This window comes from Hypomesus transpacificus, unplaced genomic scaffold (assembly GCF_021917145.1).
Source record: "Hypomesus transpacificus isolate Combined female unplaced genomic scaffold, fHypTra1 scaffold_421, whole genome shotgun sequence".
In the NCBI taxonomy this organism is placed as follows: Eukaryota; Metazoa; Chordata; class Actinopteri; order Osmeriformes; family Osmeridae; genus Hypomesus; species Hypomesus transpacificus.
Window position 1 is genome coordinate 1 of NW_025813940.1, and position 58,941 is coordinate 58,941.

Below are 58,941 nucleotides of genomic sequence, written 5' to 3' on the forward strand. Positions count from 1 at the left end.
CTCTCTCCTCCCCCTCTCTTCCTCCCCCCCCCTCTCTCTTCCTCCACCTCCCCCCTCTCTTCCTCCTCTCCCTCTCTTCCTCCCCCCCTCTCTCTTCCTCCTCCCCCCCTCTCTTCCTCCTCCCCCCTCTCTCTTCCTCCCCCCCCTCTCTCCTCCTCCCCCCCCTCTCTTCCTCCTCCCCCCCTCTCTTCCTCCTCCCCCTCTCTCTTCCTCCCCCCCTCTCTCCTCCTCCCCCCCCTCTCTCTTCCTCCCCCCCTCTCTTCCTCCTCTCCCTCTCTCTTCCTCCCCCCTCTCTCCTCCTCCCCCCCTCTCCCTCCCTCCCTCCCCCCCCAGCCCCCTCCCTCCCCCCCCAGTCCATCAGTGTTGTCCCAGCAGGTCCTGGCTGTCTGCAGCTCTCCTGGGAGCCCCCGCCCCACACACACCCAGAACGGACACATCCTGGGATACAAGGTGCTCTCACACACACACACACACACCCAGTCTGCACAGTCTCCTCTACTACTTAACATGAGTTGAGTAAAGAACATGAACTTGCTTAAAGAAATGGGTCTAGTTATACTGCTGGATATTATGCTCTCCCCTCTCTCCCTCTCCTCCATCTCGCTCCCTCTCTCCTCCATCTCTTTCTCCCTCCCTCCTCCCCTCCAGCAGTAAGAACATCAAACACAAGGTTATCTGTTCTGCAGGAGGAGGAGAGGAAAGGAGAGGAAAGAGAGAATGTCATATTTGCGTAACAGAACAAGGAGAGAGAGAGAGAGAGAGAGAGAGAGAGAGAGAGAGAGAGAGAGGGCTCTGAGTAGAATTTTGATTAGAGGAGTGGGGCGAGGGAGCACCCACCCAGCAGAGAGAGAGAGGGAGATTAAGGAAGAGAGAAATGGAGGATGTTTAATTATTTCTTCTCTGTCATGAACTCTTGAAGTGTGGGTAAATCTGAACTCTGGAACACTGAGAACACTGCTACATTAGCTCTAGAACCTTCTCTCCAGGGTTCCTCAGCTGCAGATCAGCAGCATGACTTCCTGCTTCCTGTGCCTCAGGTCCACTACTGGCAGAGGGAGCAGCAGAATCAGACTGAGAAGGTGCAGGTGGTGTTCGTCCCAGAGACTAGCCTGCGCCTGGGCAACCTGACCAGCTACACAGCCCACCTGCTCACCCTCACCGCCTTCACCAAGGCTGGGGACGGGCCAGCCAGCGAGCCCCAGGGGGCTAGGACCCTGCAGACAGGTAGGGCAAGGGCTAGGACCCTGCAGACAGGTAGGACAGGGGACTAAGACCCTGCAGACAGGTAGGACAGGGGGCTAGGACCCTGCAGACAGGTAGGACAGGGGCTAGGACCCTGCAGACAGGTAGGACAGGGGGCTAGGACCCTGCAGACAGGTAGGACAGGGGGCTAGGACCCTGCAGACAGGTAGGACAGGGGCTAGGACCCTGCAGACAGGTAGGACAGGGGGCTAGGACCCTGCAGACAGGTAGGACAGGAGGCTAGGACCCTGCAGACAGGTAGGACAGGGGCTAAGACCCTGCAGACAGGTAGGACAGGGGCTAGGACAAGGTAGGACAGGGGCTAGGACCCTGCAGACAGGTAGGACAGGGGCTAGGACCCTGCAGACAGGTAGGACAGGGGGCTAGGACCCTGCAGACAGGTAGGACAGGGGCTAGGACCCTGCAGACAGGTAGGACAGGGGGCTAGGACCCTGCAGACAGGTAGGACAGGGGCTAGGACCCTGCAGACAGGTAGGACAGGGGGCTAGGACCCTGCAGACAGGTAGGACAGGAGGCTAGGACCCTGCAGACAGGTAGGACAGGGGCTAAGACCCTGCAGACAGGTAGGACAGGGGCTAGGACAAGGTAGGACAGGGGCTAGGACCCTGCAGACAGGTAGGACAGGGGCTAGGACCCTGCAGACAGGTAGGACAGGGGGCTAGGACCAGGTGCGACAGGGTTATTCTGTTCAATCTCTTCACCTTGAATACCCTTCATCCCCCCAGCCCCCAGCCAGCCCAGCTTCCTGTCCTTCTCTGAGGTGACAGGATGGAGCGCCAACGTGTCCTGGGGGGCCCCAGCCTCCCCCAACGGGCTGCTGGAGGGGTACAGGGTGGTGTACCAGCCCACAGCTCCTGTCCACGGTACACACACACACACACATAAACACACACACCACACACACACCACAGGTACAGGGGGGTGTACCAGCCCACACCTCCTGTCCACGGTACACACACACACATAAACACACACACCACACACACACCACAGGTACAGGGGGGTGTACCAGCCCACACCTCCTGTCCACGGTACACACATAAACACACAAAAACAGTCACATTGTGTCATCCACTCCCGGCTGTGTGTGTGTGTGTGTGTGTGTGTGAGAGCAGGGGTGACCAGGCAGGTGACAGTGGAGGTGAAGGGCAGCTGGCAGCGTTGGCTGCATGTCAGAGAGCTCAGCAGAGGCGTGGCCTACAGCTTCAGCATCCAGGCTCGGACCGTCCACTACGGCCCCCCCCTCCTCGCCAACCTCACCTCCCAGCCCCTCAACGGTGAGGGGGGTGATGTGGTGTGTGTGTGTTGGCTAGTGTGTCTTGGGTAGTGTGTGTGTGTTGGCTAGTGTGTATTGGGCAGTGTGTGTGTGTTGGCTAGTGTGTCTTGGGTAGTGTGTGTGTGTTGGCTAGTGTGTCTTGGGTAGTGTGTGTGTGTGTGTTGGCTAGTGTGTCTTGGGTAGTGTGTGTGTGTGTGTTGGCTAGTGTGTCTTGGGTAGTGTGTGTGTGTGTTGGCTAGTGTGTCTTGAGCAGTGTGTGTGTGTTGGCTAGTGTGTCTTGAGCAGTGTGTGTGTGTTGGCTAGTGTGTCTTGGGTAGTGTGTGTGTGTGTGTTGGCTAGTGTGTCTTGGGTAGTGTGTGTGTGTGTGTTGGCTAGTGTGTCTTGGGTAGTGTGTGTGTGTGTGTTGGCTAGTGTGTCTTGGGTAGTGTGTGTGTGTGTGTTGGCTAGTGTGTCTTGGGTAGTGTGTGTGTGTGTGTTGGCTAGTGTGTCTTGGGTTGTGTGTGTGTGTGTGTTGGCTAGTGTGTCTTGGGTTGTGTGTGTGTGTGTGTTGGCTAGTGTGTCTTGGGTTGTGTGTGTGTGTGTGTTGGCTAGTGTGTCTTGAGCAGTGTGTGTGTGTTGGCTAGTGTGTCTTGAGCAGTGTGTGTGTGTTGGCTAGTGTGTCTTGGGTAGTGTGTGTGTGTGTGTTGGCTAGTGTGTCTTGGGTAGTGTGTGTGTGTGTTGGCTAGTGTGTCTTGAGCAGTGTGTGTGTGTTGGCTAGTGTGTCTTGAGCAGTGTGTGTGTGTTGGCTAGTGTGTCTTGGGTAGTGTGTGTGTGTGTTGGCTAGTGTGTCTTGAGCAGTGTGTGTGTGTTGGCTAGTGTGTCTTGAGCAGTGTGTGTGTGTTGGCTAGTGTGTCTTGAGCAGTGTGTGTGTGTTGGCTAGTGTGTCTTGGGTAGTGTGTGTGTGTGTGTTGGCTAGTGTGTCTTGGGTTGTGTGTGTGTGTGTGTGTGTGTTGGCTAGTGTGTCTTTGGTTGTGTGTGTGTGTGTGTTGGCTAGTGTGTCTTGGGTTGTGTGCGTGTGTGTGTTGGCTAGTGTGTCTTGGGTTGTGTGCGTGTGTGTGTTGGCTAGTGTGTCTTGGGTAGTGTGTGTGTGTGTTGGCTAGTGTGTCTTGGGTTGTGTGTGTGTGTGTGTTGGCTAGTGTGTCTTGGGTTGTGTGTGTGTGTGTGTTGGCTAGTGTGTCTTGGGTTGTGTGTGTGTGTTGGCTAGTGTGTCTTGGGTAGTGTGTGTGTGTGTGTGTGTTGGCTAGTGTGTCTTGGGTTGTGTGTGTGTGTGTGTTGGCTAGTGTGTCTTGGGTTGTGTGTGTGTGTTGGCTAGTGTGTCTTGGGTAGTGTGTGTGTGTGTGTTGGCTAGTGTGTCTTGGGTAGTGTGTGTGTGTGTTGGCTAGTGTGTCTTGGGTAGTGTGTGTGTGTGTGTTGGCTAGTGTGTCTTGGGTAGTGTGTGTGTGTGTGTGTGTGTTGACTGACCACCTCCTCCCCTGTGTAGGCACCCCTGGTTCGCCCCTGGAGATGTCAATCACCAGGACCTCCTCAGCTCTCACCATCCACTGGTTGGAGGGCAATAAGGGGGCGGGACCTATCATAGGTTATGTCATTGAGGCACGCCCCTCAGGTAAGGAAGACTCTTCCTGTCCTCTCCATCTACTTCCTGTTAAATTTTTACTGGATTTTTTAAAAACCTTTTCTCCACTCCTCTCTCCTCTAGATGAGGGGGTGTGGGACTCCTTCGTCAGGCTCCTCCCCCCTAGCAGCAGGACTGTTTCCGTGGCGATGGACCGGCTGAGATCAGGGGTCGGATACGAGTTTCGTGTCATTGCTGTTAATCGCTACGGTTACGGAGAGCCCAGCTCACCCTCCGCGGCCCTCGCAGGTAATCACACACACAGTTACACACTCTCTCTCTCACACACACAGTTACACACTCTCTCTCTCACACACACAGTTACACACGCTCTCTCTCACACACACAGCTACACACTCTCTCTCTCACACACACAGCTGTCTGCCCTGGTGGTGAACGTGTGATCAGAAGAACCTCAGGACTGTGCTGCCCCCTAGTGGTGGTTTTGAAAAAACTTGAAACTTTTGTGTTGTGTGAAAAACATTTTTGGGAAAAAAGGTACGAAAGGTTGAAAAAAAATTGGGGGAAAGGTTTAAACGTTTTTTGGGTAAAGGCTGAAAATATTTTGGGGGGATATATTTGTAAAAAATAAACAAAGAAGCTAGGCTATCACACAAAACAAACGTAAGGTTGTCTGCAAAGCTACCATGGATCGAGGCACAAGGCAACAAGAAACATATTTTCGAAAAATACGTTTAGAAACATTGACGATCAAAAGTTTAGTTTAGTTAAACTTAGTTTTCCACATCCAACATGTTAAAGCATGTCTCCCCCCCCCTGTTCAGTCCTGGCGGAGCGGCCCTTCTATGAGCAGTGGTGGTTCCTGCTGGTGCTGGCCCTGGTGGGCCTCATCCTGGTGCTGCTGCTGGTCTGCACCCTGCTGCTGCACGGACACAGCCACAAGGACCGCTCCTGCTCCACCAACGGTGTGTGTGTGTGTGTGTGTGGGTGGGAAGGGACATCTGTCTATGGGAGATCTCTGCCAAAGTCAATAGCCAACTCATCACCCTGCCAAGTACAGGTCGTGTTAGGACACCGCTTGAAACTGACGTTGCTACGGTAAACCTGGCACACACCAGGCCAGAGGTGCTGTTATGCGGGGAGGAGAAGGGAGGTGGAGGGGGAAGGAGGGGAGACCTGTGTCTTTAAAAGGTGCTCTGTTGTCTGTGTTATAAATCTATGAAACTTTAAACCATAGACAGGAGGTGCTCTCTGATTGCTCCTTGTCTTCCTCCACCCCCCTCCTCCTCACCCTCCCTCCCCTCCTCCCCCCTGCTCCCCTCCCCCCCTCCTCCTCCCCCCAGCAGGAAAGCACATCCAGACGGCTGAGGAGTCGGTAACCCTCGACAACGGAGGCTTCACCTCCCTGGAACTGAACAGCCGCAGTCTGAACACCAAGAACTCCTTCCTGAAGAAGAACGGAACCAGGTAGAAGAGGAGAGGGGAGGAGAGGGGAGGGGAGAGGGGTATGTACTAAAGCTGTGTGTGTGTGTTAGGTCCCCCCCTAGACCCAGCCCTGGAGGGCTCCACTACTCAGATGAAGACGTCACCTATAACGGAGCTGTGCTCACAGAGAGCACCATGCTGACGGAGAAGGCTGCTGAGCTGTCTGGCTCTGAGGTACACACACACACACACCCACATACACACACACATACACACACCTCTGCTCACTCTCCCCCCCCCCTCCCCCCCAGCTCTCAGACAGTGACTACGAGGACGACCCTCCTAAACACTCGTTTGTGAACCACTACATGAGCGACCCCACCTACTTCAACTCGTGGAAGCGCGCGCGGGGCCAGCAGGGGCCCCAGCTGGAGCAGGACTACCCCACCGTGGTCACCCAGCACCCCAGCGGGGGGGCCTACACCCCGGGGGGCCAGCCTGCACACACACACCCCCTCAACAACCCCCCCCCAGGGTCACGCACTCCTGTCACAGGGTTCTCCTCTTTCGTCTGACGCACACACGCACGCACACATACACACACACGCGCACACGCTATTATGCAGACACGTTTTGTCAACACACACCCTTCCTTTGGAAGTGAACACACACGGTCATCTGCACACACAGACACACCAGCATGGAGGATAGAGGGCAGAAAGACCTACTGTGACGAAACATTATGCTGAACGAGGACGAGGAGAAAGGGAGTCAAAGAAGACAAGAAAAGATGAACATTTAAATGAACTTATGACCCAACTCCCTCTCCCTCTCGACACAATCACCTTGTTTATCGCTGTGCCAACTAGTGTGTACCTCCTAAAACACTTGTGATGTCACTGTGTTCGCACATACACACTGATCTGACCAGCTGTAGAGAACACACTGAAGAAGGAAGATGAACAATCATCACAGGTTTGGGGTGGAGGGAGGCCTGGAGGCCTGGAGGCTGGAGGCTGGAGGCTGGAGGGCAACTCATGAGCACTTAGATGATGTTGTATGTTTGCTTGACAGGGAAAAAGAAATAGTGTTTACAAACACAGGGGATGTTTTTGAGTTTGTATGCAGAATGATGTGTGTGTGTGTGTGTGTGTGTGTGTGTGTGTGTGTGTGTGTGTGTGTGTGTGTGTGTGTGTGTGTGTGTGTGTGTGTGTGTGTGTGTGTGTGTGTGTGTGTGGCACCTGGTCCAGTCCCATGATGCTGTGTGTCCCTGGCTGTAAGTGTATATTTTTAGGATGGATTTTGTACAGACACTTTCTACTGCTGTTTAGTTCTGTCTGTGCTGTTACAGTAGATAGTGAATCTCACACACTCACACACCTCTATGTACACACAACCTCTACACAACACACACTCCTCAACATGGACATACATACACATTCTACCCTTCACACAAACTCAGAGGAGAAGGAGAGATGCAGGGAGAAAGAGAGGGACTGAACTCTCACTCACAGACCCAACCCCTCTCTCTCTCTCTCTCTGTCTCTCTCTATCCCTCTCTCTCTCTCTCTCTCTCTCCCTCTCTCTCTCTCTCTCTCTCATGTGAGTTCCATATGCCTTGTGTGATTCAGATTAAATGATCCTTGTTGAACCCAACATTTCTTAAGATTGAATGCGTGGTTTCTTACTGGTTGCATTGCATGTGTGCAGAAGTGGGTTGTATAAGGTTGAGACACTGTCTTTTCCTAGTGATAATTAGCTAAGGACAATTAGCTACAATTACAAATAGTAAACTATGAAAATCTAAATTTAGCTGTGTGTCGACAGTAGTACCACGCAACCACCAGATGGCGGTGTGTAGTCGAATATTCTATTCGACGTCATCATTAGAGGACGGTAAGCTCTAACGTCAACAAAGCGGTCTCAATACGTACGAATTTGTAATTTACGTTTGTTTTATAACTGGAAATGAACTCTTTGCTACTAAATTCGATATACGAAGTGTAACTGTTAATAACTTTTCAAAAAATCGCTCCGAAGATAAAGTGATCATACTTTCCACCCTTAGTGGAATTTCCTGCTATGCTAAGCTAAAGGCTATGAGGATTGATTTTGAGGATAACATGGAACGGTGTAGCGGCGCAAGGTCTTCTTTACAATAATTATCCGTGTAATTCAGCGTAGTGTAATGTGCGCTGTCTAGGTTGGAACAGACAATCGGTGTTGCCGGGGAAACTGTCCCAACCATGAGTGCGTTAGATTACTTCACCCCGGCTCGCGAAGAGGAGCACCGCTGGAGTCACGAGGAGACGAGACGGTCAAAACCCAGCCACGCGCTGAATGGTGACGAAGCTCGCCGCTTCTACCAGACACTGATTGAAGAGAGGAATGGAGGAGAGGAGAGGAGAGAAGGAGCGAGGCCAGGAGCAGGGGAGCAGCGGGGGGGCGACGGAGCCAGAGAGCGGAGGAGGAGGAGGAGAGAGGGGGAAAGACGAGAAAGCGAGAGGAGAGAATTGAGAATCCAAGCGTCCGCACCCACGGAGCTCCAGGGTCTCCAGCTGCTCCGGCACGCCCAGGAAGGCGACCTGTCCGGGCTGCGGGCGCTGCTAGACGGCGGCGTGGACGTTAACTTTCAGGATTCCTTCTTCTGGACAGCCCTGATGTGCGCCAGCGGGGCGGGGCAGCGCGCCGCGGTTAAGCTGCTCCTGCAGCGAGGGGCAGCGTGGGTGGGCGTGGTCGACACGCAGGGGCGGGACGCCAGGGAGCTGGCAGAGAGGGCGGGGCACGCGGGGGTGGTGGAGGAGTTGGAGACACACGGGAGACGGACGGAGGAGGAGGCGGAGGGAGGAGGAAATAGCAGGTGAGGGGAAGGAGAGGATTGGGGCGGCCTGTAGTGTGAGTGATGAACACCAGGAGGACACTCCTTATTGGCTCCACTCAGCTTCCTCTTCGTGATATTGGTCTAGAGCTGTGGAGATGATGATGATGAACAGATACTCTATTCTGCTGTACTCTACTCCACCCAGACAGGCCCAGTCCCAGTGGTGTGGTGTTTGTGGTTCCCAGTACAGCTGTCCCCCTGAAGCCCACCTGTCCTCCACCCTGCACCAGTTCAGCCTCCGCAGGCCCCCCCCGCGCCCCCACTACTGCCTGCCTCCCTCAAGCACCCCCTACAGGTAGGCCACGCCATGGCGCTCACCTCATCATGTGGGGAGGGGGGTCTGTTGGTGTCTTTTAACAAACTGTCACCCTCTCTTCTACCCCTTCCCCCCCCCCCTCTCCCCCCCAGGATGATGCTGCGGAGCGGCTGGACTCCGGGGGCGGGGCTAGGTCCCGAGGGGGGCGGGGCCACGCAGCCTGTTGGCACCGTGCTGAAGAGAGACCAGAAGGGTTTGGGGTTCGGACCCCCGAAACGCCCCCGCGTCACTCACTTCCTGTCCCAGGACACTCGGGCTGTCACACAGCCACCCAGGGAGGGGGAGAGGAGGATGGGGGAGGGGGGGAGGAGGAAGGAGGAGAACCAGAGGAGAGAGGAGAGAGAGAGGACCTGGGAGAGAGACTTTCGGGCCTCGTTCTACCTCTGACAGACTTCCTCTGGGTGTCGCCCATTGAAGGAACTTTTGAAATCAGTTTTGTATTATTCTTGGAAATGAACCCTTAGATACCTGCAGGATATATTCCTTTAGTGAGATTACCTTTTAGTGGTCTGCTAAAGGAGCGTGTTTGGAAGACAGACGACATGTTTGGGTTGGTGGATGAACAAAGCCTGTATTCTGAGGATCTGACACACGTCGCCTGTTTTTTACTACCAGATAAGTGAATTATATTAACCCTTGATCTTAATTGTGGTATGGCCAACATTTCTCATACTCAAAGTCCAATGTCCAGGTGTGTGTGTAGCTGTGTGCAGTCCTGATAAAGATGGTGTTATTGCCATCTGTTGTATATAAGTTGTATTAGCTCTTTAGTATTAGACTTTTTACATTTTATTTATACATTCTAACGTTTCCATATTTTTTTTTAAATTAAGATCCATATATGTTTATTGTTTGCACTTTCCTGCCACAATAAATTCTGTCTTGGTGTTAACTTACATGGCAATAAAAAAACTTCAGATTCTGATAAAAAGCTGTTAACCACTTTGCTTGCTCTACATGCCTGAAACAAGTCTAGTGCCTTAGCTACCAGTCAGCTAGCAACCTTAGCTAGCCTTAGTTACCAGTCAGCTAGCAACCTTAGCTAGCCTTAGCTACCATTCAGCTAGCAACCTTAGCTAGCCTTTAACCAGTCAGCTAGCAACCTTAGCTAGCCTTTAACCAGTCAGCTAGCAACCTTAGCTAGCCTTTAACCAGTCAGCTAGCAATCCAAAAAGGGAGCTTGCTGTTGTTTCCGTCTCTTGCAATAGTTTATGATGAAATAAAGAACTGGCAATGCATGAGAACATGCATGACTCGCACACCTCGTTACCAGGGGCAACGCCCTCTCACTAAGGTGAAGTTCACCCCCACCCCCTCTCATCTCTCTCTTGACACATTGTTTGTCAGAGGCACGTGTGTGTGCGTGTTACGTAACCAGTCCACTTGTTTTTCCTAACTGGATAAACTTGCTAGGCAGGGCCGGGCCCCTGAAAAGGTCCAGTGAATGGGCCCCCCCTAACAGGTCTTTACTTTAATATAACTGAGAGGCCTTGACAACTTGTGTGGCGCTGGGCCAGACACACACACACACATAAAAATTACAATTTGACACACTGAGATCTGCTACACTCACACCACATGTTCTAGTATAAAATGCAATTTACCTGCCTTCATCTTTGCCTATTATACAGCTATCTTCCTTGTCTTTCTGGATGCTAAGTCTTTCATAATGTAGGCTATTTGAAGTAAATTTGTTTAGCCATTTTACACTCAATGGCAAGTATTGTGATTGAGCCTTTACTGGCTCATTGTGGAGGGCAAGTCATTTTTATGATTTGGAGTTTACTGAAGGACCTACTGCTGCTCGTCTCTGCAGCCTGGCAGGGAGCATCTTCGAAGTTGACTGGAATTTTTTTAATTACTTTTATTTGGGGGTAATGCCCTTGCTAGCTCTCTCCTTTTCTTTTCTGATATCCCGATTTCTGAACAGGTCCTGTCATAGCAACGAAATGTAGTCTGATCTGATATTAGTATGAGCTTAACCTTAGATCAGTAAATGACATCGCTAAACAAAAAAAGACTCAAACCATTTTTAGGAGAGACGGGGGTCAGTGGCGGTCCTAGCGCATTTTGCGCCCCGGTCGAGTTTTTCACTTATCCCCCCCCCCCCCGAGGAAGAAATCTGTGCCGCCCCCTACCCCGTCGGCCGCCCCGCGACAGCCGGCTGCCCGGTATTTACATTTACATTTATTCATTTAACAGACGCTTTTATCCAAAGCGACTTCCAAGAGAGAGCTTTACAAAGTGCATAGGTCCCTGATAATAACAACAAGATAGCCCCCAAAGCATTGCGGGTAGCCAAAAACAAGAAGTACACATTGTGAACAACCAAAAAATAAGTGCCAAAGGGAAGAAACCATAAGAGCATGTAGTTAAACAAGTTACAATTACACAACATGAATCTCTAAGTGCAAGTGTACCTGTAGGAAAGCAATAAAAAATAGGATTAACTAAAATAGAATACAACAGTTTAGATCAGCTACCACTAACCAACAAGAGCAACAGTCAAAGCAAGAGTCATTGTGATCCTTGAGGAAACTAGCATTGGGTTCAGCAAACCATTCCTAAGTACCGTTGTACTCCCGGAACAAGTGCATCTTGAGCCTTCTCTTGAAGGTTGAGAGACAGTCTGTGTCTCTGATGGAGGTGGGGAGTTGATTCCACCACTGGGGAGCCAGGCAGGAGAAGAGCTTGTGTTGGGACCGGGCGGTCTTGAGCGGTGGGACCACCAGGCGGTTGTCTGAAGAAGACCGTAGGTGGCGGGTGGGGGGGTAAGGCTGCAGGAGAGACTTGATGTAGTCGGGTGCAGTCCCATTCACTGCTCGGAAGGTCAGTACCAGGGTCTTGAATCTGATACGGGCGTTGATGGGTAGCCAGTGGAGGGAGATGAGGAGCGGGGTAACGTGGGAGCGTCTGGGTAGATTGTAGACCAGGCGGGCCGCTGCGTTCTGAATCCTCTGAAGAGGGTGGGTTGCGCAATCTGGGAGACCGGCGAGCAGCGAGTTGCAGTAGTCCAACTTGGAGAGGACAAGAGCTTGGACAAGCAGCTGGGTGGAGTGCTCGGACAGGTATCTCCTGATCTTCCGGATGTTGTACGGTATGCCCGTGCCTAAAACCGCCCCTGTGGGGGATTCATCATGAAACAGGTGGGCCTCATCCTGGTGCTGCTGCTGGTCTGGACATTTGACTAAAGCAACAATACAATGTTTGTTTCCTTTTTTAAGTAATGGTGAGTATTTCAGTTCAAAATAAAATTGGTTATAATTTCTTAAAATATTTAAGACGAACATCATTATTACTGGCATCGCGGCTGGGCCCCCCCACCACGGCTGGGCCCCAGAAAGCTTTCCCCCCTTTTCCCCCCTTATGGGCGGCACTGTTCCTAGGTGAACTAGAATCTCGTGTTACTTTTGTAATGACCTCTAGGTCATATATGATATTCTGCTTTCAGACGGCCGGTAGAAGTGCTTCAGAAGGTGCCTTTGTTGCGTGCGAGCGTTTTTTATGCGCCTGTGAATTAGCACTTAACCTCTGAAACACTTCTACGCCGTCACACACCCTCCCTCCCTCCTTCTACCGGAATAAAAGAACCCTCTCCACCCCCACTGGATTGTACTAGCTGGTTAAACGCAGAACAGGCAGAGGAAGAAGAGAAAGAAAAGAGGTTAAAACCGGAGTAGTGATTCCTGACGTACCGGTCAACCGAGACATGGGCTACCTGCTGTACCTGTCTACCGAGACGTGGACCCTTCTGGTCGCGTTCATCACGCTCTTCATAGTGTAAGACCACTTTTTAATACGTAAAACGAAGTGTCGTATTTAAACTGAATGATTTTGGATTTTGGTGTAATGGTTTAACATTAACATGAGCGCAGTTCCAAATCTAGTTAAGACCGTCAGAATATCGGAATATTTATAAAATATTTCGTTTTGCTCTCTCTGTGTGCGTGATTGCATGCATGCACCTGTGTGTGTGGCAGGTATGCCTACTGGCCATATGGGGTGTTTAAGAAGTTGGGGATCCCGGGTCCCAGACCCCTGCCGTTCATAGGCACCATGCTGGCGTATAAGAAGGTGTGACTGAGACACCCTGTACACACACAACACACACCACACACACACAGTCATTCCCTAAAATGCTAACCTCTCCTCCTCTTGCCTCCCCTCCTCCTCATCCCGTCTTCTCAGGGATTCACAAACTTTGATGAAGAGTGCTTCAAGAAGTATGGCAAAGTGTGGGGGTAACATTCTCTCTTTTCTCTCAATTCTTCTACCTTATCGCCCCCCCCCCCCCCCCCCCCATCTCTCTCTGTATCTCTCTCTCTCTTTCTGTTGCAGTTGTTGTTGACAGCAGGGTTTCAGCACGTCAATTCGCGTCATGAGATTGACTCCTGCCCATGCATTTACAGTACATTTACATTTATTCATTTAGCAGACGCTTTTATCCAAAGCGACTTCCAAGAGAGAGCTTTACAAAGTGCATAGGTCACTGATAATAACAACAAGATAGCCTCAAAGCATTGCAGGTAGCCAAAAACAGAAGTACACATTGTGAACAACCAAAAATAAGTGCTAAAGGGAAGAAACCATAAGAGCATGTAGTTAAGCAAATGAAAAAAACAGTAACGTTTTTGTCCTAAGCAGGCATTAATTAAACCGACCTGATATACTCTTTATTAAGTACAGTATTTACATTACAGAACACTGTGTCAGTAAGCAACATCATTTTTCTTTTGCGTAGACTACATGCGGCAATCCTTACAAAACATGACAACATTGTCATTGTCAAACACTTCCCACAAGCCATTCCCGACCAAGCCCCCACCCCTCGCCCCTCGGCTTGAAGCAACGGCCCCGGTGGATGTAGGTGGTATTGCATGTACGGTTAGGTTTCCGACTCTTCCAGTCGTTTTTATTCTATTAACTCCATTCAACATTTACAAAACTATCTCCCCCAATAATTTTTGTTTGATTCTCGAACCTGGCTCATACTACTAGCTTTTTCATAGAACCATTTTGCCCGATTTTTGCTAAGTTTGAAACCAATCCGAAATGGGTAAACTAGCAACCCATTTATTTGCTTAGTCAATGAAAGTTGCCTGCAAATGTGCTCGCGGATACTAACAGGGCACGAGCACCAAAGTTCACATTAGCCGATAGCCGATTTACATGAGCTCTCGGAGCTATAGGAAAAAAAGAGCCACTGTTTAAAGCTAGACAGGAAGACACGGAAGTGGAAAGATGGCAGTGTCCAGTCTCGCGCTCTCGCTTGCCTCAATGCGCCACTGAGCACTTTTCATAGAAATGAATGGGGACGCCATCTTGGAAGACAAGAGTAGATTAATCTAGTTATATTAACTCTATGTTCCCAACCCTCCAGCCATTTGGCATAACATTTTCTTTTCTTCGTTTCTCTTGTGCTATCAATATCCTCATCCCCTGCCTCGTTCCTCTTCGCCCCCGGAAGTTTATTCTAACCACCGCCACATTAAGTTAACTTTTTACTTTACTACTCTAGCTAGCTCTTATGACCTCCTATGATCCTCTATGCTCTATGTTTTCTGGTGGACGTTCCGTTTGTTTCCACGGTTTCTCGCACTGGTTTCACTTCAAACTGTGCGCAGCCAATGGGCGTATAAAATGTTATCACGTAGCATTACGGCACAGTGTTCATGGGAAACTCAGGAAGTACTGCGAGGGGGATAAATGACCGAGAACCATGCCGAGAACAGCCTTATGTATACTTCATATAATGCCTCATGTATCACCGGCCAAACTGGCTATGAGTTTTTATCATCACCCGCCAAAATGAATTTTAACCCGCATTTGGTGGGTTGGCGGGTGTTAATTTAGAACCCTGATTGACAATGTGTGTTGGTGTGTGTTGGTGTGTGTGTGTTGGTGTGTGTGTGCAGCATCTTTGACGGACGGCAGGCAGTGATGTGCATCATGGACACAGATATGATCAAGACCATCCTGATCAAGGAGTGCTACTCTCACTTCACTAATAGACGGGTACACACACCCACACACACACACACCCACACACAGACACCCATACACACCCACACACACACCCACACACATGCACCACGGGTTCTCCCTAGAACCGTGGTGCATGTTCTGTGTTCTAGAACTTCCATCTGAATGGGGCCCTGTACGATGCCGTCTCCATCGCCGAGGACGGCCAGTGGAAGAGGATACGCAGCGTGCTGTCGCCCTCCTTCACCAGCGGCAGGCTGAAAGAGGTACACACTCCTGCTCTTCCTCCTGCTCCTCCTGCTCCTCCTGCTCCTCCTGCTCTTCCTCCTGCTCCTCCTGCTCCTCCTGCTCCTCCTGCTCTTCCTCCTGCTCCTCCTGCTCTTCCTCCTGCTCCTCCTGCTCCTCCTGCTCCTCCTCCTGCTCTTCCTCCTGCTCCTCCGCTCTTCCTCCTGCTCTTCCTCCTGCTCCTCCTGCTCTTCTTCCTGCTTCTCCTCCTGCTCCTCCTGCTCTTCCTCCTGCTCCTCCTGCTCCTCCTGCTCCTCCTGCTCCTCCTGCTCTTCCTCCTGCTCCTCCTGCTCCTCCTGCTCCTCCTCCTGCTCCTCCTGCTCTTCCTCCTGCTCCTCCTGCTCTTCCTCCTGCTCCTCCTGCTCTTCCTACTGCTCCTCCTGCTCTTCTTCTTGCTCCTCCTCCTGCTCCTCCTGCTCCTCCTGCTCTTCCTCCTGCTCCTCCTGCTCCTCCTGCTCTTCCTCCTGCTCTTCCTGCTCCTCCCACATACTTACTGTCCCTCCTCTAGATGTTTTGAATTATGAAGAAGCCCTCTCCATCTCTCTCTCACTTTCTTTCTCCATTTCTTCATCACTCCATGTGTCTCTCCCTCGCCCCTCCCTCCCCCCTCCTCCCTCCTTCCCTCCCTTCCTCCCTCCCCCCTCCTCCCTCCCCCCCCTCCTCCCTCCCCCTCCCTCCTTCCTCCCTCCTCCCTCCCCTTTCCTCCCTTCCCCCCCTCCTCCCTCCCCCTCCCTCCTTCCTCCCTCCTCCCTCCCCTTTCCTCCCTTCCTCCCTCCCCCCTCCTCCCTCCCCCTTCCTCCCTCCCTCCCTCCTCTTCCCTCCCCCTCCCTCCCTCCCTCCCTCCCCCCTCCTCCCTACCTCCCCCTTCCTCCTTCCCCCCTCTTCCTCCCTCCCTCCCCCCTCCTCCCTCCCCTTTCCTCCCTTCCTCCCTCCCCCCCTCCTCCCTCCCCCCTCCTCCCTCCCCTTTCCTCCCTTCCTCCCTCCCTCCTCTTCCCTCCCCCTACCTCCCTCCCTCCCTCCCCCCTCCTCCCTACGTCCCCCTTCCTCCTTCCCCCCTCCTCCTCCCTCCCTCCCCCCTCAACCCTCCCCCCTCCCTCCCTCCCCCCCTTGCTCCTCCAGATGTTTGGGATCATGAAGCAGCACTCTGCTAACCTGGTCATCAGCATGAAGAGGAAGGTAGACAAAGACGAAGCTGTCGAGCTTAAAGAGTGAGTCTCCTCCTCCTCTGTCAGGTGTGATGGTGTGTGGTGTTGGTTGTGTGTGGTGATGTGTTGGTTGTGTGTGGTGATGTGTTGGTTGTGTGTGGTGATGTGATGGTTGTGTGTGGTGATGTCTTGGTTGTGTGTGGTGATGTGATGGTTGTGTGTGGTGATGTGATGGTTGTGTTGCAGGTTCTTTGGGCCGTACAGCATGGACGTAGTGACCAGCACAGCGTTCAGCGTAGACCTCGACTCCCTAAACAACCCCAGCGATCCCTTTGTCACCAACATCAAGAAGATGCTGAAGTTCGACCTCTTCAACCCTCTGTTCCTCCTCGTAGGTAAGACCATCACTTATACAGGACGCCGGCACATCCTGTTTCCTGTTTGTCAGGATGCCACATCCTGTTTCCTGTTTGTCACACTGACACTTCCTGTTTCCTGTTTGTCACACTGACAATTCCTGTCTGCCTCCAGCGTTCTTCCCCTTCACAGGCCCCCTGCTGGAGAAGATGGAGTTCTCCTTCTTCCCCACCTCCGTCACCGACTTCTTCTACGCCTCACTGCAGAAGATCAAGTCCAGCAGACAAGCGAGCACTGGAAGACAGGTACTCACCTGGCCCTGGTCCTGGTCCTGGTCCTGGTCTGGTACTAGTCCTGGTCCTGGTCTGGTCCTGGTCTGGTCCTAGTTCTGGTCAAAAAAATACAAAGCAGATCTAGTTGATCTCCTGAATCTGATCTGGTGTGTGTGCATGTATGTGTCTGTATATATATATATGTCTGTGTGTGTGTGTGTGTGTGTGTGTGTGTAATCATAGGGCAGGGTGGATTTCCTGCAGTTGATGATTGACTCTCAGAAAGGTGATTCAAAGGAGGAGAAGCAACACAAAGGTACGCACACCAGAGTTGGGTAACATTACTTTTGAAAGTAACTAATTACAGTTACATTCCTTGTAAAGTAACTAGTTACGTTACTTAGTTACTTGCTATAGAGAGTAACTAGAACTAGTCACTATATAGAGTACTTTTGCGTTACATTAGGAAAAGTCTTTTATTTCTAAGACAATTCACCTTGGTCACTTATGCCCAGAAGGCACATTTAATGGGTGGACCTCACCAATAGCACATATTGAACTGGATATTCAGTGTCACTCGCATATAACATGATCAATCCTCATTATACAGCAAGACGGATCAAGGTAATAATCCACCATAATGAAAAGCAATATTTGCATGAAGTGCTTGAATCAAGAAACTCTTTAATCAATAAATAATGTTGTAAAATGCCAGGCAGAAGTCTAGTAGTTAGCTAGCTCTACAATTTACCAGGATTAGGTTTGAATCTAGGAGCAAAACAAAGCAAAACTATAGATAGGTATATGGTAGCAAAATGGTGTTCACTTATGTACTGAACCAGACTATTTTACTTACTGTAATATAATCTTAAACCTAAACCACTGAACAATACAGCAACACATCACACAAGCTTGAGTTCAATACATTATTTAATGTGACATTACGTAGGCCTGTACATGCAAGTCTTAAATAACTATTTAGCTGGTCGGCTCCATGACGCCGGGTAAATTGGACTCATGAGACTGCGCACCAAAAGAACAAATGGGAACCCACCTGTCTAGCAGATTAAGACGTTTTCGTACTTACCTAGCAAAAAGTATCCTCAACTTTCCTAGACTTTTAGCTACATGCTGAGGGCTCACTACTAAAAGACTCAATTAACGTGTTACACCCAACACTGACGCACACACATACACACTTATACACACACACACTTAAACACATATTTGATGTAGAATATATCCCTCTCCCTCCCCAGGTCTGACTGATCATGAGATCCTGTCTCAGGCGATGATCTTCATCTTTGCGGGCTATGAGACCACCAGCAGCTCTCTCACCTTCCTGGCCTACAACCTGGCCACCCATCCTGAGGTGCAGGCACGCCTTCAGGGCGAAGTGGACGCAATCTTCCCCAACCAGGTCATGTAGTCATTTAGCTTTTCAATAGGGCATGTGTGTGTGTGTTGATGTGTGTGTTGATGTGTGTGTTAATGTGTGTGTTGATGTGTGTGTTAATGTGTGTGTGTTAATGTGTGTGTTGATGTGTGTGTTGATGTGTGTGTTGATGTGTGTGTTACTGTGTGTGTGTTAATGTGTGTGTGTTAATGTGTGTGTTACTGTGTGTGTTGATGTGTGTGTTACTGTGTGTGTTGATGTGTGTGCTCCCAGGTAGAGGTGCAGTATGAGGCCCTGATGCAGATGGAGTATCTGGACTCTGTGATCAGTGAGTCTCTCAGACTGTATCCCATCGCCCCGCGCCTGGAGAGGGTCGCCAAGACAACCGTGGAGATCAACGGTGTCACCATCCCCAAGGACATGGTTGTCATGGTTCCCACCTGGTGTCTTCACCGCGACCCCGAGCTGTGGCCTGAACCGCTCCAGTTCAGACCAGAGAGGTACTGGAGCACAACCTCAACACGACCACAACATGACCACAACACGACCACAGCATGACCACAACATGACCACAACACAGCCACAACATGACCACAACACGACCACAACATGACCACAACACAACCTCAACACGACCACAACATGACCACAACACAACCTCAACACGACCACAACACAGCCACAACATGACCACAACATCAACATGACCACAACACAACCTCAACATGACCACAACACAACCTCAACACGACCACAACACGACCACAACACAGCCACAACACAGCCACAACATGACCACAACATCAACACCACCACAACACCACCACAACATGACCACAACAATATAACAACCACACCCCATCTATGAATCATACAAACACACGACCATACATGGGGCTTTTCTTCCTCTCGTCCTCCAGGTTCAGTAAGGAGAACAAGGAAAGCATCGACACTTACACCTACATGCCCTTCGGGGCGGGGCCCAGGAACTGTATAGGGAATAGGTTTGCTCTGGTCATGATGAAGCTGGCCCTGGTGGAGATTCTACAAAAATACAGCTTCACCGTCGGCAAGGAGACAGAGGTGAGAGGGGGTGAGGAGAGAGGGGGTGAGGGAGGGGTTGAGGAGAGAGGGGATGAGGAGAGAGGGGTGAGGAGAGAGAGGGTGAGGAGAGAAGGGGAGAGGAGAGGGGGGGTGAGGAGAGAGGGGGTGAGGAGAGAGAGGGGGTGAGGAGAGAAGGGGAGAGGAGAGGGGGGGTGAGGAGGGAGGGGGTGAGGAGAAAGGGGGTGAGGAGAGGGGGGGTGAGGAGGGAGGGGGTGAGGAGAGAGAGGGGGTGAGGAGAGGGGGGGTGAGGAGGGAGGGGGTGAGGAGAGAGAGGGAGTGAGGAGAGAGGGGGTGAGGAGAGAGGGGGTGAGGGGGTGAGGAGAGAGAGGGGGTGAGGAGAGGGGGGGTGAGGAGGGAGGGGGTGAGGAGGGAGGGGGTGAGGAGAGAGAGGGGGTGAGGAGAGAGGGGGTGAGGAGAGAGGGGGTGAGGGGGTGAGGAGAGGGGGGGTGAGGAGGGAGGGGTGAGGAGGGAGGGGGTGAGGAGAGAGAGGGGGTGAGGAGGGAGGGGGTGAGGAGGGAGGGGTGAGGAGAGAGAGGGGGTGAGGAGAGAGGGGGTGAGGAGAGAGGGGGTGAGGAGAGAGGGGGTGAGGAGGGAGGGGGTTAGGAGAGATGTGTGTGTGTGGATCAGATAACACTGCCTACTCTAGTTTGTCCAAACTCCAACTGCTGACACTGCAGGTCAGAGCTGGCTCACCAGCAGCCACTGCCGTGACGACTGTTGCCATGACTTTGACCCCCCCTCCCCCCCCCCGGTCTGTGATTCGTCTCCAGGTCCCCTTTGAGATGGACATTCAGGGCCTGCTTATGCCCAAACGACCAATCAAACTGCGGCTGGAGCCTAGGCCCGCCCCCTGCCTGTGAAGAACACACACATACTCACACACACACATACTCTCACACAAACACACACACTTATACTCACTCATACACTCACACCCTGTGTAACCTGGCTACTATGCTGAGCCTGTTACATGTCAATTATATAACATTTTGATGTTTTAACAGAAACAGAAACATGATGAACTGATAAATGTTTTACATTTTTAAGAGAATTAATTATGATGTTTAAATGTAGCCCACTGCTGGTGCCTGGCTTAGACTTTGTGAATCTGGAATTCCTTTTATTACTATTTCCTCTTTCCTCTCTCCTCACAGTTACGTAAATGTAATCAATTACAACAATCGCATTAAAACATACTATGTCTGAATCTTCTGTTTATTAAATACAAAATAAATCAATAGAATATAAAACATTTTCACACTCATATTCTAGACATTGTATTTATATAGCAAATGCTTTAATGCAGAGACATACATGTAGTGCATATCAGATGTAATCAGACTTCAGCCTCTTTAGAGAGCTTTACTGATGCCCACATTTCAGTACCTAGAAGACTTACTCATAGAAGAATTTACATAAATATTGTGTTTATTTATTTTTCACTGTGCCAAAGAGTAAGAGTAACAAGAATAAAGAAAGTTTCATTTGAAAATGTTATTTGATTTATACAAAGTACAGTTGATTGAATATTGAGATATTACTTGATATCCTCCCTACAGTCTCCTGCCTTCATCCTTGTCTGGGATGTAATAACCGGATCCCCTGGAACTGAGCTAACATCGCCATCCGGTGGCCGTCCCTAACATCGCCCTCCGGTGGCCGTCCCTAACATCGCCCTCCGGTGGCCGTCCTTACCGCCACGGGTTTTCACCAAATCCGATTTTAAACGTTAATCCGGGATCCGGATTTTGCGGCCATCTTGTACTTTTCATGTTTATAAACAGTGAGCCAGGCACCTCGGTCGTCCAGTTGATCTAGTTTGAAACTCCACAAAGTAACTGTCGAAACTCGAATGTCACCCAAAAAAATCGTTCACATAATCGCCAGAGCGCGTTATCAATTCAAGACGCGAATCTCGTCCCAATCTGGCCCGGAACCTGTGCCACATGCCACGCACGTGTCGTCCGGTTCCAGGAACTACTGATTAACCCTTTGTAAGCCACCGCGAGCCCACGGACAAGTCTCTGGTCAACAGAACCTAATGAACGGCGACCGTTAGGTATTAAATCGTTTTTATTAGTGCTTGTATAATCTGTTAAATGTAATAACACAATATTTGTGCTTCGCGAAACTAGCGGGCGATCAGTCTGTCTGATTAAATGAAATGACAGGAAAATCTCTGGTATAATAAATAAAAAGTTTTTCTTATAAAAGGTATTTCTAAAAGTGACGAAGGGAAGAGCGGCAGGGACCGGAGAGATCCATTCCCTGAACACCGGATCCTCCCCGTACTTTATCAACAGCTCGGTCCCATGTTCTTCTGACGGCAACGCAGAGCGAGTGCCCTGGCCGAAAACCTCACGTTGCTGCGCCCTGTGTGTGTGTGTGAGAAGTGTGTTCACCCGAAAGAAAGATGGCAGATTATCGGGAAGACACCGGAGCGCGAGCCCTACTGGCTCTGCAGTCCGCCCCGTGCAGCCCCGTGCGCGTCGGGGTGTCCTCGCACGCGTACCCGTCCTCCCTCGTCCTCTCCGGTACCTCCTCGGTACTGAGCCGTGGAGGACTACCTCCCGTGCGCCTCGCTTCGCCGCCTCGGGCCCTGGCCAGACTGGAGGGCCGGGACTTTGAGTTTGTGATGCGCCAGAGGACAGTGACGGTAGGCCGGAACTCGTCCCATGGGTCCGTGGACATCAACATGGGCCACTCCAGCTTCATATCAAGAAGACACCTGCAGATCAACTACGAAGAACCGTACAGCTTTTCGTTGCGTTGCCTGGGCAAAAATGGGGTGTTCGTGGACGGGGTGTTTCAGCGGAGAGGCGCGCCGCCTCTGCAACTTCCCCGGGAGTAAGTATGAGCTAACTTTGCTAGCTAGCCAGCTAACTGTCGGAGCAGTTCTGGAAGTAGTTAGCTTTGGAACATACGGATAGCCTGTTGCTACCCGTAGCAAACAAGAGTCAGCTAAGTTAGCCAGCAAGCCTACTACGTCAACGGTGGTGTAGTTGTGTTGTGGTTTAGTAGCATTAGCCTGGTTAGCACTGGTTTCCCAAGGGCAGCAGCGAGGCAGCACTCAACTTGTTTGAATAAGTTACCTATTTAATCCATTGTAAACATCGACAGCTTTGGGTCACTTATTTGTTGTGCACTCTGTATCAGATTTCGTATAACACATGAATCATTTTGCAAACAACGCTTTCTAAAAGTTAACTTGCAACTGCTACCTTAACAAGTAGAGCAACTGTAATAATATGTTGGTAGTTTCAGGACAGTAGCGAGCTAACGTGCTAGCGCCGTTTCCAGGGCCTGTCCTGTGCGACTTTGCGCGTCGCGTAAACACGAAATGTAAACAAACTCGTTGGTGCGTGCATGACTAGCGCCGTGTTTGATCAAGCCATCTTTCCTCCATAGCTACCGCCGTGCAGGCGAACATGCAGTGTTTAATGTGAAAACAAAGCAATGACGTGTTTTATCTGTGTGTTTGTGTGTGTGTGAGATTGTTTGACCTGATTTAGGCATGTGGCTGTGTCTCGCTACACCTTTAATTCGACCACAACATAACCGTATCCATAGTAGCTATCTGAAACTACCAATTGCATTGTTTTGGTAATCTCTCTCTCACACACTCACACACATAAAAGTAAACCAAGCATGACTATAATCTTTCCTCTGTCACAGTGTGCTGTGTGTATACACACACGTGTGTGTGTATGTATGTGCACATGCCTCTGTAAACCCTTCAGAGGGAACTCTACTGTCATCTGGTTGGCTGAGCTGTGTATTTGGGGGTGTGTCTGTCCAGCCAGGAAGTAGATCCTCATGTCAGTTCCAAATGGAAAAAGGGGGAGAAGGGGGGGGGGGGGGTAGCAGGGGGGGAAATGGGGGCTGATGGCAGACTAGTCTATAGTTCAGTGTTTGTCAGCCTTCATCCTCTACAAGTATGAACCTGAAGTTGTTCTTGAGATAAAGAACAATTCTTTAATCTTTCTGTCTGTCTCCCCCCTTAGGTGTGTGTTGCGTTTCCCCAGCACGGTGATCAAGATCCAGTTCCTGTCTCTGCTGTTGGGGGAGGAGCTTAGGGAGGAGCAGTCTCCGGCCCCCAGGCCCCTCCTCCCCCACATCTCCCCCCTCAAGATCCAGATTCCCATCATGCACCATGATGACCTGCACGCCTTCAGTTCCCCACTGCCCTCCCCCACCGGCACCATCAGGTACACACACACTAACACACACACACACTAACACACGTACAGCTCCCCACTGCCCTCCCCCACCGGCACCATCAGGTACACACACACTAACACACACACACACTCACACACGTACAGCTCCCCACTGCCCTCCCCCACCGGCACCATCAGGTACACACACACTAACACACACACACACTCACACACGTACAGCTCCCCACTGCCCTCCCCCACCGGCACCATCAGGTACACACACACTAACACACACACACACACTAACACACGTACAGCTCCCCACTGCCCTCCCCCACCGGCACCATCAGGTACACACACACTAACACACACACACACTAACACACGTACAGCTCCCCACTGCCCTCCCCCACCGGCACCATCAGGTACACACACACTAACACACGTACAGCTCCCCACTGCCCTCCCCCACCGGCACCATCAGGTACACACACACTAACACACACACACACACACACTAACACACGTACAGCTCCCCACTGCCCTCCCCCACCGGCACCATCAGGTACACACACACTAACACACACACACACTCACACACCTACACACACACTAACACACACACACACACTAACACACACACACACTAACACACCTACACACTAACACACCTACACACTAACACACACACACACACTAACACACACACACACACACACTAACACACCTACACACTAACATACACACACACACTAACACACACACACACTAACACACACACACACTAACACACACACACACTAACACACGTACAGCTCCCCACTGCCCTCCCCCACCGGCACCATCAGGTACACACACACTAACACACGTACACACTCACACACCTACGTACACACTAACACACCAACACACTACACACATAGGGCTGGGCAATAAATCGCCAAAAAAATATTATCGAAGTAATGACTTCCCTCAATAAAGATATCGTGACATTAATTCATTTTCAACGATGTTGATAGAGAATAATTAGGAACAGCAGTCCATTTAATTTCTGTGATGCAGCAGGAAGTTGCGGAGAAATGGTAGCCTACGCTCACTAAAATATACTGACTGAGCACCTCAAGTGGAGTAGCTAATGTTAACTGCGGAAAATGAGTCTTGTTGCCGAAAACAGTGGCAGCGATAGCCATGGCGAGGGAGCAACTTCCAATGAAGAAATTATTGATAAAAAGGGTTCGTCTTCTTCAGTTATTTGGAAGTGGTTTGGCTTTTTGAAATCCGCCAAAAGTAGAGCAGTGTTCGGTGCAAATTGTGTCGTAAACAAACAGGTGGCTACCAAGTCTGGTAATACGACAAACCTTTTTTCACCACCTGAAGCAAAATCACTTGTTGGAACATGCAGAAAATGTGAGTTTGCGCCAAGGTATTGATAAAAAGCAAGGTTTTAAAAGCTTCAGTTACTTGACCCCAGGTACGTGCTCCCTGGACGCAAACATTTCTCTCACACCGCGCTGCCTTAACCTTATGCCGAGTGTAGGGAAAAAGTTATGGAAGAAACTTATTTTGCTGGTCATCTGTGGTCTATTGTCTTAATTATCGTTATCGATTGGAAATAGAAATATCTATCGTAATAATTTTGTACCCATATCGCCCAGCCCTACCTACACACGCATGCACACACGCACATATCACCGTCATATGAATACACACGTACATGCCTAAGCCCACTTGAAGACACGTGTGTGTGTACCCATTTCTTATTAAGAGGATTGAATAAAGAGAGGGAGGGAGATGGAGAGAGAGACAGACTGACAGAGACTGAAAGTAAGACTGAAAGTGAGACAGACAGACAGTGAGACAGACAGAGAGAGAAACAGTGTGACAGTGCTGCTATTTGTTGTTAAAAGCAGACAGACATGGTGTGTGTGCCCCCTGGTGGTCAGAGCACCACGTGTGTGTGTGTGTGTGTTTACACTCCCCATATATGGTGTGACTGCAGCTTGCAGGCGTCCTATTGGTCGAGAGAAGGATTGTTTTGCTTGGGGCCTTTCCTCCTCCGCTGGTTTCCTTTCTGAACACACACACACATATATACACACACACACACACTTAGACATTCACATGTATACACACACAACATCCAAACACATGTTGCTCAGACCTACTCATCTAGTTAGACAAGTTTACTCTGTGTGTGTGAGAGAGAGAGAGAGAGAGTGTGTGTGTGTGTGAGAGAGAGAGTGTGTGTGTGTGTGTGAGAGAGAGGTCAGGGGTGAGGGGGCCAGAAGGGGTGTGTGCTGTGAGGAAGTGTGTGTAGGAAGGAAAGCAACGACACACACAATAATATAAACATAAACTCACTGTTTACTTAACAAGGGTTTACTGTCAGAAGGAGGGATAAAGTGTGTGTCGTTGTGTGTGTGTATCTTCCCTGTTGTTACATAATAAGCCACTGTTTCTCTCAACACAAGGCTGATAGTTGCTTGTTAATGATCTGTGTGTGTGTTTGGGTTAATAATCACTTTGCTGCACATTTTGGACCTATTGAAAGTTACTCCTCATTTTTTGTGTGGCTCCCTCTAGTGTTCCTAACTCCTGTCCAGCCAGCCCACGGGGGGCGGGGTCATCAGGGTATCGCTATGGACGCAATGTGACCTCTGACCTCCAGCTGGCTGCAGAGTTCGCCGCCAGAGCCGTCTCAGAGCAACGTGGAGAGGTTGCTGAGCAACGTGGAGAGGTTGCTGAGCAACGGGGAGGGGTTGCCGAGCAACGGGGCGAGTCGGCAGGAGGAGACAGCCCCAGGGCGAGTTGGCGTTTTTTTTTTTCTTCAATAAAACTTTATCGATGCAGACAGTCCTGGATCTTTATGTGTTCTTGTTTTATCTAGTTCTAATAATATGTAATAACCTTTGTTTTCACATGTGTGCGTGTGTGTATGCTGTGTGTGCTGTGTGTGTGTGTATGTGTGTACAGGATGAGTCCAAGCCTCCGTACTCCTACGCCCAGCTGATAGTGCAGGCCATCTCTTCAGCTCCTGACCGGCAGCTCACCCTGTCTGGCATCTACTCTCACATTACCAAACACTACCCCTACTACCGCACCGCTGATAAGGGCTGGCAGGTGTGTCTGTGTGTGTGTGAGGACCAGTGTTGGGGGTAATGCGTTACCCCCAACATTATATTTTAATTAATCTTATTTTTATTTTTACTGTTGCTTGCTTTTTCTACAGGTACACTTGCACTTAGAGATTAATGTTGTTTAATTGTAACTTGCTTAACTACATGCTCTTATGGTTCTTCCCTTTGGCACTTATTTTTTGGCTGTTCACAATGTGTACTTCTTGTTTTTGGCTACCCGCAATACTTTGGGGCTATCTTGTTGTTATTATCAGTGACCTATGCAGTTTGTAAAGCTCTCTCTTAGAAGTCGCTTTGGCTAAAAGCGTCTGCTAAATGAATAAATGTAAATATAACATAATATACATAATATAACATGTTATATAATATTATTACTTAAGTGAGTAACAAAGTAATATAACGCGTTAGCTTTTCACATTGATTAATATTATTACAGTTAATTATTTAAGTAACTTGCGTTAATTGTCCAAGTTACTGCATTAATTCAACAAAGGACTAAAATAGCCTTATAAATACAGATTGTTGCCTAAACGACACTTCCTGGGTGCAGTAACTTACTGTTTGCCTTTGATTCACGCTGCAGGCAAACACAACAGCAACCATGGCCGCAGAACGTGTTACGTTTTCGGGGTGGAAATATTCACACTATTTCGCTTTCATTGAAGATATTGGAAAAAACATTGAAGTGAACTGCAAACTGCGCCCCAACAAAATACTATCTACTGCAAAAGCAGCACTTCAAACTTAAAAAAACACTTTGAAAGTGTCCACAGAGAAACAAAGCTGGAAGCTAGCGAAAAATCCACTTAAACCTTAAGAGAGATGGCGACCCGTTTCCACAAGTGGCTGCTAACATAGTATAATTTATTCACACAAATATACAATTATTTTTGAATTCATAAGCCTTTTTGATGTTTAAGATTGTTCTTTTTTAAAGAAACACTAGTTTGCATCTGTAGCCTATGTTCTTGCAAATTTTTACAAAGTCAAACTCGCTACTATTAAAAGTAATAGTACAAGTAATATAATAAGTAATAATATTACTTTGTACAGAAATTCATAATGTAACTTAATCACACTACTCTTACTGAACAATAATAAGTCATAACTAATATATTACTTTTTTGTGTAACTTTCCCCAACGCTGGTGAGGACACCTGTAAGATTTCAGATGTTTTTGTGTATCTGAAATTGATTGGAGATTCGTTCGTCTGTATGGCTATCTCTCCTTTCCTCTCTTTCTTTTCTCCTTCCATCCATCCCTCCATTCACCTCCCTACTTCATGCACCTTCTCTCTCCCCCCCCCCCCCCCTCCAGAACTCCATCAGACACAACCTGTCTCTGAACCGCTACTTCCTGAAGGTGGCCCGCTCTCAGGAGGAGCCTGGGAAAGGCAGTTTCTGGCGCGTGGATCCTGCGTCAGAGGGGAAGCTGGTGGAGCAGGCGTTCAGGAAGCGCAGGCAGAGGGGCGTTGCCTGTTTCCGCACGCCCTTCGGACCGCTGTCCTCCAGGTGGGACGACTTCTGACCTCTAGGACTGTAGGACACTCACACACACACACACACACAAACACACATGCACACACACTCTCTGTCTAATCCTCCTTCCTTGTGCCTTTCCCTGTCGCTCTCGTCTGATTGGACAGAACAAAGTAAGGCTCTTCTCAGGCATCAATCCAGCTGCTGAGAAAGAGAGAGTGTGTGTGCGTGTGTTTGAGAGAGAGAGAATCTTTGGGGGTAGAAAGACAGACAACATGGTACACTAAGCCCATGCCTCCCCCCTCCCAGGAGTGCCCCAGCCTCGCCCACCCACCAGGGCCTGCTCTCCCCCCCAGGCAGTGGGCTTCAGACCCCAGAGAGCCTCAGTCGAGAGGGCTCCCCGCTGCCCCACGAGCACCTGGGCCACAAGCTGTCCTCTGTCCCTGAGTACCGCTACACCCAGAGCGCACCCGGTGAGACACACACACGCTAGAGAGACACACATGCTAGAGACACACACACACGCTAGAGAGACATACACATAAAAGCTCTAAACCAGTTATTTGCAATGAAATGCCCCTCTCTTCCTCCCCTCTCTTCCTCTCCTCTCTTCCTCCCCTCTCTTCCTCCCCTCTCTTCCTCTCCTCTCTTCCTCCCCTCTCTTCCTCCCCACTCTTCCTCCCCTCCCTGTCTCCCCTCTCTTCCTCCCCTCTCTGCCTCTCCTCTCTTCCTCCCCTCTCTTCCTCCCCTCTCTTCCTCCCCTCTCCAGGTTCACCTGTCAGCGCCCAGCCCGTCATCATGGCTGCCCCCCCTCACCACCCCCTGCCCCTGCCCGCGGGGCTGGGGAACCCCCTAGCGTTCCTCCCAGGGGGAACAGGGGGGGGGAAGGGGCTCCTGCAGGCCCCCCCCACCGTCACCATGCTGAGGGTGGTCACCACCGCTGCCCCCCCCAACGGATACCTGCTAAGCACTGCCCCACCCCTGGGGGCGCCCGGGGGCGGAGCCAGCGATCTCAGGGGTGAGGAGGAGGAGGAGAAGGAGGAGGGAGAATTAGTAGTATTACATCACATAACCCTTATATTTGTACAAAAGTGTAATATGTGTTATATTATGTTTCTACATATGTGAATGTACTGTAATAATATGTGTATTGACTTCCTCATGTTGATGTGTTCAGAGTCTCAGCAAGGGAGAGAGCGTGTCATCCAGTCGCTGGAGGGGGTGGGGCTAAGTGGCGAGGGGCGGGGCTTGTCCCTGGGCATACACCAGCTTCCTGTCCGACCTGTCACTCAGAATGGAAAGCATGCTGCCGTTGCCGTGACGACCAACGCCTACGGTAAGCGTTAGCACCAACAACAACTTGTTCTTTTGTGATGGAGAGTTGAATGTCTAAATTCTGCTCTCCTCTGCCTCTCTTTTTCCTCCCTCCTCACCGCCTCTCCTCCTCCTCCCAGCTCTCAGCAGTCCTCTCCAGATCCTGGCCGCCCAGGCCTCCAGTTCTCCCCCAGTGTTGGTGAGCAGGCAGCCCAGCTCAGGGCCTGATCCTCGGGCAGAGCAGCCAGGCGAGCCCCAGGCTAAGAGGCCCAAGGTGGAGGGGGAGGAGAGCCCCTCTCTGGCCCCAGCCTCCCAGCAGCCCGTCATCGTGGCCATGAGCTCCCAGTCCCACGACCCCAGGAAGTGAAACCTCCACCTGTGACTCCTGACCTGGTGCCTGAAGAAGCAGCAGCTCCAAAACCCACCTCTGATCCCTCCCACCCCAAAGAAATAGGAGGAGTAAAAGTTCCCCCCAGGAAGGAAACAGCTGTCGTTAACAACTTGAAGTTGTTTAAGTTTTTGATTAAGATTCTTATTGTGGAGAGGGTGGACAGGAGAGCAGGTGTGTGATGCTGACATGTTTTTAATCTGTCAGCTGACCCATCATCTGTCCACACACCGCTTGTCGTGTCCCTATTGGTCAACACACCAATCAATCAAACAGTCAGCCTGTCTGATTGGCCAAAGAGTTTTCACTGATTGGGCAGGTTGGTTTGCGAGGTGCAAATAGGGCCAAGGAGGTTGGAGGGAGGAGACGAGAAAAGGAGTCGATGAGGTTGGGAAGAAAGTCTTGGTTAGGGGCGGAGCCTGTATCAATACTTAATTGACTGAATTAAACTAAAGTTCATCCTAGAGTAACCATAAAAGAAGAGTAGGACAGGAAGTAGTAGACAAGACGTAGATCTCTGAACAGATCATGCTCCCCCATTGGTCAATAAAGCTGATAAGTCATCAATATCATTGGTCAGGGCGGCTTACAGAGAGAGAGAGAGAGAGAGAGAGAGAGAGAGGGGAAGGGAGGAGGAGATGGGAGAGGGACAGGGAAGGAATAATATTTAGATAACTAGTGGATGAGGTTAGGAGTGATGGAAGGAGGAGAGAGGAGATCAAGGAAAGAAAAATTGAGGAGGAAAGATATATGGAGGAGAGAGATTGGAGGAGGAGAGGAGAGATGGGTGGAGAGGAGAGGATAGAGAGATGTAGAGATTAGGGGGGAGATGGAAGGAGAGAAATTGAGGAGGAAAGATATATGGAGGAGAGAGATTGGAGGAGGAGAGGAGAGATGGGTGGAGAGGAGAGGATAGAGAGATGTAGAGATTAGGGGGGAGATGGAAGGAGAGAGATGGAGGAGAGGGGAGATGTAAGGAGAGAGATGGAGGAGAGGGGAGATGGAAGGAGAGAGATGGAGGAGAGGGGAGATGGAAGGAGACAGATGGAGGAGGGTGGAGATGGAAGGAGAGAAAGAAGAGATGGATAAGTCAGCGCAGAAAAACTAATGTAGACAAACTGATTGTGTTTTTGTATTTTTGTTTTTGTTTCCATGAGTACCGTGTTGTGTGTGTGTGAGAGAGAGAGAGAGAGAGATTGTGTGTGTGTGTGTGTGCGTGCGAGAGAGAGAGAGAGAGAGAGAGAGAGAGAGAGAGAGAGAGAGTGTGTGTGTGTACAGATTCTAGCTAACTGATTAAGCATTATCAGTGTCATTTTTATTATAAATGATCTTAACTGTTTCAGTAGAATCCTTGCTGTTTAGTTCCTGTATGTTTTAACCAATAGACAGCTTTACATTGTACTCCAAACCAAGCGCTTTGACACACAACACAGCCTAACTTGTTCACACGACGATGACAATGATTCCAATCGTAATTATGATGATGGTTTAAAGACTCGCCAAGCGCAGGCAACAGGCGTTAACACAGACGCAAACACACACAATCTCACACACGCTAGAACATACCTTTCCAACTCCTTCTGGTTCTACCTTCTATAATGTTGCGTTTCTACGTGTGTTCCAATGTTCCAAACTCCTTCTGACCCCGCCCCTTCTGACCCCTGCAGTCTGGGGGTGTGGCTTCTATCGGGAGAAGGGGTGGGACCCACTCATGAATTATCTTTCTCTCCTTCTCACTTCCTCACCCGGGCTGGCCTCTTCTCTTGCTTTATTTCTTTCATGTGTTTCTCTTCTTCCATCCCTTTATCTCCCTTCCTACATCCATCTCTCCATCTCCCTCCATCTCTCCCTGTATTCCTTTCTACATCCCTCAGTCTCTCTTCTTCCGCCCTACATAATCAAGAGATGATTGAGCAACACTTCATGACCTCTCTCTAACGCCTAGATGTTCCTGAACGCAGCATCTAAAGGGTTCCTATTTCTCAGCTGATCACCAATACTTTATACAGAAAGAATGATTGTTGCACATTTACAAAAAACAGAAAAGGAAGAAAAATAAAATGCGTGTGTCTGCTCCTGTGTCAGAGTAACGAGAGCATTTAAACCAGGATGGTATTTTGTTTTGTTTTAGCGAAGAAAAGTTATAAAAAAAACAGAGTATTTTGCTATCCAACAACAGTTATCAAACAGTTAACTTTTGGAAATAGAGAAGTATAAATATATGTATTTTTAAATGTTCTTGTTTTTTGTGATTTGTTAAAAAAGAATGTGTAGCACAAATTAAATTTCCTCATTGACTGCCTTTGTCTTGGTGTCATTATTTATGAAGATTATTAGTCTGAAATTAACCACCCATTATGTCTCCTTGCAATTTTGATTTTGGAAAGTACTCACATCCTTCACTCAGATAGTCATGTTTAAAAAAACTTTTTTCGAAATGTTAACTTTTAGATGTTTTTTTAAAGGCACAATGACAAGAAATAATATTAATCATGCCACTAAATACAGATTAAGATTTAAGTAATAACCTTGGTTTGAAAATGTAAGAAGTAAAAAGTAAAAGTTAACAGTGAAGTACTGATCTCCATAAGTACAGTAACAAAGTATTTTACTTTCCATGTCTGGGAATAGGCATAATGCATGTATGTGTATAAACTCACTGCTTTATTATTGTCTAATACATTATTAGTATTTTGACAACATTTAGTATTTAATGTGACAATATTGGTAATACAATGGCGAAGACATGTAATAACTCAGTAATAGAAGATTATCTTATATTATGTAAATCATTTATTACATATTCATGTCATATTGTGGAATTATATCATGTAAGTATATACGCTTTTTTACATGTTATACATCTATTCAATGTAAAATATTAACTGATTTATTAACAATATTTTCTCCTAAATAATAGCTATTTTGATGTGACGTTGTATGTGCAATAAATAATATAGTTAGTTATTTGATATATTTGATCACGTGACGGGGATCAGATAGAGACAGACAGTTGCCATGGTTTCCTCAAGTCTTTATTTCTCAGAACTTTTAACAAACATGAAACAATCCACCAATCACAAGTCAAACATGGAACAATCCACCAATCACAAGTCATCACACACCCTGGCATAATAACGTTCACCGATTTGGGGGATTTTCCAGAGTTTTTGGTGTCCTTCGAACACATACATACATACATTATGCCAAAGTGTAAATCAGTTATATGTACAAATTAATATACACAGAGGTCATACTGGGGTCATACACCAGCCAACCTGAGACAGACTGTGTGCTAGTTCCCTACGATCTACCCTGGTCTCCTCATCTCCTTGGGACCCCCTCTCCAAGTTCATGAGGGGGGCCACAGCCCCCTCTCCATGTTCATGAGGGGGGCCAAACAGAGAAAGAGAGAGCCCAGAGGAAACGACATGTACTGTGCTTTGCTACCGGGACCCCGGTCATGTCCTCCACCTTCTTCCTCCATCCTTCCTGATCTTTCTGTGTCCTTCCCCCCTCCTGGTTTCACAACTCTGTCCTTCCTCCATCTTCACATCCTCTCCTGGAGGGCATCAGGGGCGGAGATGTTTATGTTTCCAGCTCTGCCCCGAGGAGAAGGCGGAGGAGGAGGAGCAGTATTAGGTGGAGGAGAAGGAGGAGGAGCAGTATTAGGTGGAGGAGAAGGAGGAGGAGGAGGAACAGTATTGGGTGGAAGTGGAGGAGCAGTATTAGGTGGAGGAGGAGGAGGTGGAGGAGCAGTATTGGTTGGAAGTGGAGGAGCAGTATTAGGTGGAGGAAGAGGAGGTGGAGGAGCAGTATTGGGTGGAAGTGGAGGAGCAGTATTAGGTGGAGGTGGAGGAGGAGGAGGAGAAGGAGCAGTATTAGGTGGAGGAAGAGGAGGTGGAGGAGCAGTATTGGGTGGAAGTGGAGGAGCAGTATTAGGTGGAGGAGGAGGAGAAGGAGCAGTATTAGGTGGAGAAGGAGGAGGAGGAGCAGTATTAGGTGGAGGAGTAGGAGGAGCAGTATTAGGTGGAGGAGGAGGAGGAGCAGTATTAGGTGGAGGAGGAGAAGGAGCAGGATTAGGTGGAGGAAGACGAGCAGTATTACGTGGAGGAGGAGGAGAAGGAGCAGTATTAGGTGGAGGAGGAGGAAGAGAAGGAGCAGGATTAGGTGGAGGAGGAGGAGCAGTATTAGGTGGAGGAGGAGGAGGAGCAGTATTAGGTGGAGGAGGAGGAGGAGCAGTATTAGGTGGAGGAGGAGGAGAAGGAGCAGTATTAGGTGGAGGAGGAGGAGGAGCAGTATTAGGTGGAGGAGGAGGAGGAGCAGTATTAGGTGGAGGAGGAGGAGGAGCAGTATTAGGTGGAGGAGGAGGAGAAGGAGCAGTATTAGGTGGAGGAGGAGGAGGAGCAGTATTAGGTGGAGGAGGAGGAGGAGCAGTATTAGGTGGAGGAGGAGGAGAAGGAGCAGTATTAGGTGGAGGAGGAGGAGGAGGAGGAGCAGTATTATGTGGAGGAGGAGGACGAGCAGTGGTATTAGCAGGAGGAGGCGCTGATTTTCTCAGACACCTCCAGGTCTGACTTGGCCACCAGAAACCTCAGACGACCTCCACCCAGACGAATCAGATCCACGGCACTGGGGGATGGGAGGCAGGAAGAGGAGAGAGAGAGAGGAGGCATTAAGGAGTCAGCAGTGGAGAGACTTCCTGAAGGCTGACAACAGATCAATCACAACATCACCACCAACATCACCACCGTCATCGAAATCACCACCATCGTCATCATCATCTTCATCAACACCACACCTCTGGTAGTCGGCTCCAATCAGGCTGGTCCCGTTAACGGCCAGGATCCGGTCCCCGATGCGGAGTCTACCGTCAGACGCAGCGGGCCCATCCGGTATCAACGTCCTGATGTAGATACCAGGAGCATTCAGAGGGGTGTGCTGGAGGAGGAGAGGAGAGAGGGATGAGGGGTGTGCTGGAGGAGGAGAGAGGGATGAGAGGAGAGAAAGATGAGAGGGATGAGGGGAGGTGAGGAGAGAAGAGGGGAGAGGGATGATGGGAGGTGAGGAGAGAAGATGGGAGAGGGATGAGGCGAGGGGAGGAGAGAAGAGGGGAGAGGGATGAGGGGAGGGGAGGAGAGAAGAGGGGAGAGGGATGAGGGGAGGGGAGGGGAGAGGATATGTGTGTGTGTGCTCCACTCACCAGTCCATCTATGAGTCCCATGCCCAAGCCGAAAGGTCCTTTGCTGAGTTCCACTACAAACACCACACACACACCTTCATCAGAGAGGGAGGGGAATTCACACCCACTAACACTCCCTGGAGAGGAACACACACACACACACACACAAGGTCTTGCTACAGGGTTACTAACACACACACCCTCTCTACTAATGACAATGCTATACACATGCACACAGGCCAACAAACTTCACACACACACACACACCGGGGGCCTGTACTACGAAGCAGGTTCAACATACCCAGGATATCGTTAGCTGGCTTCAGTTAACTAAAGCTGAAGTGACTCACTAACCCCAATCCCTGCTTCGTATAGCAGACTCTAGAGGTAGGGTGAGGTAAACATTCATGCATAAACCCCTGCAGTACCAGACACACAGTGCATGCTGGGAACAGATACAGTGCATGCTGGGAACAGCCACAGCCACTAGGAGGCAGCACAGTGCATGCTGGGAACAGCCACAGCCACTAGGAGGCAGCACAGTGCATGCTGGGAACAGCCACAGCCACTAGGAGGCAGCACAGTGCATGCTGGGAACAGCCACAGCCACTAGGAGGCAGCACAGTGCATGCTGGGAACAGCCAACTGGGATGTAACAGGGGGGATTCCAACAAGGTCTCATCTGTAAACTTTCTAAACTACATTTCACAACTTCAGCACGGAACGTTGGTGTTACCAATAAGGGGTTTCTATGGTAACACGTGCCGTTGCGCTGCCATGGTAACGCGGATGTTTACGTACCTTCCAAGCCATTGGGGACCAGGCCGTTGGTCTTGCAGGGGTCAGAGTTCACACCCCTGCAGCAGCCATTGGTCTGGGGGGCGGGGCCAGGCCCAGGCCCGCCCCCCTCGGGGTACAGAGGGGTGTTGGGCGGAGTCAACAGGCAGGAGGGGTCGGGATTGGCCGGTCTCATTTGGGGGGCGGGGCCGTTCTTCCTCAGTATGTTGTGTGATTGGCCGGGCGGTCTGTCCCTCCCCCTGTCCTCTCCCAGTCCTCCCCCCCCGGGCCGAGGGCTGCTGTGAGGGGGGTCCAGCTGTGTGGAAGGGGGGGGTACTGAGTTACACTCTGGACTAATAGACACCTAACACCCCTCCGTAAGGGTTTGTGTGTGTGTGGGGGGGGGGGGAGGGGGTGTATGTGTGTATGAGTGTGTGTTTGAGGATGTGTGTGTGTAAACCTGCAGTAACACTAGAGGGATTAGTACCCTGCCAGCCGTCCTCACTAATGAACCTGAAGACTAATCTCCTTAAGCCTGGTTTAACCATGTCTAGAACCGTAACCTGGAAGGATGACTGTGTGTGTCTGTATGTGTGTGTGTCTGTATGTGTGTGTGTCTGTATGTGTGTGTGTCTGTAGATTTTTGTAGACATGTGTAAGTAGATATGTTTGGGTGAGTATCTGTAGATGTGTGTGTGTGTGTGTCACCAACCTGTGCCTCCTGCCACTCTTTGGTGCAGCTGCTCCCGGTGTGTGTGTGTGTGCTGACGTGTGTGTTGTTGTGTGTGTTGTTGTGTGTGTTGTTGTTGTGCGTGGCGGGGTGTGTGTGAGTCTTGGAGCGCAGCCCCCAGAGGTAGTGCCGGACGTAGAGCAGCTGGCGGTAGATGTTGTCGTCTATGGAGGGGTGGTCCAGGTCCACCCTGAAGCCCCCGCTGGGTAGCATGATGGGGGGGTGGTTCTCAAAGCTCTCCAGCAGGTCCACTACACACACGCACACACACACACACACACACACACACAGGGATGGGAACAAACACACTTATTGTATGTTTAGACATAAACATGTGTCCTATAGAGGCAGACCTCACCTGTCCTATAGAGGCAGACCTCACCTGTGCTATGGAGGCAGACCTCACCTGTCCTATAGAGGCAGACCTCACCTGTGCTATGGAGGCAGACCTCACCTGTCTTATAGAGGCAGACCTCACCTGTCCTGTAGAGGCAGACCTCACCTGTCCTATAGAGGCAGACCTCCCCTGTCCTGTTGAGGCAGACCTCACCTGTCCTATAGAGGCAGACCTCACCTGTCCTGTAGAGGCAGACCTCATCTGTCCTGTAGAGGCAGACCTCACCTGTCCTATAGAGGCAGACCTCTCCTGTCCTAGAGGCAGACCTCGCCTGTCCTGTTGAGGCAGACCTCACCTGTCTTATAGAGGCAGACCTCACCTGTTCTATAGAGGCAGACCTCACCTGTCCTGTACAGGCAGACCTCACCTGTCCTGTAGAGGCAGACCTCACCTGTCCTAGAGGCAGACCTCACCTGTCCTGTAGAGGCAGACCTCACCTGTCTTATAGAGGCAGACCTCACCTGTCCTGTAGAGGCAGGCCTCACCTGTCTTATAGAGGCAGACCTCACCTGTCCTGTAGAGGCAGGCCTCACCTGTCTTATAGAGGCAGACCTCACTTGTCCGGTAGAGGCAGGCCTCACCTGTCCTATAGAGGCAGACCTTACCTGTCCTATAGAGGCAGACCTTACCTGTCCTATAGAGGCAGACCTCACCTGTCCTGTAGAGGCAGACCTCACCTGTCCTGTAGAGGCAGACCTCACCTGTCCTGTAGAGGCAGGCCTCCTGTTCGCTGCATGGCTGCCATGCTGGGATGGGTCCTGGTATCTCTGCTGCCTGCTGGTACTGAGTCAGCACTCTCTGCAGCTGCACTGGCTTCAGACAAGGGTGCTCCCCACTCAGAGTCCTCCAGCTCCGCTACACACACACACACACACGCACACACACACACACACACACACACACACAGGCACGCACGCACACACACACGCACACGCACACACACAGGCACGCACGCACACACACACATGCAGGCACGCACGCACACACACACAGGCACGCACGCACACACAAACGCACACACACACACACACAGGCACGCACGCATGCACACACAGGCACGCACGCACACGCACACGAACACACACACAGGCACGCACGCACGCACACACACACACACGCACACACACACGCACGCAGGCACACACACACACGCAGGCACGCACACACGCAGGCACACACGCATGCACACACACACACACGCATTTAGTTAGTCAAGTGAGTTCAAGGCCGTGATCATAATATCTACTGGGGGGGACACATCTAGCCTGGCTCTGCCCTCCTACGTACTTCCGCTCAATTTAGATTTTGCTTCTGTACTAGGTCTGGCCATTAGGTACGTAAGTCAGATGTCTCCGGTAAGTCAGATTTTCTACTGGCGAATCAGCGAACAGAGGGAGTGGCTGAGAACGATGACGTTGATGTTGTGTGCTAGTTTGTGTTGTAGTTCTGTAATGGCGGCGGAGAAAAATGCGAGCGAAGCCATTCGGACCGTTATAGCAACACTGCCGAATATCCAACAGCTAAAGCCGGAGCAAGAACAAGTTTTGCTGAGTTTTTTGTGGCCATGATGTTGAGGCCCTCCTCCCCACGGAGTTCGGGAACAGTTTGATTTTCCAGCTACGGCAGCTATCACTGTTACAGTAGTGGTGAAGGAATTGGCTATGGCGACCGCTAGCGATTGGTTATGGCAGATCAGAGTGGTTCTGGGCAGATCCAATAGTTTTAAACTTCAACAGAGAACCCGCCTACAAGGAATTCAACGCTTGTCAATGGAGCGAGGCCAGACTCTCTGTACAAATGAAATGTACGAGAGTCTGGTTAAGAACAGGCTAGGACACATCCCCCCCAATAATCAAATCTGGTCAAAATGTCCCCCCCAATATATTGATATAAAAATATATATGTGCTACACTACGACAGGCAACCACACACGCTGTCCGAAATGATCATAACAAAATGTAATTCATCCCCCCAATGTTGACTCCATGGCTACAGCCTTGAGTGAGTTACTTAACCGCTTTAGTCAGTAGAATGAGTATGTGTATCCAGCTGTGTATCCAGCTGTGTATCCAGGTGTGTGTTACCTGTGTGAGCTGCTGAGGGGGGGTGGCCAGGATGCTGACAGCACTGTTGAACTTGGTGAAGAACTTCTCAGCCAGGTGTCTCAGTCCTGCCTTCCTGGCCCATTCTAGAACCATCCGCACACACGCCTGGATCTGGAGAACCCTGGAGCGCTGGAACCAGCCTCGAGAGGGGCCTACACACACACGCACACACGCACACACACACACACACACACATACACACACATACACACGCATACACACACACACACATACACACACATACACTTACACACATACAAACACACGCACGTACACAAACAAACACACGCACATACACACACATGCACACAAACACCCACACACATACATAGATATGAATACACAGATACATCCACATAGAAATATACATAGATATAAATGCACACAAACACACACTAATAGGATTAGGTCTGGGAAAATAGTAATCTTGTGCAGCATAGACAAACATGACAGTACTTAACCCCCTCAAAGAGGTGCAATAATGCACACACACACACAACCTGTGGTAAAGTGGGTTAAATCTCATTCCGAAATCTTAAAGTGTGTGTATGTGTGTCCCTGTGTGTCCATGTGTGTCCGTGTATGTGTGTCCCTGTGTGTCCATGTGTGTCCGTGTGTGTGTGTCCGTGTGTGTGTGTCCGTGTGTGTCCCTGTGTGTCCGTGTGTGTCCGTGTGTGTCCCTGTGTGTCCGTGTATGTGTGTCCCTGTGTGTCCATGTATGTCCGTGTGTGTGTGTCCGTGTGTCCGTGTGTGTGTGTCTGTGTGTGTCCCTGTGTGTCCATGTGTGTGTGTGTGTCCCTGTGTGTGTGTGTGTGTGTGTCCGTGTGTGTGTGTGATCCTCCCACCCAAACACACCTTAAAGTCTTCAGCAAAAACAGGCCCCACTCTAATCTGCTTAGTGGTGATGTCACCACCTGTCCTACTGACTGGCATCTCTCTCTCGCCTTCTGTCTCTCTTTCTCTCCATTTAGGAGAGACAGAGAGAGGTAAGAGAGAGAAACATAGAGAGAGGGAGAGAGGAGAGATGAGAGGGAGAGATGAAAGAGAGAGAGAGGGGAGAGAGGAGAGAGAGGGAGAGGAGAGATGAAAGAGAGAGAAGTCAGAGAAAAGTGAAAAAGGTTCTTTTTTTATTTCTCTCTTTCTCTCTATGCTCTCTTTTTATATTGATCTATTGAAGATGTCGAGTAGAGGAGGAGAGGAGGAGAGGATAGGAAGAGAGGAGGAGAGGGGAGAGGATAGGAAGAGAGGAGGAGAGGAAGAGAGGGGAGAGGAGGAGAGGAGGAGAGGAGGAGAGGGGAGAGGATAGGAAGAGAAGAGGAGAGGAAGAGAGGAAGAGAGGAGGAGAGGAGGAGAGGAGGAGAGGAGGAGAGGGGAGAGGATAGGAAGAGAGGAGGATAGGAAGAGAGGGGAGGGAGGAGCAGAAGAGGAGATGAAGAGAGGACGAGATCGGAGAGGAGGAGAGGAAGAGGGGAGGAGAGGGGAGAGGAGGAGAGGAAGAGTGGAGAGGAAGAGAGGAGGAGAGGAGGAGAGGGGAGAGGAGAGGAGGAAAGGAAGAGAGGAGGAGAGATAACCTCTAGAGGACAGGAGAAATCTGTTGTCTAACTGCCTAATGAAGACATATGGCTGTGTGTGTGCGTGTGCGTGTGTGTGCATGTATGTGAGTGTGTGTGTGTGCGTGTGAGTGTGTGTGCATGTATGTGAGTGTGTGTGCATGTATGTGAGTGTGTGTGTGTGCGTGTGAGTGTGTGTGCTACAGAAAGAGCTATAGACGTTGTCTGCCTCCAGGTAAATAGGTATATTAGGAGGGTCATTCTAAACCTCTCCACACTCCTTCATACTTCCCTCCACCCCTCCGTCCTTCCACCCCTCCGTCCCTCCACCCCTCCATCTCTCCCTCCATCCCTCCACCCCTCCGTCCCTCCACCCCTCCATCTCTCCCTCCATCCCTTCACCCCTCCATCTCTCCCTCCATCCCTTCACCCCTCCATCCTTTCACCCCTCCATCTCTCCTTCCATCCATCCAGATGGAAGAGAACAAGGACAAATGGGAGGCACGAGTCACTCTCTGCAAAATGCTGACAGGATGCAACTCACACACACACAAAGTGGTGTGCATCAGTGTTGTCCCAGGGGAGGTCTAATGGGATAGAGAGTGTGTGTCTGTGTGTGTGTGTGTCCCTGTGTGTGTGTGTGTCTGTGTGTGTGTGTCTGACCTTTGTCCATCAGCTGGTTGAAGAGCGACACGTTGGAGAAGAAGAAGAGATAGGAGAACATCTGGGCCTGGATCTCTGGGTGGACCTGGTATCCCTGGAGGAGATCCTGACAGTACTGGAACACCTGAGGACAGGACAGGACAGGGGGACAGGGACAGACGGATGGCAATGGGATCTAAATATGAGTGTGTGTGAGTGTGTGTGAGTGTGTGTGAGTGTGTACCTGCAGGACTCTGTGGACAGCTTCAGGACAGCTGGATCCTCTCCAGGGCTCAGAGCTGCTGTCTGGAAAAGGGTTACACTCCAGCAGACCTGGGAGGACCACGTAGAGAGACTACACACACACACACATTTATATACAGATACATATATACACACACACATACACATTTATATACATATATACACACTAGTGGTGGGCATAGGTGATTTTTTAAAATCTAGATTAATCTCACTGTAATCTTGGAATTAATCTAGATTAAAATGGCTCATTTGAATTCCGCCGAAGGCAATCAGAATATGTGTGCTACCCAAATAATGACTAAAGGTAAGGAAAATGGATTGTCAAGCCAGGTGAGCGAGATTAGTTAGCTTGGCTGATAGAGCTATGCTGACGGGCTTGCCTCGGTTGCACTCAAACATAGTAGTTTGACGACGATGCTTCCCCTGCGCTACATCAGTGTTTGGCCCGGCATCTTCCGTATTAGCTAAGGGATGCTTTGCGTGTAGGTGGTATTTGAGACTGGAAGAAATCCTACAGTAAACTAATTCCGCGTCGCAAAAGGTGCAAACAACCCTAGTCTTGTCGAGGTTTCCACTGGGAAGCTTCTTAAAAATAAATTTTCCCTGAAGCAAACCAGGCGGCTTCATAGCTGCATCCATGTTAGCATGTCACGTTTGATGTGGTAATTTCATACACAAGGCATACACACAGGTTCAAAGACTCGTTCTCGCCCCCTACAGTGCAATTCGGCTAGGTATACATCCGCGCTCAAATATCTAGGTGAAAGTCATCATAGCTTGCGTAGTATAGACCCAGCTCCAACCCAATAGATTAGAGAATAGATTAACGTCTCACGTTAACGCAGCACGTTAACGCCGATAACGGGCCATCATTAATACACACAACCACACGCACATACACACTGGACAACCTACCTATGCAACATGTCATGAGTTAACACACACAGACACAGGTTTCCATAGAGAGGAGGCTCCAGAGGTTGCCGTGGAATGGTGTGGTTACCTTGGTGATGTAGTACACGCATTGCTGGAAGGTGTACATGATCACCTCTTCCAAGATCGTCATGGCCTCCTCATTGGCTGAGATGGTTGCTGACAGCAACGACTCTTTGGAACCTGGAGGGGAAGACATACTATGTTAAAACCTACATCCATCCATACAGAGAGAGACAGAGAGAGAGGGAGAGAGAGAGAGAGGGAAAGAGACAGAGAGACAGAGGGAGAGAGACAGAGAGAGAGACAGAGAGAGGGAAAGAGACAGAGAGACAGAGGGAGAGAGACAGAGAGAGACAGACAGAGAGACAGAGGGAGAGAGACAGAGAGACAGAGGGAGAGAGAGAGACAGAGAGACAGAGGGAGAGAGACAGAGAGAGACAGACAGAGAGACAGAGGGAGAGAGACAGAGAGACAGAGGGAGAGAGAGACAGAGAGAGAGAGAGAGAGAGAGAGAGAGAGAGAGAGAGAGAGAGAGAGAGAGAGAGAGAGAGAGAGAGAGAGAGAAAGAGGAGAGAGAGAGAGTACTGCAGCAGCATTAGAACTTCTCTGTCACAGTGAATAATGACTTTTCAACCAAGAAAACTCTGCACTCATCATAAGGAGTGTGGTGTGTGTGTGTGTGTGTACCTGTGGGGGTCTCCATGGTGTGTGTGTATGTGGGGACTCTCTGCTGGATGAAGTACAGCAGCTCGATGGAGTTGGACATCCAGAAGAAGATGACCTGAAGGTCTGGGAGCAGGTCAGAGATGGAGAGCAGAGCCAGGGAGGCTGGATCCTGACTGGACACACATACACACCCACACACATCAACACACACACACATACACACACACACACATCAACACACACACACATCAACACACAGACACATCAACACACACACACATCAACACACACACACATCAACACACACATCAACACACACACACACATCAACACACACACACACATCAACACACGCACACATCAACACACACTACGCTACAAGGCGGAATGTGATACGTACTGCTGAGCTTGCTTCTGTGCCAGCTCCTTTGTCTTCTCCTGTAAGACACACACACACACAGACACACACACAGTGGAATTAGAAGCTCATTAAACTTTGACGTTGTGCGTAGGAAGATCTTAACGCCAGTTGCTCTCTCCAGACAGATCAGAGAGAGATACTACTAACACACACACACTCACTATCTGACCTACTTCCACCCTGGTGATGTCATTTTCAGTGGACTACTGTAGTTGGACTACTGCAACTCGCTGCTCGCCGGTCTCCCATCATGCGCAACCCGCCCTCTTCAGAGAATTCAGAACGCAGCGGCCCGTCTGGTCTACAATCTACCCAGACGCTCCCACGTTACCCCGCTCCTCATCTCCCTCCACTGGCTACCCATAACGGCCCGCATCAGATTCAAGACCCTGGTACTGACCTTCCGAGCAGTGAATGGAACTGCGCCCGACTACATCAAGTCTCTCCTGCAGCCTAACACCCCCACCCGCCACCTACGGTCTTCTTCAGACAACCGCCTGGTGGTCCCACCTCTCAAGACCGCCCGGTCCCAGCACAAGCTCTTCTCCTGCCTGGCACCCCAGTGGTGGAATCAACTCCCCACCTCCATCAGAGACACGGACTGTCTCTCCACCTTCAAGAGAAGGCTCAAGACGCAATTGTTCCGGGAGTACAATGGTACTTAGGAATGGTTTGCTGAATCCAACGCTAGTTTCCTCAAGGTTCACAATGACTCTTGCTTAGACTGTTGCTCTTGTTGGTTAGTGGTAGCTGATTTAAACTGTTGTATTGTTCTTTTTTAGTTAATCCTATTTTTATTGCTTTCCTACAGGTACACCTGCACTTAGAGATCAATGTTGTGTAATTTTAACTTGTTTAACTACATGCTCTTATGGTCTCTTCCCTTTAGCACTATTTTTTGGTTGTTCACAATATGTACTTCTTGTCTTTGACTACCCGCAATGCTGTGGGGCTATCTTGTTGTTATTATCAGTGACCTATGCACTTTGTGAAGCTCTCTCTTGGAAGTCGCTTTGGACAAAAGCGTCTGCTAAATGAATAAATGTAAATGTAAATGTAAATGGACGGAACTTGAGGAGCTACAGGTGATTCTAGAACCCGAACAGAAGCTTCCAGAACACTATCACACAGACACACACCCCCCACCCCACCCCACCCCACACACCCACCCAGGCCACGGTCTGGACCCGCCGTGCTATCTTCAGTAGCAGCTTCCCAAAGCACCCTGGGAAGGAGGAGGCAGAGTGTTGCAGGACCAGACACAGCAGGTAGGCTGGGGTCAGCTTGTGGTCGTCACCTGGACACACACACACATACACACACACACATATACACATTTACACACACATAGAGCAGGTGGAAAAGTTAGAGCAGGTAAAGTCAACAAAGTACATGATCCCAGTAGATCCCAGTAGACCCCAGTAGATCTAGGTAGATCTCGGTAGACCCCAGTAGATCCCTGTAGATCCCTGTAGATCTCGGTAGATCCCAGTAGACCCCAGTAGATCCCAGTAGATCCCTGTAGACCCCAGTAGATCCCAGTAGACCCCAGTAGATCTAGGTAGATCTAGGTAGATCTCGGTAGACCCCAGTAGACCCCAGTAGATCCCTGTAGATCCCTGTAGATCTCGGTGGATCCCAGTAGATCCCAGTAGATCCCAGTAGATCCCAGTAGATCCCTGTAGACCCCAGTAGATCCCAGTAGACCCCAGTAGATCTAGGTAGATCTTGGTAGACCCTAGTAGGCCCGAGTAGACCCCAGTAGATCCCTGTAGACCCCAGTAGATCCCAGTAGATCCCTCACCTCCAGGTTCTATCAGGGTCATGATCCTGCTCAGCAGAGCGTCTTCATGAGCCTGCTCATACTCCAGCTGCAGACGCCTCTTCTGCCCCGCCCCACCAGGCCCCGCCCCACCAGGCCCCGCCCCACCAGGCCCCGCCCCAACAGGCCCCGCCCCTGCCCCACCAGGCCCCGCCCCCCGGGCCTTCACCAGGTGGGGCTTGAAGCTGCGTCGAGGGGCGGGGCCAGCAGCCTTGTTCTTCAACACAGACCCGCACATCCTACAGACCTCCCCATCCCCGCCCCCCTCTCCGGCCCCCTCTCCCCCCACCCCCCCGGTGTCGTACAGCTGGCCCAGGGAGCGCAGGCGGGTCAGCGTCTGGGCGGGGAGGGGCTTGGCCCCCGCAGGGTCCTTATACAGGAAGATGTAGTGCGCTCCGAAGGACAGCAGGTCGCCGTGCCTCAGTGGCGTGGAGCGCTCGCACCGCGAGAAGTTCACCATCACCGCCGCCTGCGGCACGGGCTCCGCCGCCACGCAGAAACGCTCCTCGGAGACGGGGGGCGGACTGGAGGCGTTGCCGCGGCGCCGGGAGGCGGCGGAGGAGGAGGTTGCCGGGGCGGGGATGCGGCGCAGGAGGCAGTGCAGGGGCAGGATGTCCGGGGAGGACAGGCTGATGTTAGGCCGTGCTGACGGAGTCTCCTGCCCCACAGTATGCTGGTCCCGGTTCAGCAGGTACACCAGGCAGTCCTGCAACACAGCACTATATACTCATACAACTGCTCATACATACTATACAGCAACATATAGAGTTGCAGCTGTTCAGCAGCTACACCAACAACGGAATATGTATTTTTTTCAATACTACAATATTAACATAATTTATTGATGATACTGCCGTGTAAAATATGGCGTGAAGTACCGTTAAGCACTCACCTGCTTGTTAAAGCCCTGTAGCAGCAGCAGGTGAGGGGACTGGTAGAGAGAGAGTCTCACCCCTCCTCCCCCCTGACTCCCCTCCTCCTTCTTCCGAGCCGGGACCCCCCCCTCCCTCCCCCCGCGGGACCTCAGGGGCCCGGGAAGGGTGGAGTAGTACCGCTTAAGCTCCTCCCCTGTTCCCAGCTGGACCAATCACAGAGAGGCAGGAAGTAGGTTATCGTACATGAACGGTGGCTTCAATCTGACTTAATGTACCTAACAGATTTTATAGTAGCTGTCAATGGCTGTATCTAATGTTCTAGCTAGCTACTGGCTAACAGAATCTCCATGGCTTTTTCTATTCTTAAAGCCAGCCGCTAGCTCTGCAGCCGCTAGCTCTGCGGCCGCTAGCTCTGCAGCCGCTAGCTCTGTGGCTGCAGCTGCTGGCCGCGGGGCAGAACTAGCAGGTCGTGGCAGCGCCCCCACCTGGTTGAGGCTGGTCTCGCTGAGGCTGCGGCCCAGAGAGGAGCCGGCGCGGGGCAGAGTTCCCTTGGCCCTGTTCCTCTGGAGCTTACGGGCCTGGGCGTTGATGTCTGGGGGGGAGGGGGGAGGACGAGGGGGGAGGAGGAGGGGGTGGACAAGACACTGTGAGATGAAACAACTGAGTCAGAATTGAATTAGATTGATTCAGGATTGACTAGTTACAGTAAGACAAGCAGAGTCAGGTGAGTCAGGTGAGTCATGCAAACCAAACGACTCCAAGCCAGCGTGCTGAGCTGCTGTCTGACGGACACATGGACGTGAGACACATAAGGCACGGAGGCCGCACACATACACACACACCAAACACACATACACACCAAACACACACATTGTATGACTCTCACATCATGGTATTGATATGGGCTTGGAAAGGAAGGGGGGCAGGTACAGGCGATCTCCATAGCGATGGGCACAGGTGGTCTCCATGGCGATGGGAGGGTGACAGACACCCCTACCTTTGGAGGTGGGCGTGGCAGAGGCGGAGCCACAGTGGGTCTGAGCCAATCGGGAGCGAGGAGGAGAGCTACGGAGCCTGCCCAGCCCGGACCGACCAATCAGAGCAGCCAGGAAGGGAGGGGTCTTTGACCCAACTGTAGCAGGGGGGCAGAGGGGGCAGGCGCCACACACACACACACACACACAAGTACAATACACACACACATATACAGTACACACACAAGTACAATACACACACATATACACATACAATACACACGCACACACACATTTACAATAAACACACACACACAGTATTTCTCTGAACACTGTGAAACTGAGGAGAGAGGGCTAGGATGAGGATGAGGGGGATGTTAGTGTGTGTGCATGTAAGTGACGTTAATGTGTGTTAGTGTGTGTTAGTGCAGTTTGTGTACGCGTGTTAGTGTGTGTGGTGTGGTTATTGTGTGTGCGTGTGTATCTAAATGTCACACTTGTCATCAATTAGAACATTAATTCCATGTAAAGGTCAGTCCATGATTCTAATTTAGCACCCTTGAGTACACACACGTACACACACACACACATCTACACATACATCTACACACACACGTACACACTGCTGCAATGCAGGTGTCAAGCCTACAAAACTATTTGTATCAAACTCAGATGGAGACTGACAGACAGAGAGAGAGAGACAGACAGAGAGAGAGAGAGAGAGAGAGAGAGAGAGAGAGAGAGAGAGAGAGAGAGAGAGAGAGAGAGAGCGAGCGAGAGAGAGAGAGAGAGAGAGAAAGAGAAAGAGAGAGATATGGAGAGAAAGAGGGAGAGAGAGAGATAGAGAGATGGAAAGAAATGGAGGGCAAGAGAGTGGGAGGGGGAGGAGAGAGAGAGGAAGAGAGCAAGGAGAGAGAGACAGTCAGTCATTCATCGCCATGGCAACAGTGGCATGTTCTGGATCGTATAAGGTTCTGGTCACACAGAACCAGGACCCTAAAACACTCTTTCATTCATAAAACCCTCAGACTCTCTCACTGGCTTCAGCTTTCAATCAATCAATCGACCGGCCAACCACGCGTCTCTGCTGCACTTAAGACCCCGCCCCCCTCCCCCCAACAGGAAACACTGAGCTCAGCAGAACACAGGCACATGAAGAAGACAGGTGTGTGTGTGTCTGTGTGTGTCTGTCTGTGTGTGTGTGTGTGTGTGTGTGTCTGTGTGTGTGTGTCTGTGTGTGCTTACAAAATGTGAACAAGAGACAGAGAGAAAGAATGAGGTAGGGACTAAGAGGAGAGTGAGAGAGAGAGAGAGAGAGAGAGAGAGAGAGAGAGGGAGAGAGAGAGAGGGAGAGAGAGATAGAGCGAGAGGGAGAGGGGGAATGAGAGAGAGAGAGAGAGAGAGAGAGAGAGAGAGAGAGAGAGAGAGAGAGAGAGAGAGAGAGAGAGAGAGAGAGAGAGAGAGAGAAGGGGAGGGAGAGAGCCCAGCTATAGGATATATCAGCTATATGTCAGCTCAAAACCCTTCTGTGGAAGGTAACAATGATTATAGCTGTTCTATCCTACTATTAACTCACACACACACTCCAAACACACACACTCCAAACACACACACTCCCCACTAACGAGTGTGCTTCTGCTGAGTTTGACAAGTGAAGGAAGAAGAGGAATTATAGACCAGCAGCTTTATGTGTGTGTGAGTTTGAGTGTGAATTAGTGTGTAAGTGTATGTAGTGTGTGTAAGCAGAGTGTGTGTATATACTGTGTGTGCGGTGGGTGTGCAGTGTGTGTGCAGTGTATGTACAGTGTGTGTGCAGTGTGTGTGCAGTGTGTATACAGTGTGTATACTGTGTGTGCGCAGTGTGCATACAGTGTGTGTGCAGTGTGTGTGCAGTGTGTGTACAGTGTGTTTGCAGTGTGGGTGCAGTGTTTACAGTGTGTGTGCAGTGTGTGTACAGTGTGTATACAGTGTGTGTGCAGTGTGTATACAGTGTGTATACTGTGTGTGCGCAGTGTGCATACAGTGTGTGTGCAGTGTGTGTGCAGTGTGTGTACAGTGTGTTTGCAGTGTGGGTGCAGTGTTTACAGTGTGTGTGCAGTGTGTGTACAGTGTGTATACAGTGTGTGTACAGTGTGTGTACAGTGTGTGTACAGTGTGTGTGTAGTGTGTGTGCAGTGTGTATACAGTGTGTATACATTGTGTGTGCAGTGTGTGTGCAGTGTGTATACAGTGTGTGTGCAGTGTGTATACAGTGTGTGTACAGTGTGTATACAGTGTGTGTGCTCACCGGCGGTGACCGTGTCCTTGTCCTTGGCGTTGAGCTCCTCCACCTCCGCCCGGCTCCTCAGCTCGAACCTGCGGGCGTGTCCCTGGCGAGGCCTCCACAGCTGCTGCAGCAGGAGGGGCTTCTCTGTGTCCCCCAGGGCCCGCAGGCACTCTGCACGCCACCCTGGACCCTCCGTCTCCCCCTCCCCGGCCCCGCCCTCCAGACGCCCAATCACATCGCAGAGCACGTAGGCGTGGGCGTTGGCCTTGTTGAGGGAGTAGCGGTCCAGTGCCTCCTTCACCAGCTCACGGGCGCTGGAGGTGGGCGTGGCCAGGACAGACTTGTAGTTGGCGCCGGGACAGACGGCGTCCCCGAAGATCTTGAGCACGCCGGGGGCGGAGCTCTGGGTGGACAGCTCTGAGGGGTCGTCGGCCGGGCGGTCAGGGGGCTCGGTGACGGAGCGGCGCTCTCTGGAGGTGTGCTCCACCGGGGCGCGGTCCCGGTAACTCAACGTCCGGTACAGAACCTGGGGGGGAGGAGAGGGGTTACCTGTGTGTGAGTGTGTGAGAGTGTGTGTGTCTGTGTGTGTCTGGTCTGTGTGTGTGTGTGTACCTGGGTGAAGGTTCTGCTCTGGCGTTTCAGGCGGCTCTTGGAGGGGAGGGACATGCTGGCCCCGGAGGAGGAGCCGTAGAACATGCTGCTAACAGGAGAGCCACACTCTGGAGACCTGACACACACACACACACACAGAGTAACACACACACACCCACACAGAGTAACACGCACACAGAGTAACACACACACACACACAGAGTAACACGCACACAGAGTAACACACACACACACAGAGTAACACGCACACACAGAGTAACACACACACACAGAGTAACAAACACACACAGAGTAACACGCACACACACACACAGAGTAATACACACACACACACAGAGGTAACACGCATACTGAGTTAAAAGACATGAACCGGTAACACACATCTCTAGCCTACACAGGTCACAAACAACATGTACTAACATGATAAGGCTTGTGTGTGTGTGTTGATACCTGGGTGCTGCGGAGGGTCTCCCGTGCATGCGTCAGGGGTCAGGGTTCAGGGGTCAGGGCAGGGGGGATGAAGGTCACACCCTCCTATAGCCACTCTGTCTCTGCTTACACTGACACACACACACACACATACACATTCAGACTTTGCTGACACTGGCTGCTTCATTTGTGTGTGTAAGTTCCTTGAGCAGGGATCACGTGACCATATTAAATACCCGCTAATCCCTAATCACCCATTTGGCGGCTGTTAACTCAACTCCGTTCTAACGGGCCCCTCCCGTGAACTGCGTCTGGGCGCGGGACATCAAACTGGAAGTAAGGTTTCTGTACCGGCCGGGTAACGGGACTGTCCTCAGGTCTCGAGAGACCTAGGTGGAGAGAAATGTAGCGCGCAGAGCCTTTGTCTTGAGGCTCCTCAGCGACGCTTAAAGACGTTCTCGTTTAGATTTAGCCTGCTCAAGGTCAGAATTAGGCTTCACCCGGTTAGAATTCACACACCGGTACCGTAACGACGAGATGCTGTACGTCTTCAACCTATGTTTAGAACTATCTCAGATCACCGGCTACTTGTGGCTAGTTTGCGCAGTTTGGTCGCCAATAGCAACCGCCAGACCAACAAAAGGCACGAGCTAAAGCCTTAAGAATTAATCCGCTAATGAGACGGCTGTGCACGCGAGCCCCGCTCGAGACCAGCCCCCGGGGGAGTCTGAAGTCTGTCCGTGTCTGGAGAACCGTCTTCGGTCAGAAAAAAAACCTTTCCGTTTCTGAATACTACGTTATCACTGCACCGATGTGAGCGTGCGTTGCCACCCCGTATCTTCAACATGTGACAAAAACCACAATGTTTACCAGAGGGCTCCATGTAACACAACCTTCTATAATCACACTGTACTCAGTCTGTACAGACAAACCTGCAGTTTATATTTCACATCATTGTTGGGCTCGTGCAAGTGACAGCGCTATGTTGGAGGAGTAGCTACCTGCTATCGCGTTACCGATTCTCTCCTCCCGCTGTCTGCAGTGCGTGGCTCCATAGCTCTGGGAAACCCGGGATGCCGTCTGTCTGGAGAACCCCCCGGGATAAGTAACGGTAATATCACCTGCTTATAGAGCCGTTTACCGCGTCCCAGCGTCGTTCAGTCACCCGTGAACTTCGTTGTCAAGCGCTGCTACCGTGAAACGTGATTATTAACCTGTTCTATATGCGCGTCTCCACTCACAGTCCTCCCGGTTGCTCTGCCTCCGGCAACTGCATTCCGATCCACAACGGCGAACCGACTGGTGACGGAAACACACGAGGACCACAGCCGGTTCTTGTCGGTGAGGGCTGAGTGCACCTGCTGATGCGCAAAGTGTGGATACACACTCCGCGTGGCGGGCACGCGCGGCACGTTAACTATGCAGGTGGAGCCGCCTGCGCCTCTTTGGGTGAGGCGTGCAGAATAATAAGATCCCCCAAATATACACCACCCTCTTCTGATCCCACAATCCTCTGCATCAAGAACAGAATGTGAAGAGAGACACCGGCGGTTAAACAAAACGCTTCCAACAGACAGTAGAGTGATTTGCCACTCAGAACAGACACGAGATTGACCAGAGCGTTCTCCGCTATTGACCGGACATGGCCGACAGCGCTCTCTGATGGCTGGTTACGGTTACTGCAGCCGCGGATCTGGTGTTCCTGACGGTGTCACAACAACACAATCAGATAAACAAACAGCAACAAGCGTATCAGTTATAAAAGTTGTGTTTTTATTAAAACAGCAACATATATAAAATACAGACACAGTCAGCAGGACCATCACTAAGCACCAGTCACGATCTGAGATAGTAAGCAAGCTACACTCATGGAGGGGAGGTGTGAGAGGGAGAGGGGGGAGGAGCGAGGGGGGTGTTGGAGGGAGAGGGGGAGGAGCGAGGGGGGGTGTGGGAGGGAGAGGGGGGAGGTGTAAGTGGGAGGGGGTAGGAGCAGAACAAAGAGATAAAACATCTCTAAAGACGACGCAAAGGAAAAGCTTCACAGCATCACGGAACGTTAGAACACTTAGAGAAGGGTCACACGGAGGTCACACAAAGGTCGTACAAAGGTCAAAGGGTCAAATACTAAGTCTGGGATAGAAAAGAGGCCCAGTTGGACCGGCGACAGGTGGAGTCTGCTTCTCTCTCACAGAAAACACGCGCAGGGCGAGTCTCATTCCAGTTGCCCCTGCCCCCTCCACCTGACTGAGAGGAACCTTCTGGAAGGAAACCTGCCCCGCCCACCTGCAGGATGTGAGGCAGTGTGGCAGCATTGGACGCTGACAGTTAAATCAAGCGCACCAGGAGTCTTTGAAAAATCCTAGAAGTAGCTTTTAAAAAAACCCACCCAGGTGTGCCTTGTCTGGGTGGTGGTGGCAGAGAAAACAAACGTTCTCTGTGGCAGGTTTGATTGTTTTAAGCTTCTGTGCAGCCCAACTCAGCACCTCAGGGGCGGGGCTATGGTGTAACACTTTTAACCATCCTGGCAACAAACGTTAGCGACATAAACACTTGGTGTGATGTCACGATGCTGTCAGGACAGGGAAAGCTGTTCTCACAACACCGTACGTGTGTGACGGTGTGTGAGTGTGTCAGTGTGTGAGTGTGTCGATGTGTGTGTGATGGTGTGTGTGTGTCAATGTGTGTGTGTGATGGTGTGTGTGTGTGTCAATGTGTGTGTGTGATGGTGTGTGTGTGTCAATGTGTGTGTGTGATGGTGTGTGTGTCAATGTGTGTGTGTGATGGTGTGTGTGTGTCAATGTGTGTGTGTGTCAATGTGTGTGTGTGATGGTGTGTGTGTGTCAATGTGTGTGTGACGGAGTGTTTCACTGCATTGCCTAGGCACCAGTGAGTTTGACTGTCAATTTTCAGAAATACGTACGACCAATCAGAACACAGATGTTTCACAGTAGCCTATCGGTGTGTGATGGTGTGTGTGTGTCAATGTGTGTGTGTGATGGTGTGTGTGTGTGTCAATGTGTGTGTGTGATGGTGTGTGTGTGTCAATGTGTGTGTGTGATGGTGTGTGTGTCAATGTGTGTGTGTGATGGTGTGTGTGTGTCAATGTGTGTGTGTGTCAATGTGTGTGTGTGATGGTGTGTGTGTGTCAATGTGTGTGTGACGGAGTGTTTCACTGCATTGCCTAGGCACCAGTGAGTTTGACTGTCAATTTTCAGAAATACGTACGACCAATCAGAACACAGATGTTTCACAGTAGCCTATCGGTGCAGGGCTCAGACACTTGGAGCCCGCCCCCCCTGTGGACATGTCTGTAAAGATGCTGAAGAGAAAACCAGCATCAGAGAACCACAGTTACATACATGTGCTGTGATCCGTGTCCATGCATGTAAACATCGACCTCTCCAGGCAGTGGAATCATCACTTCAGGATATGAACTCTGAACATGAACACACACAAACACACACACACACACACACCTGAGACATAGTGGGGGTAATGTGTGGTGTCAGTCACACACACACACAGGTGACAGTATTAATCACTTCGACTGACTGATGGAGTATTGATGACATTCATCTTAGACACACTAAGAATTCCCAACCCTAAGGAGGAATCTTAGACACTAAGGTGTAAACTATATAGAAACACTATAGACCACCACACTGAGGTGTAAACTATATAGAAACACTATAGACCACCACACTGAGGTGTAAACTATATAGAAACACTATAGACCACCACACTGAGGTGTAAACTATATAGAAACACTATAGACCACCACACTGAGGTGTAAACTATATAGAAACACTATAGACCACCACACTGAGGTGTAAACTATATAGAAACACTATAGACCACCACACTGAGGTGTAAACTATATAGAAACACTATAGACCACCACACTGAGGTGTAAACTATATGGAAACACTATAGACCACCACACTGAGGTGTAAACTATATAGAAACACTATTCATATATACTTTATGTGAGTGGTGAAATGAATGCTTATAATATACTATTGTGAGATAAGAGTCAATATTTAACATCTGAATCGATCTAAAACTTTACAACTGATCTTTAAACAACATCTGAGTGTAAAAAAACACGTTTTGTTTGTACAATCATGTGATCTAAATGGTCAACAGAGACATTGACCAACCAAGAACTCTTCAAGTAACCTGATAACGCTTCCAATAACCTGATCAACAACACTGCATCTTCAAAAGAAAGAGATTTTGGTAAACATAGAGATGGAGAGAGATAACTTTCAAGGTCAAAATAGATGAAATAATGAGAAAGTTGTGAGTTATCTCAATGGTCCTAACATCTGAACTCTTCCCAGCTGTAATAAACATCACAACATCACACAGCACCATAAACTCCTGGCTGTAACAATACCTATAACTTGATAGGAACAAATAATACAAATCAATAACTCCACCGATAATAAATACCAATACTAATCAATATTAATTCGAAGAGTAGTGAACTGGAACAATTAGAAATACATCCTTAGAAACGTTGCCTGGCAACCTGACAGCCTCCACCAATCAGCTTTTAAAACACTGAGGCAGGAAGTGCAACACCATTGGTTAATTAACAGACACTTCCTGTTTGTGTGGAAGTACAGCCCCCACACTGGTAAGTCAGCATGGCAGCACACCTCGACTAAACTAGGAGAAAAGAAAGGGGGGGGGGGTTCACCCGCAACAAAGAAATACCCAACAGGATATCATGTTGTGAGGGTTTCTCCTCCTGCGTCGTGATGTCACTTCCTCTTGCTCGTCTTGTTACACAACCCTGTCCTCGTGATGTCAGCGGTGATGTCATCTGGAGGTCTGCACCTGATTGTCTGGAGGGATGTAGAGGTACCTCCAGATGGCGTAGTAGTGGATGCCGGCTCCCATGGCAACGAAAAGATGCCAGATGGCGTGAGCGAATGGCACGAGGCCGTCGCTCTTGAAGAACACCATGCCCAGGCAGTAGCAGGCTCCGCCCACCAGAAGCTCACACAGCCCCGCCCTGTCCGGCTGGGGGGGGGGGGGGGGGGGGGTTCAGTGATGTTAAATTGTTTTTGTGTGTATGTGAGTGTGTGTGTGAGTGTGTGTGTGTGAGTGATCTCACCATTGAGAGGATTACAAGGGCAGGGAACACACCCATGACTGTGTAACAGAACAACTCCATGATCTTATATCTGGAGGAGGAGGAGGAGAAGAAGAGGAGGAGGTAGAGGGGTAGGAGGAGGAAGAGGGGGAGGAGGAGGGGGAGGGGGGGAGGGGGTAGAGGGGGAGGAAGGAGAGAACAGATGTACAGTAGGTCAGGTCAGGTGCACATAGAGCATCTATGTAGTCCTGAATTGTGAAATGTGACTTAAATCAGAAGTGAGAAGTGTGTGTGTCTGACCCCTGACCTCTCGTGGAAGAAGAACACATAAGTGGTTCCCACGGTAGCCATGACCCACACCAGCCAGCGCATGTGACAACCCCAGGGTCCTAGCTCCCTGAGGTTCAACCTGGAACACACACAGAGGTACACACACATTAGGGTTATTATTGTATGCAGTGTGTGTGTGAGTGTGTGTCCTGTGCACACAGGCCTCACCAGGGGGCGTAGGAAGCAGCGATGAAGAAGTAGATCACCATCCGGTCACACATGTGGAAGCACTGCTCCACCCCCCTGCTTAAGACACACGGAGACACTGTGAGGGTGTGTGTGTGAGAGAGAGTGTAAGAGTGTGTGTGAGAGACAGTGTGTGTGTGTGAGAGAGAGAGACAGTGTGAGTGTGTGTGTGTGTGTGTGTGTGTGAGACAGAGAGAGTGTATGAGAATGTGTGTGTGTGTGTGTGTGTGTGTGTGTGAGAGAGAGTGTGTGTGTGTGTGTGTGTGTGAGAGAGAGAGACAGTGTGTGTGTGTGTGTGTGTGTGAGAGAGAGAGACAGTATGTGTGTGTGTGTGTGTGTGAGAGAGAGAGACAGTGTGTGTGTGTGTGAGAGAGAGACAGTGTGTGTGTGTGTGTGTGTGTGTGTGTGAGAGAGACAGTGTGTGTGTCTTTGTGTGTACCGCAGGTGGCTCTTCTTCCAGGCTACAGTGTGAAACAGGGTGGAGATGATGAAGAGTGAGCTTAGCCCCGCCCCGTACAGCCATGCCGAGACGCGCTCCCATTGGTCCTCGGACAGGAAGTGCAGTACCGAGCTGCCCAATAAACTGGGGATAATCCACAGCTACAGGAAGTACACAAACAAACTAATATCAACACAATCATATGGATATAAAAGTATTCTGTAAAATACATATATTATAGGAAATGTAAAGAATATTCTGTATATTAAAAATACTGTAGACAATGCGAACATTCTGGAAAATGAAACTAATATGGTAGGCATGTGTGCGTACCGCGTGTGTGGCACAGTTAGCTGCATGTTCGTAGTCCGTGGGCTGGTATCGCTTGTCGGCCGGAACACGGTTGTTCATAAATCTGGAACAAGCAAACAGATTAACATCCTACCAGCCTGGATGTCATACAGCATGTGTGTGTGTGTGTGTGCGTGTGCGTGTGTGGTCAGGCTTTCAGAGACAGTAAATGGGAACTCCATTAGAACTGAACCACTTACACAGTTGGGATAGCTTGGGGGTACACTCTCTCTCTCTCTCCCTCCCTCCCTCCCTCCCTCTCTCTCTGTCTCTCTCCCTCTCTCTCTCTCCCTCTCTCCCCCTCTCTCTCACACACACATACACGTAGGCACTCTAAGGGTTTCAGAATACCTTTCCTCCTCCCTCCTCTCTTCTTTTCTTTTCATCCTTTCGCTAACGCAGATCACACTGCCGGCTGTTGCTACGACAGCAGTTGCCTAGCAACCTGCTGGTAACCAAGAATTGACTGAAAACGCAATGTCTATCACTTTCTCCTCCCTCATCTCCTCCCTCCCCTCTCTTTTCCTCCCTATTTACCCTCCCCCTTCCTTCCTCCCTTCCTGTCTTCTCTTTCTTATCAATGATTAAATTAACATGTTGTCTGGGGATGAGAGGAAAATGGGAACACACACACACAGCCCTGTCCTCTGGCTCCATCTTGTCTTGTTTCATAAGAGACCCAGTTAGAGTTGGTACTGCCTATCTCTCCCAGAGAACACACAGACCACATACACACACCCAGAGAATACACACACTATACACACACCCAGAGAATACACACACTATACACACACACACCATACACACACGCCACATACACACACTATGTACACACACCACATACACACACTATGTACACACACCACATGCTCAACTAGGAAATTATGGATGTGTGTGTTTTCAGGGATTCCTCTGACAACTTGTGTACTCACTTTCCTGTAACTTTCCTGTTACTCACGAGCACACTTCAGTGTGTGTGTGTGTGTGTGTGTGTGCACACCTGTACTAATCACCTCAGTGTGTGTGTGTGTGTGCACACCTGTACTAATCCCCTCAGTGTGTGTGTGTGTGTGTGTGTGTTTGGTGATTAAATTGGTTCAGCCTCTCTCCCTCAGCACCAAACAGCAGATTTAGACTCCGACACACATTCTATTAATACTGACCCAGTGCACACACACGTACACACACACGCACGCTCACACAGCTAGAGAAGACAAACCTGATTGGAGGGCAGCAGTGTGTGTGGGTGTGTTATGAACACCCCAATTAAGTCATTGACAGGACTGCCAACAGTCTGCATGCGCCTGGCTCTTACCTCTGGAGGGTGTGTGTGTGTGTGTGTGTGTGTGTGTGTGTGTGTGTGTGTGTGTGTGTGTGTGTGTGTGTGTGTGTGTGTGTGTGTGTGTGATAGAGAGAGAGGTGTGTGAGTGTGTGTGGATACGTTCCAGCATGTTCACAGTTTAAACTATTCTCTCCATCCAGACAGCCAGGAAGACGAACGGCAGAACAGATATCTACTCGTACCAAATCCTGTCTAAGCTGTCAATCACAAACCATGAACACGCACACAACACACACCCTAACTGACAAACGCCAAGATGACAGACGGTTCCAGGGCTTAACAGTTCTCCTGTCAAAAACAGCAATATTTTAACATATACCGTAGTTAAGAATCACGTTACCGTTACATTAATTTAACTAGTTTTTCTGTCAACCAGGCTTCTCTACCTTCAGGATGAGGCGAGGCCGTACGTATGGCACCACTATAATCATCATCTTCATCTTCATCAAAACAAGATTCTTTAGGACAAATGATTGGGTGGTTCGAACGTACAACCACCGCGGGACAGCCGCTTCCCAGCGGTTGTAAACAGAACAAAAACACCCACCTTACAAGATTCATTTAAAAGTGAATTTAAGGCAACAGTTGACGAAGACGATGGTTGGGAATCTTGTCTGTGTGCGCAAGGAAAAAATAGCTCAACAGCCAACAATCCGTCTGCGTCTTCCAGTGAGGACCACACCGACGTCAGTTTACTTAAAAAAATAAGGAAGACAGACGAAAAGCGATAGCTTTATTTACAGACG

General features: G+C 50.1%; 6 protein-coding genes across 11 annotated transcripts; 4 read left to right on the top strand and 2 right to left on the bottom strand.

Annotated features, from left to right (window-relative positions):
* Positions 1-333: 333 nt before the first annotated feature.
* LOC124464937 (protein sidekick-1-like) lies at positions 334-7,016 on the top strand (the record flags this gene model as incomplete). The annotated part of the gene is given in 11 exon segments (XM_047016869.1): positions 334-410; positions 412-450; positions 1,038-1,224; positions 1,989-2,126; positions 2,379-2,540; positions 4,059-4,184; positions 4,278-4,442; positions 4,979-5,119; positions 5,501-5,621; positions 5,690-5,813; positions 5,891-7,016. Coding segments are annotated over 11 exon segments (1,544 nt in total), but the record flags the coding sequence as incomplete, so codon positions are not given.
* Positions 7,017-7,455: 439 nt separating this feature from the next.
* On the top strand, positions 7,456-9,707 carry gpank1 (G patch domain and ankyrin repeats 1). The gene is made up of 4 exons (XM_047016870.1): positions 7,456-7,475; positions 7,783-8,439; positions 8,606-8,755; positions 8,869-9,707. The coding sequence occupies exons 2-4, from the start codon at positions 7,826-7,828 to the stop codon at positions 9,161-9,163; spliced, it is 1,059 nt and encodes a 352-aa protein (XP_046872826.1). The 5' UTR covers positions 7,456-7,475; positions 7,783-7,825; the 3' UTR covers positions 9,164-9,707.
* A 2,559-nt stretch (positions 9,708-12,266) lies between these two features.
* Positions 12,267-20,569, top strand: LOC124464936 (cytochrome P450 3A30). 4 transcript variants are annotated; one of them, XM_047016865.1, is made up of 13 exons: positions 12,267-12,556; positions 12,757-12,850; positions 13,115-13,184; positions 14,664-14,791; positions 14,911-15,024; positions 16,163-16,251; positions 16,435-16,583; positions 16,720-16,850; positions 17,061-17,133; positions 18,077-18,237; positions 18,487-18,713; positions 19,134-19,296; positions 20,088-20,569. In XM_047016865.1, exons 1-13 carry the CDS (start codon positions 12,486-12,488, stop codon positions 20,175-20,177), a joined length of 1,560 nt encoding a protein of 519 aa, XP_046872821.1. In that variant the 5' UTR covers positions 12,267-12,485; the 3' UTR covers positions 20,178-20,569. The 4 variants fall into 4 exon arrangements, with proteins under 4 accessions (XP_046872821.1, XP_046872822.1, XP_046872824.1 ...); XM_047016866.1 differs by lacking the exon at positions 13,115-13,184 and adding an exon at positions 12,965-13,017 and having other exon boundaries at positions 12,273-12,556; positions 14,692-14,791; XM_047016868.1 differs by lacking the exon at positions 13,115-13,184 and having other exon boundaries at positions 12,281-12,556; positions 14,692-14,791.
* A 250-nt stretch (positions 20,570-20,819) lies between these two features.
* On the top strand, positions 20,820-30,528 carry foxk1 (forkhead box K1). Of its 2 annotated transcripts, none has more exons than XM_047016864.1 (10): positions 20,820-21,376; positions 21,532-22,164; positions 23,322-23,525; positions 26,061-26,280; positions 26,451-26,597; positions 27,933-28,126; positions 28,403-28,566; positions 28,863-29,111; positions 29,271-29,429; positions 29,548-30,528. In XM_047016864.1, the coding sequence occupies exons 2-10, from the start codon at positions 21,731-21,733 to the stop codon at positions 29,772-29,774; spliced, it is 1,998 nt and encodes a 665-aa protein (XP_046872820.1). In that variant the 5' UTR covers positions 20,820-21,376; positions 21,532-21,730; the 3' UTR covers positions 29,775-30,528. The 2 variants fall into 2 exon arrangements, 1 of the variants encoding a protein (XP_046872820.1); XR_006955773.1 differs by having other exon boundaries at positions 20,824-22,164; positions 29,548-29,908; positions 29,977-30,528.
* A 3,755-nt stretch (positions 30,529-34,283) lies between these two features.
* radil (Ras association and DIL domains) lies at positions 34,284-51,049 on the bottom strand. The gene is made up of 19 exons (XM_047016871.1): positions 50,465-51,049; positions 50,015-50,129; positions 49,424-49,928; positions 46,648-46,754; positions 46,180-46,365; positions 45,270-45,993; positions 44,635-44,762; positions 43,445-43,482; positions 43,066-43,217; positions 42,446-42,558; positions 41,423-41,533; positions 41,200-41,323; positions 38,966-39,138; positions 37,583-37,736; positions 36,467-36,735; positions 35,779-36,070; positions 34,999-35,114; positions 34,597-34,736; positions 34,284-34,427 (listed from the first exon to the last, which is right to left on the bottom strand). Exons 1-19 carry the CDS (start codon positions 50,491-50,493, stop codon positions 34,328-34,330), a joined length of 3,576 nt encoding a protein of 1,191 aa, XP_046872827.1. The 5' UTR covers positions 50,494-51,049; the 3' UTR covers positions 34,284-34,327.
* A 3,020-nt stretch (positions 51,050-54,069) lies between these two features.
* Positions 54,070-58,935, bottom strand: LOC124464941 (monocyte to macrophage differentiation factor 2-like). 2 transcript variants are annotated; one of them, XM_047016874.1, is made up of 7 exons: positions 58,743-58,935; positions 56,836-56,917; positions 56,503-56,663; positions 56,046-56,120; positions 55,855-55,956; positions 55,569-55,638; positions 54,070-55,474 (listed from the first exon to the last, which is right to left on the bottom strand). In XM_047016874.1, exons 1-7 carry the CDS (start codon positions 58,754-58,756, stop codon positions 55,271-55,273), a joined length of 708 nt encoding a protein of 235 aa, XP_046872830.1. In that variant the 5' UTR covers positions 58,757-58,935; the 3' UTR covers positions 54,070-55,270. The 2 variants fall into 2 exon arrangements, with proteins under 2 accessions (XP_046872830.1, XP_046872828.1); XM_047016872.1 differs by having other exon boundaries at positions 56,046-56,123.
* Positions 58,936-58,941: the final 6 nt, after the last annotated feature.

Excerpts from the sequence above, each read along its gene's own strand:
- gpank1 (XM_047016870.1), top strand. The coding sequence starts at position 7,826 with ATGAGTGCGTTAGATTACTTCACCCCGGCTCGCGAAGAGGAGCACCGC. Across the intron at positions 8,440-8,605 it reads GAGGGAGGAGGAAATAGCAG|ACAGGCCCAGTCCCAGTGGT; the intron begins GTGAGGGGAAGG and ends TACTCCACCCAG. Across the intron at positions 8,756-8,868 it reads CCCTCAAGCACCCCCTACAG|GATGATGCTGCGGAGCGGCT; the intron begins GTAGGCCACGCC and ends TCTCCCCCCCAG.
- LOC124464936 (XM_047016865.1), top strand. The coding sequence starts at position 12,486 with ATGGGCTACCTGCTGTACCTGTCTACCGAGACGTGGACCCTTCTGGTC. Across the intron at positions 12,557-12,756 it reads TTCATCACGCTCTTCATAGT|GTATGCCTACTGGCCATATG; the intron begins GTAAGACCACTT and ends TGTGTGTGGCAG. Across the intron at positions 17,134-18,076 it reads GGAGGAGAAGCAACACAAAG|GTCTGACTGATCATGAGATC; the intron begins GTACGCACACCA and ends CTCCCTCCCCAG.
- foxk1 (XM_047016864.1), top strand. The coding sequence starts at position 21,731 with ATGGCAGATTATCGGGAAGACACCGGAGCGCGAGCCCTACTGGCTCTG. Across the intron at positions 23,526-26,060 it reads TCCCCCACCGGCACCATCAG|TGTTCCTAACTCCTGTCCAG; the intron begins GTACACACACAC and ends GGCTCCCTCTAG. Across the intron at positions 26,598-27,932 it reads CCGCTGATAAGGGCTGGCAG|AACTCCATCAGACACAACCT; the intron begins GTGTGTCTGTGT and ends CCCCCCCTCCAG.
- radil (XM_047016871.1), bottom strand. The coding sequence starts at position 50,493 with ATGCACGGGAGACCCTCCGCAGCACCCAG. Across the intron at positions 50,130-50,464 it reads AGACCCTCCGCAGCACCCAG|GTCTCCAGAGTGTGGCTCTC; the intron begins GTATCAACACAC and ends TGTGTGTGTCAG. Across the intron at positions 35,115-35,778 it reads GGTCCCCAATGGCTTGGAAG|GGAGTGTTAGTGGGTGTGAA; the intron begins GTACGTAAACAT and ends GTTCCTCTCCAG.
- LOC124464941 (XM_047016872.1), bottom strand. Across the intron at positions 56,124-56,502 it reads TGGAAGAAGAGCCACCTGCG|CAGGGGGGTGGAGCAGTGCT; the intron begins GTACACACAAAG and ends GTGTGTCTTAAG. Across the intron at positions 55,639-55,854 it reads GTGTTCTTCTTCCACGAGAG|ATATAAGATCATGGAGTTGT; the intron begins GTCAGGGGTCAG and ends CTCCTCCTCCAG.